Source organism: Monodelphis domestica, chromosome 5 (genome assembly GCF_027887165.1).
Source record: "Monodelphis domestica isolate mMonDom1 chromosome 5, mMonDom1.pri, whole genome shotgun sequence".
Classification (NCBI taxonomy): domain Eukaryota; kingdom Metazoa; phylum Chordata; class Mammalia; order Didelphimorphia; family Didelphidae; genus Monodelphis; species Monodelphis domestica.
In genome coordinates this window covers 276,407,670-276,479,758 of record NC_077231.1, presented here as the reverse complement: position 1 = coordinate 276,479,758, position 72,089 = coordinate 276,407,670, and the positions used below count along the sequence as shown (strand labels likewise).

General features: G+C 37.0%; 1 long non-coding RNA gene across 2 annotated transcripts; it reads right to left on the bottom strand.

Annotated features, from left to right (window-relative positions):
• Positions 1-28,842: 28,842 nt before the first annotated feature.
• LOC103103685 (uncharacterized) lies at positions 28,843-69,255 on the bottom strand. 2 transcript variants are annotated; one of them, XR_473503.3, is made up of 5 exons: positions 68,983-69,255; positions 42,782-42,877; positions 34,112-34,274; positions 32,525-32,684; positions 28,843-29,014 (listed from the first exon to the last, which is right to left on the bottom strand). It is a non-coding gene; the product is annotated as an uncharacterized LOC103103685 (long non-coding RNA). The 2 variants fall into 2 exon arrangements; XR_001625227.2 differs by lacking the exons at positions 32,525-32,684; positions 34,112-34,274 and having other exon boundaries at positions 68,983-69,248.
• Between the last annotated feature and the right edge of the window lie 2,834 nt (positions 69,256-72,089).

Below are 72,089 nucleotides of genomic sequence, written 5' to 3'. Positions count from 1 at the left end.
AGTAGAAAAGATATTCAAACAAGACTCAAGAGAAACATAAAACGGTAAATATAAAAGAGAAATCAAAAGGGACTCAGTAAGGTTAAAGTGTTTATCTTTCTATATCACAAGATGATGCTTGTAACATATGAACTTTATCATTATGAGGACAATTAGAAAGATTCTACATAGAAAGAAAGCAGGGGAGTTTGTTGATTATGTTGGGATGATATAAAAAATATAAGTGAGAAAGTACGGTGCAATGGGAGAAGGAGGAAGGTTAGAGAAAAAAGGGGGAATTATCTCTCATTAAAGCAGAGTGAAAGGAAGAGCTTTTACAATGGATGGGGAGATGATGTGGGGAAGGAAGGGGGTAACACTTGAACCTCACTCAAATCAAAATTGGTTCAAAGAAGAAAACAAACATTTTTTTAATTGGTAGTTGAAATCTGTCAAACAATAGGGGGATAGGAGGGAAAGGAATGAGGGAAGGTGATGGGAAGGTGATAAAAAGAGAGCAGATAAAAGAAGACAGTGCTCAGAAGCAAAACAGACTCTGGGGGGATCTTAGGACAAAAAGAGAGAGAAAGGGATAAACAGAAGGAAATAGGATGGAAGGGTGGCAATAATGATCTCAGACAAAGCAAAAGCAAAAATAGACCTAATTAAAAGGGATAAGCAAGGAAATGACATCTTGCTAAAAGTAACCACAGACAATGAAATAATATCAGTACAAAATATATATGCACCAAATTTTATAGCAACCAAATTCTCAAAGAAAAAATTAAATGACTTACAGGAGGAAACAGATGGTAAAATTGTGTTAATAGGGGACCTCAATTTTCCCCTCTCAGAGATAGATAAATCTAACCATAAAATAAATAACAAAGAAGTAAAGAAGATGAACAAACCTTAGAAAAGTTACATATGATAGACATCTGGAGAAAATTAAATGTGAATGGAAAGGAGTATCCCTTTTTTCAGCTCTATATGGCACCTTCGCAAAAACTGACTACATATTAGGACATATAAAGCTGTTGGGAAAATTAGAAAGCAGTTTGACAGACTCTAGGCATAGATTAACATTTCACATCATATGTCAAGATAAGGCAAAAATGGATAAATGATTTAGATGTAAATGGTGATGTCATAAATAAATTAGAGGAGCATTAAAAAATGTACCTGTCATATCTTTGGGTAAGGGAAGAGGTTAAAACCAAAAGATATGAGAGAGTTACAGGAAATATAAGAGATAATTCTGGTTACATGAAATTAAAAACTTTTATATGAACAAAACCAATACAACCAAAAATTAGAAGGAAAATAGGAAAAAGGGAAAAATTTGCAGCAAGTTTCTCTGATAAGGATCTCATTTCTCAACTATATAGGGAACTTAGCCAATGTATAAAAATAAGAGTTATCCATTTGACAAGTGATCAAATATATGAACAGGTAGTTTTCAGAAAAAAATTTGACATTTTGATATTCAGATTCTCTCCCTCCCCAAGGTGGTAAATAGTTCATTATCATTATGCCAGTGCCTTTGTGCAATACATATTTCTATATTCTATGAGCTGTGACAGAAGATACATATCACACCTACAATAAAAAACTCATGAAGGACATAAAGTGAAAGATGGCATGCTTTGATCTGCTTTCAAATTCCAACAGTTCCTTTTTGGGCTTTTGATATCATTTTAAAATCATGATTCCCTTTGTAATTATTCTATTTATTGTTTTGTTAATTTAGGCAGATTATATTTTTGTAAATGTTCATCTATTTCATGTAGATTATAAGACTTATTGGCACATGGTAGGGCAAAATAACTCACAATGATTGCTTTAATTTCTTTGTTGTTTGTGATTTCACTTTTTTCATTTTTGATGCTGGCAATTTAACCAGAAGTTTGTCTATTTTATTAATTTTTAAAATAAAACCAGCTCCTTGTCTTATTAGTTCAATTGTCTTCTTTTAATATTATTTCTCTCTCCTTTAGTTTATAGGATTTCTAAGTTGGTGTTTAATTGGGGATTTTTAATGTGTTCTTTTTCTACTTTTTAAAGTTGCTTGCTCAATCCATTGAACTACTTTTCCTCTATTTTATTGATGTAAGCATTTAAAGAGAAAAATTTTCCCCAAGTACAACTTTGGCTGCATCCCATAAGTTTTGGTATTTTGTCTCCTCATCATTCTTTAATGAAATTATGAATTGTTTTTATGATTTGTTCTTTGACCTAATCATTATTTAGGATAACACTATTTAGTTTCAAATTAAATTTTAGTCTTTCTATCTGCTACCCTTTGTTGAAAGTAATTTTTATTGCATTGTGGTCTGAAAAGGATGTACTTACTATTTTTGCTTTTCTGCATTTGGTTTTGAGGTTTTCATGCTCTATCATATGGCCAATATTTTGTGAAGGTCCCATGTGATACTCAGGAAAAGGTATATTCTTTCTATCCTCATTCAGTTTTCTCCAGAGGTCTATCATATCTAATTTTTCTAAAGTTCCATTTACCTTGTTAACTTCCTTCTTATTTATTTTTTTATTTGATTTATCTACTTCTGAGAGGGGAAGGTTGAAGTCTCCCACTAGTATACTTTTACCATCTATTTTCTCTTGTAAGTCATGTAACTTCTCTTTTAGGAAATTTGGATGCTAGACTATTTGATGCATATATATTTAGTACTGTTATTGTATCATTGTATTTTGACCTTTTATCAAGTAATTTCCTTCCTTAACTCTTTTGGCTAGATCAGTTTTTACTTTTGATTTGTCTAAGATCAATATTTGTTATTTCTGCCTTTTTTTTTACTTTGGCTGAATCATAATAGATTCTGCTTTAGTCTTTACTTTTACCCTGAGTGTGTCTTCCTGCTTGAAATGTGTTTCCTGTGAACAGCATATTGTGGGATTTTGGTTTCAATCAACTCCATTATATCTTTCTATTTCACATTCACAGTTATGGTTGATAATTGTATGCTCTCTTCATCTTAATTCCACCCCCCCTATTTACCCTTCTCTTCTTTTGGCCTTTCCCTGATCACAAATGTTTCGCTTCTGACCACTGCTTCCCCCCATTTCACCCTCCTTTTTTTGTCCATCGTTTACCCTTCTCTTATTTATCTTTTCCTCCTACTTCTTTAAATGGGAAGATGGGTTTCTATAGCTGGCTGAGGGTAGGCATTATTCCCACTTTGAACTAATTCTGATGAAAGTAGAGTTCAAGTATTGGCCACCACATCCCCTATCTTCTCTTCCATTGTATTGACTGTTAGGCACCTTTTCATGTGAGATAATTTACTCCTTTCTAGCTCTCTTTTTCTCTTCTTCTGTGTTCCTCTTTCCCATCCCTTGATTTTTTTTGGATATTAACCCATTTTCCACTTTGTTCTCTCTCTCTCTCTCTCTCTCTCTCTCTCTCTCTCTCTCTCTCTCTCTCTCTCTCTCTCCCCTTACTGTCCTAATAGCAATAACAATAGTTTTAAAATATCTTAAGTACTTAGGAATCTTGATTACTTAAAGTGCCTTAAGTATCTCAAGTATCATAGGTATCTTAATTATCGCCTTCCAAGGTATGAATTTACTGAATTCAATCTTACTGAAACCCTTAAGTTTTCAGTTTTGTTTACTTTTTTATGTTTCTCCTGAGTCGTGAATTTACTCATTGAATTTTCTTTTTAGCTCTGTTTTTTTTTTGTCAGAAATGCCTGGAAGTCCTCTTTTTTTCCCACTAAAAATCACTTATTTTTCCTGCAAAGATAACATGTAGTTTCACTGGGCATGTGATTCTTGATTTCAGGCCTAGATCCTTTCCTTTTTGGAATATCATATTCCATACCTTCTAGTTCTTTAATGTAGAAACTGCCAGGTCTTGTGTAATCCTGACTGTGGCTCTACAGTATTTGAATTGTTTCTTTCTGGCTGCTTACAGTACTTTTTCCTTGGTCTAGGAGTTTTTGAATTTTGTTACAATAGTCCTTTCTCTTTAATCTATTTTCTAGTTCATTTGTTTTCCCAGACAACACTTAAAAGCAATACTTGGAGGACTGAGGAGCAGGGATGGGGAGAATGAATTCTAGTCATGAGCAGGCCCAGAGATAAATAAAGACTGGAGAAAATAATAAATTAGAGGGAAAGGTTGAAGGTGTGGAGGTTGGAGTAGGTTGATTGAATAGTAGAATCAATCAGCCAGTCAACAAGCATTTATTAAATATCTATCATGTGCCAGGTCCTTTTCTAAGTGGTGGGTATACAAATGAAAGCAAAACAAAAAAGCACCCCCCAATCCATTCTTTGCTCTTAAAAATTTAATAGTCTAATATAAATATGAACAGTTTTTTTTTACCATAGCCCTATAGTAATGTCCTTGCACTTTTCTTCACCATCCTTCTCCTGACTTGGTTCCATATCATAGTGTCTGAAGATTTGGAAGGGACCTTATGGGCCAACTAGTTTAGACTTTATCTGACTGAGCAAACCCTCAGCCACATGGCATTTTCTTTATCAGTACTTAGAAGTGATTTCTCTTGAAAGAATATAAGCTCCCTTTTTTTATTCCTGATATCTAACACAGGACCTGGTACATACTACATGCTAATAAATGCTTGTTGATTGATTGACCATTCATACTTGGTTGTCTTCAGTGAGAGGGTTAAGTTTACTCACTGCCATGACCCTGCCAGTAAGAGCTAATAAACCATTGCAAAATGAAAGCAAGATGGTGTATAGTTAGAAACCAATGAGCAAGTATCTCCCCAGTTTAGGCTGGTTCTCATTATTAGGAAGTTTTCCTTTGTATAGAGCTTGTATCTTTTAAACTCCTACCATTGAACATAGTTCTACTTTCTGGAGCTCAGCTTAATAAATTCCCTTCTGGAGCTGGATATGATGGTCAGGAGCTCTCTTAGAGAGCCATCTTACCCACATGAGGAAAGGGAACGACTATCAGACTTCCCATTGCACAGATCTGCCTTTCCTTTATTTGAGAAAAAAATCAGTATCATCTTAGATTTTAGCTTCCAGGGAAGTAATGAAATATACATTTCACTGGTTTCTAACTATACACCATCTTGCTTTCATTTTGCAATGGTTTCTTAGCTCTTACTGGCAGGGACATGACAGTGAGAAAACTTAACCATTTAGTCTTGAAGAACCCCAAAAGATAGAAATAATAGCTGTTGCACTGCACTTTCCTTCTTCCAACTCATCCAATAGAGAGCCATCATCATAACCCACTGAGCTTTACCCTTTTGTAGAATGTGACTAAGTAGAATCTCTGGGTGTTCTCTTCTTACCTACTAGTTATCATTTCATGTATTCCAACCATAATGCTAAGAATATGGCTTCATACCTTGTTAACCAGGTTATAAGGGCCTCTGTGCATTTTGATCAGGTTTTCAAAGAGCTCTTTAAGAATTTAGCTTCCTCTGTGACCGCAGGACAGAATGTATTTCTTACACCAACCTCTTCCTCTTTTTCTGGCTGTTATTAAGAATTTAGTAAGACCTTGATGACTTTGAAAAATTTCAAACATTGTATTCTGGCAAAGTCATTTTTAATTGGGAGCTCTCTTTTTTCTCAAATGTTTTAATTTATTCAAAAACCAATCAAATCCCAACCAACTGGGGTAGGAGTTTCCATTTTACGTAGACAAAGGTACATAGTTCATATATGTCTCTTCTACATCCCTTTTGCCTCCGCTGTCCCCATCTCCATCTCACCCTACTTCCCCTGGGAATCACAGAGTGAGAAAATATTTACCTTTTCCCAAAATAAGGAAGGGCTGTTTCTCTCCTATGTTTAATTTAAACTTCTGTCCTTTTTTTTCTTTCTGATTTCCATCAGTGACTGAACAGATGTGGAGAGGAAATAAACCAACATAGACCAATATTATGGTTTCTATTTTAGTTCTGGTCATGACTGTAATTGGAAAATTAAAAATTGATAAGCACCAGGGCCCATCAGAGCCAGGATCTCAAACTTGATTCCAAGCACAGTCTTGCCATGAAATTAATTATGCACATTTGTTTGTCTAAAGTACAGCTCCAGCTAAATGTCCTGGCTGGTTCCTGCCTAAGTAGTTCAAAGCATCAAATGGCTGGTGTGATGACATTACCTTTGTAGAAGGTTATTGATGGTGAAAAGATAATTCATGCAGCTAGATTAAAACTAAAGAGCTGGCTGAAAGGTCTAAGTATACATTTACCCACAATTTGACCAATAAATAGGAGCTGTGTCTAAAGCTGAAGTGATGAATAATCCTCGCTGACATTTGTATGGAAGTTTTACATACATAATCTCATCTGTTCCTCTCAGCTCCCCAATGAGGGCAGAGAGACAGTGTGTCTTATTTATTATCCCCATTTCATACTTGAAGAAAAGAAGACAAAAAGGAAAAATAAAACATGCATTTTCCTTTTTGGGGTCCCGGGGGCTTTGCACAGTGCCTCAATGCTTCTTGACTGCCTGACTGATTTCCTAAGCTTTCCATGGGGTACTGTGCTAAGTACATCAGTTACAAGAAATAGGCAAACAGGACAATCTCTGCCCTGAGCAGATAGCTTTCTGTTGGTTGAGGAAGCACATAAAGGGAAACTACAATACCTGGGTATGAAAGCATGGCATAGAGTAGGGATGGGCAAACAGCATCATGGAAGCTTGGTTCTGGCCAAGATGAAGTGAAAGGTCACCTATCAAAGCCCAGCATCCCAGGGACAGAGTCAGAACAAGATAGTTCCAGTGGGAAGGGAGTGAGGGGAATGGCCATGATAAGGCAGCATGGCTTAGAAATGGATGGGAGATGATTAAATGACGTGGCCAAAGTCACACAGCTGACTTTCTCATAGCCTCATAAATAGTGAGTATCAGAAACCAGATTCTAGTTTAATTCTCTTCTAAAGTCAAAGAAGTAACTATCTGACCTTTAGGTCATAGTGATTAATCTTTATTTAAGGCCTTGGGTGTCTTCTCTCAAAGTACCATATTGCCCTGAGTGATTTGTGCTTTCTTTGAACTCCAAAAGATGACTAAATATTTTAACAATATCCTCGATTCTAAAATTCAGAAATGGCTGCTCACATTTATTGGATACTTTAGTCTCGAGACTTATAAGTCTTAGAACCTTGGGATAAGAAAATTAGCCTCTCTGAGTCTCAATTTCTTTATCTGTAAAATAGGGATCTGTAAAAAACTAGCATGACCTACCTTCCAAGATTATCAAGAAAACGTTTTTAAATCTTAAAGAAATATCTTAATTTAATGATCTCATTTAAGCCTCCAAATATTGAAGAGGCCATGGTACTAAAACAACATATCAATCTATTATTAAAACTTCCAAAGGTACATTGAAAAATTAATTGGCAGGAAAACTTCATGAATTTTGACTAATTCAAGGTGGGGAGGCAATCTGAATGAGTGGCATGTTTCAACTCAAGATGATTTTGAAGAAATAGGTCATTTTGTTGTTTTCAGTGCTATGCCTTCCAACAAAAGGTGTTTTCTGGGATGAACCTTAGCTTTTAATGCCTAAAACTCTCATGTAATTAGCAGCACCCATGTGTAGACAAAACAACCTTTTTATAACTATAAAAAGAGTGATCTTGACCCTGAAAATCTTTCTTTTATTCATTCTCAGTAAATGCTTTCTTCATTGATATACAAATATAAACTTTAGGCCCACACAAGTCAAATTATCATCAATATGAATGAAGGGAATGAATGAGGTTTTACTATAAATCTCAAACTTTAACAAAGAAATCAAGACTAATGCTCCTCCATCTTCCATGACTTTTTGATATGTAATGTACTTAGATTCCTAGCCGTAGGAACTGACAGATGAGTTCTTAGAAACTCACTCTTTGGTACTCCTGTCTTGAGATGCAGCTGGGGTCAAGTTGGAGAGTAATGGCGCCTAGAGCAGTAAGACCTAAGCCAGTAGGATGTGGCAGGTGATGTAATGGCAGCGCCATATTGTCTTATCCAACAGATTGGAGGCTCCTTGATGGAAAGGATTGCTGCATTTGTCTCAGTAGCTCCAGAATCTTGCTCACTTGCAGGTGAGTTGATATTCCTGGAAGGAGGTGTATTAGGGAATTTCAGAAAGAAGGCAGATGGACACTGAAGAAAGAAAATGTTAAGCTGAGTCAATGCCTGGATAACATGATAAGACAGAAGGAACAGTCAAAGGCTGTAGGCTACTCATTTTAGCTGGAGGTGGTAGCTAGAGATCCAGAGCTGGAAGGAGAATATAGACAGAATCAGGATACACACAGGATTTAGCATCTAGGCTTCAAAATGGGCATGAAGAAAAAAAAACAGTTATTGAAGTCCACACAGGAAAAACATCATGGCATCTAATAAAGGGGAATAAAGTCATTTAATAGTGAAGACATTTTAAATTTAAGGTCTGTGAATTAAAAAAAAAAGATGATGTTAACTATATCTCCATATAATTGATTTCCCTTGTGAGCCAAGAATAATCTGTTTAATTTTAAAAATGGACTAAATTACAACTCTGAATTTAATAGAATATGAGCTCCATAGGGACACAGGGATTGTTTCTTATCTAAATTTTGTCTTTCCCAGTGCCTAATGCAATGAATGTTCTGTATACAATAATTGTTAAATAAATGTTTGCTAAATGAATTAATTCATTATAAATACAGTCAATTAGGTGTTAGAAAGGACTTAGAGATACCTTGCCTGAAGTTCAGGCTATATATTAAATGAGGAATATAGAAAAATGAGGAAAAAAGTTTGGGGTAATCTATCAGTTCCTGGAAAGTAGGTACATCTTAGATGAGGTAAAGCTACAGGAAAGGACTTCTGGCCTAATAGTGGCCTCCGATCCCCCAAATATTTCCCCATATACTGTAAGAATTTGCTCTCCCTGTCATATTGAATAAAATTTTGCCATTTAGAGATTTATTTGGTGAATACCCTTTCTCTTTTAAAAATGCAAACTCCTTAGCTTCTTCCCCTTTGTCTAAGATCAAGAGTAAAAAATGTTATCTTTTTTGTACCTTGTAAATGGAACCCAATAATCCATTATTGCTTCCCATCACCCTGCATTTGAGCAGTATGTCTCTTGTCTACATTAACATACCTTACTGGAGGGAGAGTAAGATAAGTTGATTAGTTGTTTTGAACTTGGAAGGCATGTTAACCTTGAAGTAATATCATCCATGATACCAAAATTCCCAGGCTAGCCCAGAAAAAGTCTTTTTAACTTTTAAAATGGATTAGAATGTAACTTTCATTCTATCTTTCCCCCCTCCCTCCCATCCTCAGTGTTCCTCCACCTCCTTATCTTTCCCTGAGCTACTTGACTAGGTATTCTAATTGCTCAGGGCTGCTTCCTAAAGTATCCAGAAAATAAGAGGAGGGATGATGCTGGCATCCTTCCCTCATCAGAAAATGATTCTAGCCACTAATTCTAGGAGATTAGAATTTAGATAACTGGCATATAGTTCTGAAGAGATGAAACCCCAAAGCTAGTGGCAAAAATTGAAGTTCCGCAGTTACCACAAGACCAGAATCTCTCAGCAGCCATCATAGAGTGGGTGAGACCATGACTGCTTATAGCCACCACAAGGAAAGATAAAGGTTCCCAACACAGGCACCGCACATACCTAAGCAAAGACTCTTGTGAGCATATACTCCTATAGGCTGGAGAAATTTAGAGGCTCTCTACAAGGAAAAAAGAGAAAACTTTTTTATTATTATTTCACAGGGTTGTTGTGAGGAAAGTGCTGGGAAATCTCAATCCATTATGGATTCTGGAAATCCCAATCGGTACATGGAGCACTTGTGGCATCCCTTCTGACAAGTGGTTCCTCTAGAATGGCTATCTTAGGTTCAAGGTTATTTGTGGGTCTGAATTCACCTAAAATCATAGCTCATGAATCCCTAATGATAGATTTACTTCCCCCCTCTAGTCAACTAGTCTATACAATTAATTTTAAGGAAAGTTATTTAATAAAAGAATCATTGTAAAAAAAGTTACAATAGAACAAGGATTCTTTTTTATTTTTATTTTTAATTATTTTTGAAATTTTTATTTAATTAGTTAATTTAGAGTATTTTTCCATGGTTACAAGAATCATGTTTTTTCCCTCCCTTCCCTCTACCCCCCTCCCATAGCTGATGTGCAATTCCACTGGGTTTTACATGTGTGATTGATCAAGACCTACTTCCATATTATTGATATTTGCACTAGAATGATCATTTAGAGCCTACATCCCCAATCATATCCCCATTATCCCATGTGATCAAACAGTTGTTTTTCTTCTGTGTTTCTACTCCCACAGTGGAACAAGGATTCTTAACCTAGAATCTGGGAATACTTTTTAAAACTCATCTCCTGTGTTAGAACCAATATTATGTATTAGTTCCAAGGAAGAAGAGTGGTTATGACTAGGCATTTGGGATTAAATGACTTGCCCAGGATCATACAACTAGGAAGTATCAGAGTCTAAATTAGAACCCAGGACCTCCTGTTTCCAAGCCTAGCCATGAACCACATACTTAACCCTTGGGAATTCATTTAAAAATATTTTGATGATTGCATTTCAGTATAATTGGTTTTAACTGTAGTCCTATATATTCTATTTTGCTATGATATTAAGAATCATCACTCTGAGGAGTCCATAGGCTTCATCAAACTTCTAAAGGAGTCCCTGACACAAATACTCATGCATTAGCACATTTCCCCATCTTCTCTGCAAATTTAGGGTATATTCTCCCACAAATATGCACAGTATCACCAAGCCAAAGTAGATATGCATAGGAATCACAAATGAAAGATAAATGTGTAGTGTGATGTCATCTCCACTGGGTTTGTATCTCTATTGGGAACTTTTCTTTCTTGGACTCTTCTTGTGGTAACTCATAAGCAAACCAACAGTCTCAGCTGGATACTCTGCCGCTGATCTCATGACAACCTAGACCCCTGAGAGATGATCGTCTTGCTGTAGCTATTATCTTTGCTATCAGATTTTCTTCTTGGGTTTCATTTTTTTCAGGACCATCTACATGCCAGCCACCTCAATTCCAGTTTGCTAGGATTTAATGCCTAGAACCTTTTCCTGAAGAAGGATGATGTATCTTTAATGATGACCAACACTAGAACCACTAACAAAAGCCAGGCAGAGTATTCACCTCCACCCCAGGCTAAGATGAAGTCTTTTCTACCAGTATTCCTGGGCTGAGTTGAAAATCTTCTGTTCTAGAAAGCTGTCTCACAAAGGGTTAGATGTTCCCAAGGGCCTTTCTAGCTTAGCTTGCAGAAGAATTTGAATGAGAAGAAAAGGTAAATGAAGGCAGTAAGGTCATAACTCTGTCTTCTCCATCGAGTCTTTTTTGGTGCTGTCTTTTGGCCAGAAGAAATCTCTCTTGATCTCCTCTGCATATAAAAGCAAAATGTAATATTTGATGAAGCCTGAAGAAGCCATCATAGACAAATAATTGGTTGAATTCTACATATATGGTTTATCATGTATCTTAAGATGTTTGATACCATCTACTCATTATTAGGTCATTCAATGTAGTATCCAATTTGGTCTACACACAGAAAATTCACCAACTGTATATTAAGAAATTAACTTCTTGATCAATGACACATGTAAAACCCAGTGGAATTGCTATGGGAGGGGCTAAGAGAGGGGAAGGAAAGAACATATTTATGTAACCACTGAAAAATATTCTAAATCAATTAATTAAATAAATAAACTTTAAAAAAAGAAATAACCTTTAAGGTTTGAGTGTGTGCTATGTTGTCTTTGAGATGGTAAGATTTCTTTAGAACATATTCCCCCCTTATGTTTCAGCTGCTTTGTTTGGCTTCAGAGGGAAAGAAAGACTCAAAGTGTAATCAAATATATGATATACTTAGGTGTTTTTAAAATGTTTTAAAGTCTAGTGTGTTTGTAGACGAACTTCTTTCCATTTGGCACCAATGACCTCTTGGCTTGGGAAATAGCTTTAGTTAAGGGGCCTTTAGGTACTCTCTAGTTAGAGCTTCTTACCTCAGGATTGAAGGTTAACCAGTGTTAACCTGAAATTTATTGTTATTTTCTTAAAAAAATGAATTTTAATTAAATTGTTTATCTAAATTTTTATTTTTAATTATGCTTATTTATTATTCATTAAATTAAAAATTATTTAATATTTTAATTTTTAAACTTTTGACTAAACATTTTTGAACTTTTAACAAAAACATGTTATTGTATTTCAACAAAAGTGGTTTCCTTTTAATCCTTTCTTTTTATGCATTTAAAAAACATTTCTGAGAAGGGATCCACAAGCTTCAATCACCACATTGCCCAAAGGAGTCCATGATAGAAAAAAATGTTAACTATTCCTGGAGTCTAATCATGCCACTCATGTCACAACCTCCTCTTCCTGTACTGGTTTTGTGCCTGAGTGAGGAACAGGGAATCTGAGCCTCATCAGACCCAAGGCAAATGCTGATGGATTCATAGCTAGCATGTAGTTACATGAACATTTATTGAAATTCTCAGCTCCTACTCATAACACGAGACAACTAGTCAAATGATGCCTTGTCCAAGCAGGGTTGGAGACTTATCTGATTTTGTACTCAGACAAGACATGGAACTATTTCTCCTTCAGAAATGCCCATTTCTAAAATTGTTTTACTTTTCTGTGATCTGTGATCTGTGATCTGTGATCTGTGATCTGTGATCTGTGATCAACCCCTGAGCAAAGAACTAAGGACAATGAGTGGGGATAACTCAAAGACCGATTTAGGGAGAACTTCTCAACAGTATGTTGGTTTTTAGTCATGTCCCACTCTTCATGAGCCCATGGACCAGATCATCCCTGGAGTTTTCTTGGCAGAGACACTAGAGTGGTTTACCATTCTGTTCTCCAGTTAGGGTGACTCCAAAGTGTAATGGGTCAACTGGAAGGTGGTGGTTTTCTACACACTGGAAGTCTCTAAGAGAAAATGGAATGAATGCTTGTGGCGATATAATACCTAGAAGACTCTGGGTCAGGTTTGGTTATACTATATGACTTTTGAGTTCCATTTTGACACTGAAATACTGCAATCTCTTAAGTAATTTTTATTTCCATCCCACAAAAAATCCAAACCTACAACTAACCATAACCATCAAATAACCTAACTTTTTGGAAACATGCCTATCATAATTTTTATAGATGTCTATAGACACCTAAGTGCTCTGATGGACTTGGAGTTAGGAGAACCTGAGTTCAAGTTCAGCCCCAGACACTTTCTAGCTGTGTGACCCAGGACAAGTCACTTAATCCATGTCAGTCTCATTTTTATCAACTGTAAAATAGGGATAATAATAACCTTACGTCACAGGGTTATTGTGAGGAATAAAGGAAGCAATATATGCAAAGTACTTTGCAAACCTTAAAGTACTCTGTTAATAATTAATAATATATTTTAATTAATTAATATAACTATATTAAACTATGTTAAACTATATTAACTATATTAAAACTATAACTATATTAAAACACATTTAATATTAAATTAATATAGTTACTATAATTTTATTAATAATGCTATAATGATATGTTAATAATTAATAACAATTTTATTATTATTGCTATGATTAGACTTTTATATCATACTGTATTTGCTCTGTTGGCATATGCTGGCTGTCTAATCTTCTTACCCAGTTCAGTTTGGGCAGGTAAGTTGGATACAACATTGCCAAATGAATGGATTATAATGTTCGACAGGGGGTCACTCTTTCGATGGAAACTTTTTATAATATAGAGAAGCTGGATACCACAAAGGAAGTGTAATCCTCTGCTCCAGGAAGCTTCAGGCTGAATCATCTCTTCTGTGGCTCAGTTAGCAGTTACTCTGGGCTGTGAAACGTTGGACTTTGGGTTGTTTTTTAGTGGTGTTCCAAGGATGTGTTCACTGTTCTACCTTTTGCCTAGAAAGCCAAGTGTGTGGAACCCAAGGCATCAGAAGATGCTGTGGGTTTGACAGTTTAACATTTATGACTTCTCTTGCATTTATCACCATTGGGTGGATGAATGGGTAGTCAGCTAGGTTAGGAGTCTTGTAAAGAAATTCAGAATTGGAGTGAATGAATGTAAAAACATTCCTTCTTGGGGTCACTTGGTATAGCTCTCAAGAACCAAGGATCACCCCCATACCACAGTAAGATATCAAGGAGAACATTTTGTGGAAGGCATTACACACAGCTATTTAATAAATTCCTGTGGGATTAAATTATTTCAAATAATAGTAAAAAAAGTATTTCTTAATCACTTCTTATATTCTAAGTATTGTGGTAAGCACTATAGTTAAAAGGAGACAGTCAAGACAACCTCTGCCTTCAAAGAGGTTATAAAAGATTATAAAAAGAGAAGGCATTGTGAAAATTACAAAAATTAGAAGACAATAAATACATACAGGAGGGATTCATTGCAGGGCAGATGGCAAGGCGATTTGGTCCGGTCCTTCCAATGACAGTCCTATGAATGATAGGCAGATGTTATCATCAAAGTGGTAACCAGTTTTTCAACAATATTTCCCATGTTCCCAACACTATTTTTATAACCTGCGAATGTGCCCATATGAAAGTGCTTTGCATAAAGCTGTTTGCACAAAAGATTAAGGGTTTGATTAGCATTGAAAGAAATGATTCTGGCTTCCTTCTGGACTTTTTTTTTTATTGAGTTGATGAGAAGCATTTAGGAATCTCCCTGTGAAAAAGGTAAGGGGATGCTACAGGATGTGCTACATGACCTTGGTCTGCCTTCCCACTGTAGGCAAACACCTGGAGGGAGTAGCCTGGAAACCTAAGAGTGCACAAATGTCTCAGAATAAGGATTCAGGCATCTAATTTAAGAGTTATAGCCTTAGATATTTGGAACTTGGAAGAAGAGTTTCTTTGAGGTTGGGCAACAACATTGTCCTTCAAGGATCCTTTTAGGGGTTCAGCAAACCCAACCTAGGAGAATCAACCCAAACACATGCCAGGATGCTTATTTTTTCTCTGCCCTTGAAATCTCTGTAGATCCTGTTCCTACCATGACAAGAAACCCAAAGGTGCCTTCTGACAAAAGGATCTCCTTCACTGGTCACTTCTATTGCCACTAAATGAAAGATAAAAAGGGAATTTCCTCTGTAGACAATAATCTTGCCCCCAGTCATTCAAATCACCCATATCTTTTGCTTTTCTTTGATTCCACAGTGTTTGATATAGCAAATGTTTAATAATTGCTTATTTACCTACATAGTGGGGTAGTCTTTCAGCAGGCAAGACAAACTCTTCTCCAATCTTGAGTAATAATAATAATAATAGAAGGTTTGCAAAGGGCTTTATAAATAGCATCTCATTTTATTCTCTCAACTACTTCAGGAATTAGGTACTATTATTATCCCCATTTACAGATCAGGAAACTGAGGAAGACAGCAGTTAAGTGACTTATCTAGGGTCATACAGCTAGTAAAATATTATATAATTCATAAGAGTAAGTTTTTGAATGGATGAATGGATAGGACCTTGATTACCATTAATTATCAGATAATCAACAGCCACATTAGTTGCTGTTGGCTTTTTTTTGGGTTGTTGCCAATTCTGTTGAATCATATTGATTTTTGAATCTGTTAAAGTCCCCATTTTAAAAAAGAGGCCCTGGTATTTAGCCATGTTTTTCTCATCTTGTACTTGTGAAACTGACTTTTTGAATTCAAGTGTAGGGCTTATGTTTATTTCCAATTAAAAATTTTCTTTTTAGATAAGGATTAATATCCTAGCCTATCAAGATCTTTTTGGATCCAACATGAAAGTACCCTTTCTTGACTTTGGGCCATCTGTAAATATGATAAGCATGTCATTTATGTATTCACCTTGGTCACTGGGAAGAATGTTAAATAGTAGAAGGTCTTGTACAAATCCCTGGGACACTCTCTTGAGAAGACCTTTCAAGTTTTCATTAAACCATCATTCCATTCTGACTCTTCTAACCATTCTGAATTCAGTGAATTATACTATTTTTGAGTCCCCAGTTAATTCTCCATTTTATCTGAAAGAATAGTAGTAGAGGATTTGATATATATTATTGACATCTAGGTTAATTCTATCAATTTTATTGGTATTGCTTTATGGCATAGGTGTCAAACTCCCTGCCCACAGCTCCTCAGATCAGATTAAAATATAATTGAGAAATATTTAACAAAATAAGTAAATATACATTACAGATAGATAATGTAAATTTGTAGGTTTCTAAGGCAATATATGGTTGGCTGGGAGATATTTCTATTTGTGTTTGATACCATTGTTGTATTGGAATACCACTCACTGACTCTGAAGAACTGAAGATAAGCATTAGAAAGAGGACAATGGCAAGGTGAATGAGCAGGAGTGGGACACAACACAGAACTAAAGAGTAACTTGGGTCTGCTATGCACCAGGAACTTTGCTAGGCACTGGAGATGTAAAAACGAACAACAAAAAACAAAACAAAACAACCCTTCCCTCTGGGAGCTTACATTCTCCCTGACCATATGGGCCACTTGTCCTTTTTTTTAACGATGATCTATCAAGGATCATTGATAGTGGTTCAGCAATCCCAAATTGCTATATTTTTAGATCCAGGTCCATGACTTCTTGGCTATTCTACAAACAAATCACTCCATCTCTCAGCTCCAGGCATTGTCTGGCTGTCCTTTATGTCTGGAATGCTCTTTTTCCCAACTCTGACTACTGACCCCCCCGGACCCCAAAACCCCCTCCCATCACTACCTTTAAATCCCAGCTAAAGTCCTACCTTCCCTAACTCCCCTCTTAATTCCAGTGCCTTCTCTTTCTTAATTATTTCCCATTTATCCTATATTTTGCTTTCTTTGTATATATTTGTTTGCATATTGTCTTCCCCATTAAATTGTAAGCTCCTTGAGGACAGGAGTTTTGACTTCTTTTGTATCTCTAGCATTTAGTACAGTTCCTGGCACATAGGAGGTTCCGTAATACATATTATTGATTGACTAGAGTATCCTAAGATTGAGTTCATCAGGGCCTGGTGACCCCAGACAATCTTTTAAGTCTCTAATATCCTTTTATTGTTTTGTATTTTCCATTCCTTGACAGAGAACAAAAGGCAAAAGCTGAGTATTTTTTCCTTCTTTCCATAGTTTCTCATCATTGTTCCCCTGTCCTGATCAACAGTTACCTCCTCTTTTTCATTTCTCTTTTACCTAATACAGATTGTCCCAAAAGCCTTAGTGAATTTTAAAGCTATAAGAGCAATGTCTAGCTTTAAAAAAGAAAAAAGAAAACCTTTTTGTTGTCTTTAGTATTTGTCTCCAACCTCAGTTTTGTTTGAGGCTTATTACTTTTGACTTTATTCTTTCAGGGTCCTACTTTTGAGCTAGTTTCCCATTTCTGGTTCTTGATATTCTATAGACACCTTTTAAAAATCCAAGTTTGTTTATGAATTTTATATGCATATATGTATACATGTGTACTTTTTTAGATTACAGAAGCATAGATTCAGAACTAGAAGAGGCCTGAGAAGCTATTAAGTCCAGCTCCATCATTTCACCCAAACAAACTGGCCAAGGTGAAATGACTTCTCCAGTATTGTAAAGGTTGAAAATATTCAAGGCAGGATTTGAATTTGTGTCTTTCTGACTCCAGTCCCAGCACACTGACACTGAAGCATCTAGCTGTCCCCAAATAGGTTTCCATATTCCTTCCTTATTTATGTTCATGTCAGAATTTTATTCTCAAGGATTTTCTAGCCTTCCTGCACTGATCTCTTCTGTACAATTTTTGTCCATGTCATCATAACTTTTCCTTTATTTGAACCCTCTAAAATCCATTTCCCTTAATCATAACTTTTACTTTCTCTGAAACCTCTGAAATCCATTTGCCCCAAATGAGCACCTATTAGATGTCCATCCTTAGCTTCTCAAATTTAAGATGGAGTGGCTTCTTCCCCTCAAAGAGTTTCATCAGTTCTACTTCAACAATCATCTCCTTCTTATTGGTCAGTATCAGACTCAGGAGAGCAGTTCCTCTCTTGCCTTCCTCCATCTTTTGGCTCCATAATTTATGTGTCTTCCTTCAATGCTCAAATGAGGTGGCAGGTCCATGAAGACTTCCTTGAATTCATGCCTGACCCAGATGTTAACGAATTTGCCTTTCTATAATTCACTTACATAATTACTTGTGAGGATGTTATATCTTCCTGTTCCCACCCCCTCACTCACACTTGGGTTTATTTCTGCAGTGAATAGGACAGATTCAGGTAGATTGAATAAGACCTTTAATTCATTTTTGTTGAATTGTCACTGAACCAACCCAGAAATTCTCCTGTTACTCCAGCTTTCCCTCATATGCAGGCAACAACAGTCTGACACACGGTACATTGTCCCTGACGTAGTGATGCCATTTTGGTACTCTTTGAGTGTGAAGGATAACCAGCCAATCAACCAATCATATAGGGAAGGAAACAGGATTGATGTCATCTCAGAGTAGACCTTTGTTCAGAGTAACATATATTTCTGGCTTCTCATCTTGGTTCCTTACTTCTACTCACAAGACAGTTGATCTTTCTGCCTGGTCTTGCAATAGAGCACTGGATCTGGAGTCAAGAAGTCCTGAGTATAATCTGGCCTCAGATACTTATTAGGTGAATATCTCTGGGCAAATCTGCCTCAGTTTTTCTCAACTGTAAAATGAGAATGATAATAGCAATTACCTCACCAGGTTATTTGTAAAGACCAAATGAGACAATATTTGTAAAACATGTAGCACAGTACCTAGCACAGAAAAGGTGCTTCATAAATGTTTATTTCCTTACTTCTCTGACTTTTAGTCCTAAAAGAAAGCAATGGGTGTTTTTTTTTTCCTTCTGCTAGTAAACACAACCATCAGACTGAAATTTAAATGTTTTTCCCTAGAGTTCCCCAAAGACCTGAGCCAGTTGCTTTATCCCCCCTGGATTCCATATACAAGTACCACCTTCTGCCCTCCTCTAAGCCCCAAAGATTGAATTTCTCCTTTCTTTCTTTCCCTAGCTTTCTGCTATAACCCTTGGTTCAACTTTCCATCCCAGAGCCATAGGGATCCCAAGTTGTCTCTGACACCATGGTTCTATCTCTTCTTGGTTCATTCTGGCTCATCCCAATTATTTTTGGGGGGTAGGGGCTGGTATTGCACCTGCAGTTTTACTGATAGCTATTGTTGTTCAGTCATTTCAGTCGTGTACAATTCTTCCTGACCCTCTTTGGGGCTTTCTTGGCATTTCCTTCTCCAGCTCTTTTGTCGGATGAGGAAACTGAAGCATTGGCTATTGTTGTTCAGTCAGTCATGTACAATTCTTCTTGACCCTCCTTGGGGTTTTCTTGACAAAGACAAGAGTAGTTGGCCATTTCCTTCTCCAGCCCTTTTGTCAGATAAGGAAACTGAAGCAAACAGGGTGAAGTGACTTGCCCAGATTCACATAGCTAATAAGTATCCGAGTCTGAATTTGAACTCAGGTCTTCCTGAATTCAGACTCTGCACTCTACACTTATGTCGCCTTGCTGCTCCAAGAGGAAACTCCAATTGGTAAAAGAAACTCCACCTGAGCAAAAAAAAGTCAGTCCTTACTCTGCAACTTAAAGTTTTAGAGCTACTTGAGTCATAAGTGATTTACCTAAATGACCCAGCCATTATGTATCAGACACTGGACTTTTTCCCAACCTTTGTCTCACTCTATACAACCTTTAAAGCTTCCACAGAGTTCTTCCTGCCTCTGGAGGGGATTCTCTACCTCATTATATTAGCATGTATAAAATCCCCATTTGCATTGTTGGCAGATAAGAAGGCTCTTGTCTATATCACTTAATTATGACATAATATTATTATGATACTTGTCACTGGGAAGAGCGTTTATTCATCATGCTCAACCTGGGTCCAGTCCTGCATCCCATCAGCCTTGGGTGTGGGCTTTTTGAAGAACTGGCCCCATTTTAGGCCAATCCTTGCCTGGAAGGCTCCAGGGAATTTGGACTCTTTCCATATCTGACAAAGAATTTGCATCCAAGTTTAGGAGGGACGCAAGGGAGGTAGGGACTGGGGAGGGGGTGGAGGAAAGAGCGAGTGTCTTTGTGAGAAGACTCAAAACTTTGTATTAATTAACCTCCAACTTCCAATCCTGGACTCATATCATAACAAACTGTCCTGTTGCCCTTCCAGAGGACAGTACTCTGATAATAAATAATGGATAGTTTTTATGTTTGTATAATTTAGGACTAAGTTGATATATTATTTTTTTGCTGTCCCTGGGTTTTAATGAATAGTTAACATACTAATTATTGAATTTCCATATTCACGAAGATCCCTGTTACCCATGTAGATAGCTGGCAAGTTCAATTTTAATGAAGCTCAGTTTTCCATAAATAAAGAAATCTGGCAATTATAACTCTATTTGCTAAAATTTCAAAGCAGGCAGATTTCCCTTGGGAAGGTCATTTATTTATTCATTGTAATTTGGTGTTCAAAATACTGTTGTTTATTGGGCCTTCCTCATTATTCTTGTAGTTTATGGAAATCACTTAGCTCCAAATGCAGCTCTTCTTTTTGATTTAATGAAAAAAAATCTTTGCCCTTTAAAGTAATCTGGCTCCTAAAAACTCTTCCCCACAGTGTTGTGTTTGACAAGTGTACTTTCACTAGCTAATATATTAGACAAATCTGAAACATTTCTTTAATGAGTCATAGTTGAGGAGTACCCACTGAATAGGAATCTGCTGGAGAGAAATCTAGAGGTAGATGTGCCTTTCCTCCATGCTTTCCCTTGGAAGATGACCCCTTATCCCTGGTACTCTCTCTCTCCCTCACTCTTATTGAACCTGACCTGCACCTTCATTGCTTTCCTCCAACCTTTCCCAAAGCCATCAACCTCTTCCAATCTGTACTATTTCTCTAGTTAGTAGTCTAGACTCTGTGGTCATCCATTTCAATGATACTCACATGAGCTTTCCCAAAACTCCTTTGACATTCTGCTCTTTCTGACTCAACAATTCCCAATCCGGAGTCACTTCCACCATCTGCTTTTTTCCTCTACTCCTATGACTATTGAATGCTGCTGCAGTTGCACTAATTTGGTCCAGAAGAACTTCCGGCTCTCTTTATGTGCCTTTATTTTGCATATACTTAAATGGGTACACTCTCTCCACTTGCTCCCCACCCCATGACAGATAAGCTCTTTGAAGGCAGGAACTATTCCATTTATGGTTTTGCTAGGAAGTGGCTGAGACAAGTAGGTGGTACTGTGGCTAATAAGGTGGATTTGGAGTCTGGAGTTCCTTAGTTCATATCCTGTTATAGACTCTTACTGAGCCTAGGAAAGCATTTAACCTCTATGGGTCTCAGTTTCTTCATATGTAAAATGAAGGAATTGGACTTAATGGCACCTAAGGATGCTTTCATCTTGAATTCTATTATGCTATGATGTATGGTACTTGGCATATAGAAGGCTTAATAAATGCTTGTTGATCAACTGATTGAAGCTATCAGATTGTAGTGGGGTCTTCAATTTGTCAATCCCTTTATTCTTCCCTTGTTGATACCCCAAAGTAGTTATTCCAAACCTTTCCCTCCATCTTCTGAATCACATCCCCTTCTGTTTCAGCAAATATCTTCAACTCTTCCTTAGTCAAGGCTATTCCTAAGAAGTGAAATCCCCCAACTTATGTACCTTCCAGTTTCAAGGACTCCTTTCTAAGATTTTAATCCCTCCCTTGCTCTCTGCATTGTGTTTCTTCACATTAACTGGTGAACATGACTATATGTTGCTTCTTTTATTGGTCCCTCTTCCTGGCCTTTCTCTTCTTATGAATATATGCAAGTCTTTCCTGTCCTAAAATAAACCTCACTTTGACCTCATAATGAGCCAAGCTACCATCATCTCTCTGTCTGTCTGTATGACTTTCTCTACATCTCTGTCTTTCTATTTCTCTGTTTGTCTCTGCATCTCTCTCTCTCTCTCCCTCTCTCTCTCTCTCTCTCTCTCTCTCTCTCTCTCTCTCTCTCTCTCTCTCTCTCTCTGTCTGCCTCTAAAGTCTCTAACTTTCCTTCTTTGTGTCTATATGTCTCTCTTTTTGCTGCCAAACTTCTAAAAATATAGTATATCTACATTTATTGCCTCATCATTTACACCCTCCTACAAGCTGGTTTCAACTTCTATAATTTGAGTAAAATTGCTGTCTGGAAAGTTTCTAATGACCTCCCATTTGCCAGATCCAATAGCCTCAATTTTTAATCTCTCTAAAGCATTTGACACTGTGGACCACTGCCTTTTCAAATCTCCCCTTTCTTGGCTTCCATGACAATGAAGGGGGAAATGGATACAATTCCTACTTCTAACATAAGTTTCTGTCCTTTACAATTCCTTCTGGGAACTGTGTGAGTATATAGTCTGAGATGCTTTGTTCTGAACAGGGTAATCTCCTAGGTACCAAGTCTATTCATTAGAACTTTATGAGGCATCAACAATTGACAGGTCCCACAGCCTGTGCACGGTAAATACAAGGCATTTGGAGGAGGGAGAAAGCACTAAGAATTGAGGATGGGTAGGAGGGTAATTAGAACGGGATTTCAGTAGGAGGTAGCTCTTGTAGGAAGCATTCTAAGATGTAAGGGTGAGAAAGGAGAGCTTTTCAGGCATGGAGGACAATTGTGTTCAATGACACAGAAATGGAAGATGGAACATGGAGTATGGGGAACAATTTAACTGGAACATTTGGGCATTTGGACGGGTAAAGTGTGAAACAAGGCTAAAAGCTAAGTTGAAACAAGATGGCAGGAAGCTCCAAATACCTGGCTGAGGATTCTGAACTCTACTAGAGAAAACAGAAACAATGAAGATGCCAAAGCAAGGGAGTTAAGTGGTCAAACAGTCCCTTGAGAAAATTATTTGAGATCATGGAGAGCCTTGAATGTTTGAGTAAGGATGACATGTGGCAGTGTTTTGGAATTACAACATTTTTTCAGAGCTGCTTTTTAAAAATTCCAAATAAGTGTCAATCTTTGAAGACCTTAAAGTTCAGGCCATACAACTAGGAGAATTATCCTTTGTTCCAGTGAGTGACTTTCAGTTTGTCCTGAGGTTGCCTAGAAATGACTTTAGGTTGAAACAACAACAGAGAGTATCCTCATTTTCAACTTTGTTGGATTTCAGTGTTACACAATCATTTGGAAGAAGCTTCATGCATTGTGGAATTAAATTTGCAAATGACATGGGAAGAAGTTGGCTTTTCATGTTACTTCCACAACTTCAGCTGAATTTTGGAAAGCCTCTAAATTGAATTTAACTTTTGAACAGAGTTTAGTTTGTTTGACAAACTTAAATACATCATACGTCAAGGTTTAAGTCATTCCTTAAACTCACATGCTATTCACTCATCCAAGGGTTTGGATCATCACTATCTTAGTTTTGTACATATATTCTCTATTTTGAAAGGCCAAAGAATCCAAGCGCAAGAAGTTATTTTGCCAGTTTAATCAACATAATCCTTTTGTTTGAATTCACTGAAAGTCTGTAAACTCTCTTACATATGACAAAGACTCTCATTAAATGACAGAAGTGGGAAAAATCCTGCTGAAGTCCTCAAATCATAGAACCTAGAGTTCCTGATTGACCTAAGAGGTCATCCCATTCAACTCTCTGCTCCTACCCAATATACTTTTTAAAAAATTCCTTATCATTGTTCTCAGCATTGATTCTAAGACAGAAGAGTAGCAAGGGCTAGGCAATTGGGCTTAAGTGGTTTGCCCAGGGGTACACAGCTTGGAAATGTCTGACCAAATTTGAACCTTGGTCCTACCAACTCCAGGCATGGCACTTTCTTCATTGTTCTACCTAGTGGCCCACAATATACAAATCTTGCTCACAGCATCCTTGACAAATAGTCAACAGTCTCCACTTGTATAGCTCCAGTAAAAGAAAACTTATTACTTTCCATAACAACCTACTACAGTTCTAGATTCAGTGAATCAACAAAGATTTATGAAGCATTTTCTATGCCCCAGGTGCTGTGCTAAGCATTAGGAGGCTACAAATAAAGACAAAAACATTGTTCTTGACTGCAAGAACCTTACATTCAAATGGAGGAGACAGTGTGCAGATTGTTTTGTCTATTTGAGATATATACAGAGGGGGAGCAGCTAGGTGGCTTGGTGAATAGGTCTAGATATGGGAGGTCCTAGGTTCAAATCTGACATCAGATACTCCTTAGTTGTGTGACCCTGAGCAAGGCACTTAACCCCATTGCATGCCTTGGAACAAATAATATTGATTCTAAAAAGGAAGATAAGGGATTTTTTAAAGATAGATAAAGAGTAGATCAGAACCAGTTCCAAAGAAGGATTGGGAAAGGTCTCCCGCAGAAGGTAGAATTTGAGCTGAGTCTTGAAGGAAAGCAGAGGAAATAAATGATGGAGATGAGAGGTCATCATTCAGGGCATGGGGAAAGTCAGTGCAAAACCAATGATTGGGATGGTGGAGAGGGCACTGTTGCTTGGAGAGGCGTAGAGTTGGTAAAGGATAAAAAAGTTATTAAGGAGATGAGTTAAATCACCACCATCTATATGACTTTTCTGTTCACATTTGCAGCACTTAGCACACTGCTTTTCACAGAGTAAGCTAAGCACTTAATAATAATATTATATATATATAATAAAATAAAGTTTCATTCATTCATTCAAACAGAGGTAATCTGGAGCCACTACAACTTAAGGGTGGTGATGGAGAAAAGGAAAATGGGTGGTAGAGGTGGTGATGTGGTCTTTTCAGACAGTTCTGATGGCTATCTAGTATATTCCTTTTATTGCACTGACGTCTGGATCTTTGCCACTTTTAGTCACTGTACCTAGTTTTTCCTTCCACAGCCAAGAGAAGCAAATATTGACCCTCTTTCATGTGGCATCTAGGTGGTACGATGGATAGAAGGGTGAACCTGATTCAGGAAGACATGAGTTCAAATATTGCCTCTGATGCTAACTAGCTGTGTGACTCCAGGCAAGTCACTTAACCTCTGCCTGCCTTACTTTCCTCGTTTGTAAAATAGGGATGATAATAGCACCCACCTCCTTGAGTTTTTGTGAGGACAAAATGAGATAATATTTATAAAATGCCTTGAAAGTCTAAAAGGGTTATATTTTCTGATTATTATTTAGGTAGCCTTCAAATACACCAATTCTTGTCTCCAAAGTCTTCTCTTCTCTAGCTCAGTCCCCTGTATTTCCTTCAGATGTTATGCCTGTGGCAACCAAACAAGTGTACCTCTAATGTCTCTCCCAACATTAGGATTCTATGATGTAATAGCGTTTCTCACCCGCTGATTGTTGATGACTGACTTGGGAGATTAAAAGTGAGAGGTTTTGCTCTGGGGCCAAGCTTCAGTTAGCCTCCATTGAAACTCCTCTTGCAGAAGCTTCATGGAAGATCTCACCTTGACCTCCCAGATAGGAGGGCAATTACACTGGGGACAGCCAAAAGCCAGTGATTACTTACCTGGCCATCATCTCATAACACCATGGCCAGTGATTCCCAAGAAAGATACTGTTTTGGCTCCTAATGAGTTCTGGTGTGATGTTCCAAAGGGCATTTGTATTGCTCATTATACTGTATATTATAATAGGTCACTGATTGAAAAAAACCCCAACAAACTCTAAAGGGCTCTTGCCTGTGAGTTTCCATGTGGTTAACTACAACAACAACTGCATAAGTCAATAATGAGTGGGTAATATGATGCTATTAGAATGGGGGGTGTCAGGTACACAAAATTCTTTATCTCCCCCTTTCCCATCCCATGGAAGAGAGTATTTGATTGAAAGTTTGGAAACTTTTCCAATAATTTTTTAGAAAGTAAAGTTGAACTGGACTGGACTTTTTGGAAATGGAATCTCATGAGCAACAGTTCCCCCCTTTGTCTCAAAGTCCCTAGGATGTCCTGTTAATAAAATAAAAATCTCCCCGATGCTGGCTTATTTTCTCCAATTCTATCTCTACCTTTGAATCATTGTATTACCTTTGATCAGTGACATTAAGCAGCATGGTCCTCTGATGGGGATTGGAATGAGGGAAGGGTGTTCTAGACGGGCAAAAGAGCAGCTATCACTTTGGATGAGAGAGAAAGAGAAAGAAGGAATGTAGAAGAGAAGGCAGTTGGAATCCCTGGGTTAAAAGGGACCAGGATTCAACCATTAGAATGGATGGGTTGGCAGAAAACAAGAAGAGTGAAGAGAGAAGAGAAAGAAGACAAATTGAAGAATGAAGCAAGGTTGAATTGTAGTGGTTCCTGGTGGATGCATCTCAATATGATAATGTTTAGAGTTGCTTTGCCTGAAATGAAGGTAAGAGAAACAGAAATCATACTACAGTCTTTAAGCACTAAGTCAGTAGACATGACTAGGAAACTGTTAGATATGGTAGCACTATAATGGGGAAGGGCTATAGGCAGAAAGATACAGTAAATTGAATTATCATTAGTTTAGGTATGAGGAAAGTGGAGTGCAGTAAAACACGAGTTAAGAAATATGTCTCAATCAGAGATTAAAAACAAACTTGAAAGATGTTTAGAATCCATATTTCTGCCAAAACAAAGTATTCCTGGGGAATTTCACCTCCACATCTATATGATTTCTCCCCTCCCTTTCCATTCTACATTTGGGCAAATAAAGTAATACAAGCCAGGAGTGATATAGGCACCCAATCAGCTTTAGACACCCAGAGAATTTCTGGTACAGCTTTTTAGTGTCATTATTTCAATGAAGTATGTCCAGGCAACTAATTGATACCCTCCAACTTTCTGGCTCACAGGACACAAACTTCTGTGATTTATATTTTCTTAAAAAAGGTTTTGTTCAACTCTGAGGTATCACCTCACACCTAGCAGATTGGCTAACATGATAGCAAAGGAAAGTAATGAATGTTGGAGGGGATGTGGCAAAGCTGGGACATTAATTCATTGCTGGTGGAGTTGTGAACTGATCCAACCATTCTGGAGGGCAATTTGGAACTATGCCCAAAGGGCGATAAAGGAAAGTCTGCCCTTTGATCCAGCCATAGCACTGCTGGGTTTGTACCCCAAAGAGATAATGGGGAAAAAGACATGTACAAGAATATTCATAGTTGCGCTCTTTGTGGTGGCCAAAAATTGGAAAATGAGGGGATGCCCATCAATTGGGGAATGGCTGAACAAATTGTGGTATATGTTGGTGATGGAATACAATTGTGCTAAAAGGAATAATAAAGTAGAGGAATTCCATGGAGACTGGAACAACCTCTAGGAAGTGATGCAGAGTGAGAGGAGCAGAACCAGGAAATCATTATACACAGAGACTGATACACTGTGGTACAATCGAATGTAATGGACTTCTCCATTAGTGGCAATGTAATGTCCCTAAACAATTTGCAGGGATCTAGGAGAAAAACACTATTCATATGCAGAGGACAAACTGTGGGAGTAGAAACACCGAGGAAAAGCAACTGACTGACTACAGAAGTTGAGGGGACATGACAGAGGAGAGACTCTAAATGAACACTCTAATGCAAATACTAACAACATGACAATGGGTTTGAATCAAAAACACATGTGATACCCAGTGGAATAACGTGTCGGCTATGGGGTTTGATGGGGGGAGGAAAAGAAAATGATCTTTGTCTTTAATGAATAATGCTTGGATATGATCAAATAAAATATTATTTAAAAAAAAAAGGTTTTGTTAGTTGTTAATGGTAATATGGCTTGGGTCCAGTTGTTGAACTAGATAAATAAGACAAACATGCAAAACTGGATACCTTTTTTTGAACCAAGATCTCTTTCTCTAGGAGTTTTCCAGCTCTGTCCATAGGCCCCATTGAGTATAGAGCTGCACAGGACCATATAATCTAGGTCCCTGCCTCTGTTCAGGCTTCTGTTTATACAAGCTCAGATAGATAGGAGCTTATGAGTTCCTTATGATTTTCTCAAGATTCAAAGACCTATGAATTCTTTCTGGAAAAATTTAATCTCTACATGAAGAATTTTTTTTCTTGCCTCTCACATGCTTCCCTCAAATTGTCTCCTCTTCTAGCTTCTCTATCCCTACCCCAGCTGCCTTCCTTACCTTACCCCTTGTAGCACTCCTTTAGTTGTTGTCTTCCGTCACTAGAGCGTAAGCTCCTTGAGGATAGGAATCTTCTTGTTTTCTTAGTGCTTAGTTTAGTACCTGACACATATTAAGGGCTTAATAAGTGTTCATTCTATCTATTTATCTACCTACTATCTATTTTTTGATCTATCATCTATCTCTTTACAATCTTTCATGTATCATTATCTCTCAATAATTCATCTATCTCTTTCTCTCTCTATGTATCTATATATCTATGTATGTATCTATGTATCTATCCATTTTTCCATCTGTCTATTCATCCATTCATCCATCCATTCATCTACCCATCTATCTATCTATCTATCCATCTATCTATCTATCTATCTATCTATCTATCTATCTATCTATCTATCTATCTGTCTGTCTGTCTGTCTATCAATCTAATCTATCTCTCTACCTTTCTCTCTCTTTCTCTGTCTCTGTCTATCTGTCTATCTATCTATCTATCTGTCTATCTGTCTATCAATCTAATCTCTCTACCTTTCTCTCTGTTTCTCTGTCTCTGTCTATCTATCTATCTATCTGTCTATCTATCTATCTATCTATCTATCTATCTATCAATCATATATAATGTGACAAGTCATTCTATTTTTTCTGACTTTGCCTTCTCTAGAGAGATGAAACAGCTGGAAGACCTTAAAGCAACCCATAATAGTGGAGCCCTTTTATCAACATAGTTTTGAGAGACAGGATGAACATCTGGACCATAAGCTAATAATCATGTTGTACAAGGCTCTTATTGTCTCTTTCAAGGATGATGAAAAGGTCTCTTTAAACTTGTGTGCTTGTGCCTTGGTGGAAGTTGCTGGTGGAAAACTGACATACTCTCTCTTCCAATGCTGTTTGCAGAGCCTTGCATGAAGAATCACTGGCTGAGAGGGAAGAGAACAAAATAGGACTTGGTTTAATGGATTACCATGTCTGTGGCCCTAAGATTACCTTGCATTCTCATTGAAAGAGACAAAGGTTCCCAGCTTAGTTGGAATTACAAGGACATCATTTGTCCTATGGTATGGGACAATTCAATCAAGCCACATGTCAACTGTTTTATATCATAATTGAAGGTACTTAACAGTAGTGCTGAAAGAGATTGAGTTTAGAGTCACATAACATGGGCTCAAATTCCGGATTTGTCATTTTCTGCTATTTTCCAGGAGTCTAGGTGTCTATTGTCTATTGTCTAGGGTGATTTTAAATGGAATTTCTCTTTCTAGTTCTTGCTGCTGAGATGTGTTGGAAATATATAAAAATGCTGATGACTTATGTGGGTTTATTTTGTATCCTGCAACTTTGTTAAAGATGTCAATTATTTTGACTAGCTTTTTAGTTGATTCTCTAGGATTCTTTAAGTAGACCATTATATCATCTGCAAAGAGTGATTGCTTGATATCCTCATTGCCAATTTTAATACCATCAATTTCTTTTCCTTCTCTAATTGCTACTGCTAGTGTTTCTAGTACAATGTTAAATAATAGAGGTGATAATGGGCATCCTTGTTTCACTCCTGATCTTATTGGGAAGGCTTCTAGTATATCCCCATTGCAGATGATGTTTGCTGATATAGATATAGATATAGATATAGGTATAGATATAGATATAGATATAGATATAGATATAGATATATACTGTTTGTTATTTTTAGGAAAGACCCTTCTATTCCTATGCTTTCTAGTGTTTTCAATAGGAATGAGCATTGTATTTTGTCAAAGGCTTTTTCTGCATCTATTGAAATAATGATGCAATTTTTGTCAGTTTGCTTGTTAATATGGACAATTATGTGGATAGTTTTCCCAATATTGAACCATCCTTGCATTCCTGGTATAAATCCTACCTGGTAATAATGAATAGTCCTTGTGATCACTTGCTGGAGTCTTTTTGCTAGTATTCTATTTAAGATTTTTGCATCTATGTTCATTAGGAAGATTGGTCTGTAGTTTTCTTTCTCTGTTTGTGACCTCCCTGTCTTTGGAATCAGTACCATATTAATGTTGTAAAAGGAATTTGGTAGAACTCCTCCTTTGTTTATTCTGTCAAATAGTTTGTATAATATTGGGATTAGTTGTTCTTTGAATGTTTGATAGAATTCATTTGTGAATCCATCTCGTCCTGGGGATTTTTTCTTAGGGAGTTCTTTGATCGCTTGTTCAATTTCTTTTTCTGATATGGGGTTGTTTAGATATTCTATTTCTTCCTCTGTTAATCTGGGCAATTTATATTTTTGTAAATAGTCATCCATATCACCTATATTGTAATATTTATTGCATAATAATTGGGCATAATAGTTTTAAATGATTGCCTTAATTTCCTCTTCATTAGAGGTAAGGTCTCCCTTTTTCACCTTGGATACTGTCAACTTGGTTTTCCTCTTTCCTTTTTTAAATTAGATTGACCAGTACTTTGTATATTTTATTTGTTTTCTCAAAGTACCAGCTTTTCATCTTATTTATTAAATCAATAGTTCTTTGGCTTTCAATTTTATTAATTTCTCTTTTGATTTTTAAAATCTCTAATTTAGTTTTCATCTGAGGATTTTTAATTTGTTCACTTTCTAGTTTTTTAATTTGCATGCCCAATTCATTGACCTCTGCCCTCCCTAATTTGTTAATATAGGAATTCAAGGATATAAATATCCCCCTGAGTACTGCTTTGGCTGCTTCCCATAGATTTTGAAAGGATGTCTCATCATTCTCATTTTCTTCAGTGAAATTATTAATTGTTTCTATGATTGGTTCTTTAACTGATTTTGGAGAATTATATTGTTTAATTTCCATTTAACTTTTGATTTTCCTCTCCATGTAACTTTACTAATTATTATTTTCATTGCATTGTGATCTGATAAGGTTGCATTTATTATTTCTGCTCTTTTGCACTAGTTTGCAATATTTTTGTGCCCCAGTACATGGTCAATCTTTGTGAATATATCCTGTGCTGCTGAAAAGAAGGTGTATTCCTTTTTGTCCCTATTTATTTTTCTATACATATCTACTAACTCTAATTTTTCTAAGATTTAATTCACTTCTCTTACCTCTTTCTTATTTATTTTTTGGTTTGATTTATCTAGTTCTGATAGAGGAAGTTTCAGGTATCCCACTAGTACAGTTTTTCTATCTATTGCATCCTTGCTCCACTAGTTTATCCTTTAGAAATTTGGATGCTATGCCATTTGGTGCATACATGTTGAGTGCTGATATTTCCTCATTGTCTATACGCCTTTTATCAGGATGTAATTACCTTCCCTATCTCTTTTGACTACATTTATTCTTACTTTGGCTTTGTCCAATATCATGATTGAGATGCCTGCCTTCTTTTTCTCAGTTGATGCCCAATAGTTTTGGCTCCATTCTCTTACTTTTACTCTATGTGTGTCTACCTTCCTCATGTGTGTTTCTTGTAGACAGCATATGTTAGGGTTTTGGTTTCTAATACACTCTGCTATTCACTTGCGTTTTATGGGTGAGTTCATTTAATTCATATTCAGAGTTATGTTTACCAGCTGTGTATTTCCCAGCATTTTGATTTCCACTCCTATTCCTGCCCTTTCTTCTTTCATTATTTCCTTCTATATTGCTGTTTTGTTTTTAATTAGTCCCCCTAATTTCCACCTTTATTTTATTTCCCTCTCTACCCCCCCTCTCATTCCCTTCTTATTTCAGAGATCCATTTCTAACTGAGTTCAACACTACTGGGCTAGATCAATCAATAGATATTTATTAAGCATTTACAACTATGTTGGATTTCATTTTTGTTTATCTTGTTAAATGTTTCCCAATTTGATTTTAGTCTAACTTGGCCCCCTTCAAAAGAGTGGCTTAGCAGCCAAATGACTGAGAGTTTGACACATCTGTTCTGGCCTCTCAGGATTCTTTTGGATTCTGATTATTTAATCCACCGTATTAGTTTCCCCTCCCAGCTTCTTCTTGTCTGCAAATTTATGAACATACAATCTTTATCTTTATCCAAGCCATGAATCAAAATATTTAACAGTACAAAATCAAGCATGGATCCTGAGGATGCTCCACTGGCAACCATCTGCCATTTTGAACCATTAATAAATATTCTTTGAATGAAATCTATTCCAAATTCATATGATTGTATTATTACCTAACATATCTCTCTCCATGTTCTCCACTAACATGGTGTTAAGTACTGGAATTATTTTCACAAAATGAAATTCAATAGGGATAAATGTTCATTCAGTCTTGCATCGAGTATAAACAATCCACTTTACAAGTTTAAGATGGGAGGGAAAAAGATAAAGAATTTTCAGTGGACTTCAATCTCAATACCAGTCATTAATAGGATATACCAGCCAAAAAAGTCAAGGTGATCTTGAGCCACATTATAAAGGGAAAAACTTCTAAGAATAGAGAGGTGATTATTACCCTGTGCCATATCCACACTTCATCTGAAGTTCTATGCTCTGCTCTGACTACAACAGTTTAAGGAAGACATTAATAATCTGGTGAAGAGGGTATCCAGGATGCTGAAGGTCTGTAGGTCCATACCATCACTATGAGAAGCAGTTGGAAGAATGGGAATACCCTACAAAAAGGGAAGACTTGATTTATATACATGATAACTTTTTCAACTATCTGAAGGGCTGTCATGTGGAGAAGGGACTAGACATTTTGTTTGGAGCAGAGGACAGAATCAAGTCTAACTAAGTAGCATCTTAAGGTACTGAATGCATAGATAATTATGATAGTTGAGGTACTAGTAGTGGCTTTTGACAGGTCATGGAGAATGGAATGGGTCTAGTGGAAAAAATGATGATTCATAGATACATAACTGTTTTCAAATATTGGAAATGCTTTCAAGTGGGAGTTGCAAGGGACTAGTTTTACTTATTTTCTCCATAGGGAAGAAGCAAGAATCTTGAATGGAAATTATAAAGAGAAAGATCAAGGAAAAACTTTCCTTGAAATTAGAGGTACATGAAATTGGAATAGGCTACCTAGAGAGGTGACAAGTGTCTCTTCCTTAGAGATCTTTAAGAGAAGGCCAGATGACCACTTGTGCATATATTAGAGAGGGGATTTCTTTTGTGAATGATTTGCACGAAATGGTCACTGAAATCCCTTCCATCTCTCAAATACTATGATTCAATGATACCAAGTGACTTAATCTTTCTGGGCCTTAATTTCTTTACCTATGAAATAAGAGTATTGGATTGGATGGAATCTACAGTCCCTTCTGGTTCAAGCTGGGGCTCTTAAATTTTTTTGGGTCACGAATCCCTTTGTCAGTCTGGTAAATGCTATGGACTCCTCAAAATATTTTAATGCATAAAAAAGCTACACAAGATTGCCAAGGAAAATAGTTATATTGAAAAAGTTATCAAAATATTATAAAACCAAATTTATGGACTCCAAATTAAGTGAGATTCTATTATCTTTTGTGTTATCTTTTTCTTTTTTTCCTAGCAGAAATTTCTGTCTTTTTGGACTTGGTTTAGTTTTCATTTTTTTTACTGTTATTCCTTTCTTTTACATCACTGTCACTTCCCAACATCTCCCTAATACAACCATCCCTTGTAACAAAGAAGTGCAATGGAGCTTAACAAATCAACATATTCAGCTGTCCTTTTAGACTAAAGAACACAATTCCTTCAGCCTTTTTAAAAGGTCCTCTCATTTTACCCTTTTATCCCTGGTGAATCTACTCTGGACCCTTTCCAGGTTCTCCACCTACCTCTTAAAACATGGAGGCCAAATCTGGATCTAAGACTAATGAGAAGCTGAGTCACATTGAATCCAGCTTAGGGATGAATCCCCAGATGTTAGAGGCTACATGTTGTGTTCCTGATGGTGCATCCTTTGCTAGTATTTCATAAAACAAACACAAGAGCGTTAAGTATTTCGCTGACTCACATTAATGAGCTCCAACATGTGGTTCTTTTCAGTGAAACATTTGCCTCATCCATCACTCTTTATCTTACAGTTTAGTTTGGGTCTTAAATGTGTACTCACTTGCACTTGACATGTGATTGGAACTTGAAAGAAGATAACTTAGTCCCATTAGCCTATTCTGTTTTTTTCTTCAAATTCTGAGCAGTGGTATGATTCTACATTCAACTTATAGGTGGATTTAATAGTGTTAAATTCCTGTTTTGAGTTACCTTCGCTGATTGAACTGTTGTCAAAAGAAAGAAAGAAAGAAAGAAAGTCATGGATTAAAAGGAAAGTCGGGGAAAGGTTCATTCAGAAGAGTCTCCTCAGTAAGTTATATGATCCCAGAATTGGAGTCAGAGACCCTCGATGGTCCTAGTTTCCAATAATAGACCTATGTCTTCATTTCATGGAGGAGAAGATTGAGACCTTGAAAGATGAAATACTCAAGGACTAAGTAGCAGCACTGGGATTCAAATCCAGGGCATAGGATCATAGGAAAATAGATTTAGAACTAGAAGGGACTTTAGAGAATAGTTCATTCCCCTCAATCCACACTCTGCCCTATCCTTCAAGGATATCCTTCAGGGCTCAGATATCACATCCAAAAAGTCTTCCATAATCACTCCATTTGAAATGATCTCTCTCTTTCCCAATTTTGAAGGTATTGGCCTGTTCTCCACTACACTGTCATTGTGTTACATTTATTTCTGTAGAATGTAGCATCCTTATAGACTGAATTTCTGGAAGAAGGTCTGGGTAGTAGGTCTTTAATAAATGTTTGAGTTTAAAAAATTCTTTCTTTGTACATTGAATATCACCCCCCAAACACCATTTTGACTTTAGATGTGTATGTGAGTACACACACATATGTGTATGTGTTTATATATATACATATCATATATATGTATATGTGTGTATATGTACATACACACACACACACACACACACACACACACACACATATATATATAGACATTTAATATGGCACCCAAACTCTATTTTGATTTTCCCACTAGCCAGTTTGGTGAACAACTAGGTCCTGGTTAGTATGAATAGCAAAGCCTCTGAAGTACTTTTAATATTCAGATTCAGGCTACATATTTTTATTGAGCTAGAACCAAGGACTATATTTCATACAATTATAGCTTCAAATAATATGAACTTGAATAATATGAATGCCACCACCTCAGGGGCTTTGTTATTTATATTAATTGGGACCTGTGGAAAAAAACAAAAAACAAGTCAGGAGTCTAAAGGAGAGTTCTAGTCTTGGTGCTATTATACTTATTACATCTGTGACCTTGGTGGGAGGAAATTATTTTACTTCTCTGGACCTCAGTTTTCTCATCTATAAAATGAAGGTATTGGTGTAGATGTTTATTAAAGTTCTTTCTCGCTCGAAATCCTGGGTTTGGGAATCTAAAGCCCTGGATCTGAGATGTAGATAGAAGACTATTTATTATTACTTTATTCCAAAACTCTTTCTTCATGTTTTGTTTCTTTAGGTTTCAGTATATAGCCATTTTTTTAAAAAATCCCTTAAATTTGGAGTCTAGAAAGAAGAAAAGTAGAGCTGATGAATTTCATCAGCAGAATTTCTCAGAAACTTTTCTTCCTTTCCTTCCCACTGTGAACATGGTCAAGTTAACCAAGAAAATGTAGTGAGTCAGTGAGGGAGGCCCTTGGGCATGCTGTTCTGTGGTATGTATGGGAAGTGCTGGGGAATTTAGCCTCTGACACAGTATTTTTGGCCAGACTTTGAACTTGGTGCCCATGGACTATGCCTGTCAATTGATTCCTGTTCTTCTTGAAACATTAACATCTTAGTCCCCTGGGGCTGGCCGGTGTAAAATGCTAAGCATGCACATTTAATATTAGAGTTTTATATTTATATAACCCTCTACTAAAATCATGGCATCTTTGGCTCCTAGGACCCCAGATTTAACATTAGAAGGGCTCCTAGAGGTTACCCTCTATTCTGAAGCTTCTTAGTGTCATAGAGGCAGTTCCAGAGACTCAAAGTAATGTCAATGGAGGAGTAGCAAGCTTTGTGGGAGAGATGAACCTATCATCCTGAAGAAACTTGAAGTATGGTTCCATTGCTAGACACTGTATGTATGGACTGTTTATATTCAGATATGGTCCTCTTTAGAGATCTGACCACCAAGGAATGAGCTGCTTTGACCACAGAAGGAATGAGAGAATATTTATTATGAATTATGTGCCACAAATAGTATTATGCTCTAGAGAAGCAAATGCTACAGCAAGATAATTCCTAAACTCAAGGAGCATTCATTTTCATTCACACACACTGCATATATCCATTATATATCCATATAAATACATATGCATGCATGGGGTGAGTTGGGGAGGGGCATCCATAGAAAGGAATTTTCTTTTCGCATTTTCTTGGAAGAGATGACATGTCAACAATGTGGTAAATACAAATGTCTACAGGTAATCTGAGAGGGGAAACACTACTAGCTGGGAGGCCCAGGAAAGGATTTCTACAGAAGGGTATTTCATTTGAGTAGTCTGGAAGGAAGATGGAGAAACTAAGAAGTAAGAATAAGAAGGGAAGGTATTCTAAGTATAGGAGACAATATGCACAAAGGCAAAGAAATAGGAAATGACCATCATGTGTCAGGGGACAATAAGTAGGCCAATGTTTCTGGATTATAGAATATGTGGATGACACTAAAGTTTAATGTGGGAAAAGATTGAGTTATAAAGTAACTTTAAAATACTCATCAGAGAACTTTATATTTGATCCTACTGATAATAGGGTATTACCAGAATTTACTGAGTAAAAAGGTGACACGTTCAAACTAATCCTTTAGAAAAATCACATTTGCCAGGTGGTTTAAGGATAGATTGAAGTGGAGAGATATTGGAGACAGGAAGACAAATTAGAAGACTCAGTGGCTATGTGAGTGAAGTAATGAGTGCTCGTATGAGACATATTGTGAAAACAGAAATGAAAAGTTTTGGCAACTTATTGTATATGTATAATGATTGAGAATGAGGAGGCAAAGCTGTCAACCTGGGTAAATGGGATAATAGTGGTGCCTTCAATAATAATTGGGGAGTTCAAATAAAGAGAAGATTTTTTGGGAAAGTTAGAGGGTTTTTTTTTTTTTGGATATGTTGTGAAATTGAGTTTGAGGTGTACCAAAGTCAATTTTCCAGCATAAATTTTGCAAGACTGTAATCCAGGAGAGATACAAGGTCAGGTTATCATCTGGGAGTAATCTGCATAGAGATGATAATTGAATCCATGGGAGGTTGATGAGATCACTAAGTGAGGTGGTATAGAGTGAAAAGAGAAAGGAGCCTTGAGAGACACTCACAGTAAATGGGAATGACATGGATGAAGAACAAGAAAAGTAGACTGACAAGGAGTGGCTAGAGACATAGGAGGAGAACCAAGATGGTGCCATGAAAACCCAGATAGGAAAGAGTGTCTCAGAGGAGGTATTTCATAATGTCAGATGCTAAATTCATGTAAAGAAAGATGAATTTTAAGAAAAGATCATTAGATTTGGCAATTAAAAGATCATTGGTAACCATGGAAAAGGCAGATGTAGATAAATGAGGTCAAAAGCCATATTTTAAAGGATTTAAAAGCTACTGAGAAGGAAATGTAAGCATTGAATGTAGATGTCTTTCTTAAAAAGTTTAAGTGCAAAGAAGAAAGCTATAGGGAACTACTAATGAGAATGGTAAGGTCAAGTGAGGGATATTTAATGAGGGGAAATTAGGGCATTTTTGTAGGTGGAAGGGAAAAAGTCAGTTATAATCAGGGAGAAAATGCTTGAATCATGTGAAATGAGGATGGAAGATAGATGCTAGGAATTGAGTAGTCTAGCAGTAACTCAGTGGCAGTGGTTAGAGAGAGGTCTGTTGAGGGAAGCATATAGTTAGACTCTTCAAGATCCTCTCTTGAGATCCAAGAACTTGTCAGGTGATAATTTTGCACTCTGTGAGGTCCTTGGAGGCTCACTACACATCATGTAGAATGGGATTCCTATCAAAGCATAGGGGTACTTACTTACATGGGAAAAGGCACTTGTATATGGGAAGTAGAGGTAAGTCCTATTCTAGGTGTAACTGGTACTGGTGAAAGTGTAGGAGGCCATAGAAATCAGAAAGCAAGTATTGGGCTTTTGCCCTGAGTGGCTTGGTCAAAGCTAGTCCAGGCCAGGACCATCGGTATTGAGTGATTTAGAGTTCTGCAGCTGATGGAGATGCAGGCAAGGGGTATAAGTGTTGGCATAGTACATATAAAGAAGATTGTTTTGGTAGAATTTGAGGAAGGCTTGGGATCAGCAGGACATTATAGGTTTCAGGGTGGGACATGCACAGAATATGGAAATCATTTTGGGTGATGGAGGATGAATATGAAAGTGGATAATCATCCTCTAGGAACTGAGCCATGAAGACTAATAGTCAGAATAGTATGAGAATGGCAAGGGAAGCTAATGGTGACAGAAAAGTTTCTTTTTTAAGCTATGTGGGGAAATGGAAGCTCAAAGAATGATCACCATTGAACAAAGTGGATTGGATGACAAATATGGACCTTAGGGAGAAGACAAAACTCTACTTTTCTCTTGTTCCTACTGTCTCTGCAAAGGAGAATGAACTTTGTATTAAAAACATCCTGGAATAGGGCTAATGGAGAGTTGATACTTGTAGAAGAAGAGGGATAATGAGAGAACATCACTTGATGAGTTCAAGTCACCAGGCTCAGTTAATTACTGAAAAAAGGTGCAATTGTGATTGCTGAGACACTTTTAGAAGTCTTTAATAGACCACCAAGACTAAGGAGACATAAGGGGACATGATAGCTATTTTCAAGTATTTCATACTGCTTTCAAGTGAAGGGACTAGTCTGCTTGTACTCTAGAAGGAAGAAGTAGATAATGGATGGAAGTGTCAGAAAAAAAAAAGCTTTCTGATGATAGGACCTTTTTATAAGTAGAATGGGATATTATGGGACAAGAACTTTCCCCTTCTCTGAGGTCTTAAAGCAAAGACTAGATAACCATTATTGGGTATATTCTAGAGGTGCATTTATTCAATATGGCTTGGACAAAACAGCCTCTAAGGTTCCTTCCAATTCAGAGTTTTTGTAATACTGTGATGTTAAGCCAGAGGAATATAATTGAAGGGGCACCTAGGTGGCACATTGGATAGAATGCTGGGCCTGAAGTCAGAAAGACTCATCTTTCTGATTTCAAATCTGGTCTCAGACATTCGCTTCACAACCCTGTTGTCTCAGATTCCTAATAATAGGGAATCCAAAATGGAGTGCTTTGGGAGCAAGTGGATTTCTCTTCCCTGGAGGCCTTCCATCCAAGATTGGATAACGATTTTTGGGTATGTTTATTCAGTTATGGCTTGGACAAGGCAACCACAAAGGTACTTTGAGCTCTGAGATTCTTTAATACTGTAATGATAAGACAGAGGAAGTTAAACAATGGGCTAAAAATCACAAAGAACATCACTAGTTATGACATGTAAATCCCCCAGGTTGCATCAACCAATTTCAGAGTTTTACAGGTTGGTCATTTAAGTCGCCATGTGATCTCAATTCTAAAGAAACATTCCTTGAGCCACTTTTATAGATCTGCATCTCAAAAGAAGATTATAAATGGTCTGAATTGCTTGGGGCTGAGGCTTTAGAGAATTTCATTTTACTGGACAAAGGAAAAATAAACAAGAATGTATACAGCATCTACAGAATTTACTGGGCACTTGAGGGATGTATATAAAGAGTAGAATTAATATTCACTTTGAAGGAACCTCTGGACTAAAAAAAAGGGATTCAGAAAGCAGAGATATGAAAAATCTTAATTCATAAGGATGTCTACTTCTTGTTCATTTCAGGATGCTTCATAGAAGTTTCAACTTGGAAAGCATGAGAACCTAGGTGGTAGAGTGGAATGGGAACTGGCTTTTTAATCAGAGGTCCTGGGAATGAGTCTTGTCTCTGCTAATGACTCCCTGTATGATTTTGGGAAAGCCATTAACTTCTTCGTCTCCTCCTCTGTAAAATGAGGGGTTTGGTCTGGATGACCTCTAAGGTCCCTTCCAACTGTAACTCCTATGCCTCTGAGTGTTTCTTATAATGATGGCTCATCAAAAGATCTCTGGAGTAAAGGGCAAGAGAACTTAATTTAATCCTGGATCTGTCCCCAGTTGGCTGTGTGACTTTGGACAAATCTTAAATTCCTTGGGCTTTAGTTTCCTCATCTATAAAACTGTGGGATTTGACTGGATGGTTTCATAAGACCCTTCCAGATCTGACTTCCTGACTCTTTTAGTTCTAAATAAAACAGAATTCTATCTGGCTCATCTGTTATGTCCAATTTAGAAGTAACACTCAACTGCTTTTCATTTCTAAATAGTGCATTATTTACAATTTCTGTTTACTCTAGTCAGTCAATCAACTAGCATTGATAAAGTGCCTACTTTGGGCTAGTCACTATTTTAGGGCACAAGAGATACAAAAAAAGGGAAAAAATTAAAATAAATATTATTAATGATTAATAAATAAATAATACTTAAATATATAAATTAAAAGTTAAAAAACAAGCCTAAAGGGTCTTGTAACTAAATAGGGGAATATAACCTGTACACACATATTTAAGTAAGATACAAAGTTTAACACCAGCATCTGGAAGGCAGGAACTATTTTATTTACATCCTTGTATTTCCAAAGACTAGTGTAGTTTCTGGAACATAGTAGGTCTAAAACAAATGCTTATTGGTTAGTTGACTAATAGAACATGAAAAGGGGAAAGAAGATAAAATACAATATGAAATTGGAGAGAAAGAAGCTTTTAAAATGGAAGTTATAATGACTTTAGAGAGGAAAGGGGCACCTGAACTGTGTCATGAAAGACCCAGAGAAAGAAGAGGGCATATTAGACATAAGAAATGGCCTTCATGAACATATAGAGACAGGAGGAATTTGAACACTAGAAGAATGGCTAACCAGTTTATAAAATGGCCAAAAACCTAGAGTACATATAGAGCATGATTTATTAAATTATCAACTAAGGATTAAAAAGTAGATTATAGCCAGATTGTGACAGGTCTTAGATGCCAGGCATGAATGTTTTTGTTGTGTCCCATAGGAAATGGGTAGAACCTCAAGGTGTTTGAGCATAGTCCAACCTGTACAGAGAAGGCAGAGCTAGGACATGGGCACATGGTTTTAGAGATTTTTCTTGTCTATTGTTTTCATCTTATCATCTCGGTGGAAGTTGAAGAAAGACAAAACTAAACCAATAGTAGAATAAATAGGAAGAGGAAACAGATGCAAGACATTTTTGAGACAACTGACTGGCACTTAATTGGTCCTTAAATCTCCACTAATGATGAATTAATATTACTCCCTCTCAGTGCCTTATTTTATCTCAGGTCATTATAAATTGTTAACTATTAAGGTACTTTTGGACTGGACTTATGATTTCATTGATATAGGGAACCCCCAATGTGGAAATATATTGGAACTCCCAGTATAGGAATTGGCTCTACCAATATGAATGGGCAGCTGCTTAGTCTTAGAGAACTGCCTAAGATGCTGCAATGCTAAGTGGTTTTCCCTCAGTTTCCCAGTGACTGTTGGATTCGAACTTAGATCTTTCCAATTCTGTTTCCAATTCTCTATCCCCATCACCATGCTCTCTCTGTCAAGATATAATTAACAAAAAATATTTTCAATTATAAACAACATTATATAAAACATGTATATGTATTGATAAAGTTCTACTCTAGGAACTCTACCCCAATGGAATCACAGGTTGGATCAAAGGGAAAAAATACATATTTTTGTACAATGTGTGGGGTAATAAGACTACACAGGCTTAAAACATAGGTCCTGATCTCCAAGAACTTTCAATAAAATGGGATATACATTTTTTAAAAAAAATAGCAAGATGTACAGCAATACAATGTATTCTATGTTAAGTTCTTGAGTACCACAGTGATTCCTAAATTAGTTTTCCCAACTCTTTCAACTAGCTTGAAACCAAAAGCTCTCTCTACATTTTCTTCATGCACACTGTAAAAGGCATTTGAAACTTAACTTGCTGCTTTCTTTCTCTTGAGCATCTCCTTCCCTAGAAGGCAGTAGTGAGAAGCATCACTTGTTAACACACACAGATGACTCCAGAAATTTGTGTTCTTCAAAGTGAATCTTTTATTCACCTGAGTGTTTAACTATGTCAATGTGCACTCATTATCAGATTTAATTGAATTATTCAACAAGGTAATGTTGCCTGGTGCCCACATTATACAGATGAATTCGTGGATGTGCCCAATGGCCTGCGGTAGTTATGGCAACCCTGGGATGCAATGAGTTATTTAGAGAGATCACTTATGTCATTGTCATAAGGGAAAGAAAGATACCTGCAGCAATCCAAAACTATAAGAAATCCACATTTTTTTTTTTACTTTCATTGTGTGAGTGGGAAGAAGCTTTGACTGTGATTTTGTAGAAGGGAACATTTGGCAAGATGACATAGTGGTAGATTAAGTGTGTGTGTGTGTGTGTGTGTGTGTTGTGCGTGTGCGCATGCATGAATGAGTGTGTATATTTGAAGATATAACAAAAGCCAGTATACAAATAGTACAACTCCCAAAGCAAAGGAAGAAATTCTGGTTGAAAGTCTAGGTTTGGGAGTGTAAGTTTGAGACCCAGAATCAAAGCAACTAGGACTCCTAGTTGGGTGGACTTACTTGTGATTAGCAGAACAATCAGCTCATCTCTTCAGTTATCCAGATGAGACGATGAATTTTCTACTCAGTATTTGGATTGGTGAGTTTTTCCTTGCACTGCCAGAATAAGAGAAATTATATTATATATAATATAATTATATATGCTTGTAGTTCCATACTCAGAGACTCAAATGGACCTGTGATCTCATCAACACTATATTCTCTTGAACAATGTAGATCACTGCTTATCCATATCTTCTCAGTCATTGGAACTCATCTGTGTCATATCCAGCATGGTAGGCGTCTCTATACTTTCTACATGATATCATAAGGGTGTGAAGAGTAGAACACTGATATTGGCCACATGGTCACACACATCATAAATTTAGTTGAAGGAAAACATAGAAGTCAATAGACCCAGTTCCTTCATTTTATCAATGACAAAGTGAGTATTAAAGAAATTAAGGAATTTATCAATGATCACAAAGCTAATAAGTGGTCAAGGCAGGATTTGAACTCGGGTCTTCCAGATTCCAATTCTAGCACTCTTTCTACTCTATCATATTGCCTCTTCGATGATTATGTGTGTGTGTTTGTATTCACACACTAATTGATATGTCCCTTCAAGCTGTCCATCTAACAGCATGGCATAATATAAATAATAGGCATTCTTTTTTTAAACTCTTACCTTCTGTCTTAGATACATATATCCATTTCAAGGCAGAAGAATGGTAAGGGCTAGACAATTGGGATTAAGTGATTTTCCCCGGTCACCCAGCTAGGAAGTGTCTGAGGACAAATTTGAACTCAGGACCTCCCATCCCCAGGTTTGGTGCTCTATCCACTAAGTCACCTAGCTGCCACGAATAATATGTATTCTTTATTCACTTATTTTTTACTGTGTGCCTGGCAGGTCCAAACTCTTTTGGTGGTTACAGGTCTCTTCCAGGAGGTTCTGCAGTGGAGCTGGGCTTGATGCACCTAGCAAAATTTCATTAGCAAACAGAAGCATTTGAAGGACCTCATCATCCATATAGGATACCTCTTCCTAGAGGAGATATATTTCATGCTAAAGATAAACACTTTTGTAGAGCATATATCTTGCTTTATGCCTAACCTGATATTAATGATCAGATGGTCAATAAATAGATTGTCTCTGTTGGTATATCTTTCAAAGAAGCCTAAATAATTTTAATGACTGGACGAGAGACACTTGGTTAGAATATAGACATTAGTATGGTATTTTACTTGACTGAAAAAGTCTTTGCAATCGCATCTAAGTAGCATGGTGGAGTAAAGTATTTTCTACCTCTTTCAGTCAATTATATAATGATAAAGATGTACTTTGAGAAATATAACTAAAAAAATTTCCCTGTATCCTACTAAAGACCTCATTGCAGGCTTATATGTTCTTGAGGCATGAGTTGTGATTATGATAATTTTTCCATAGATGAGAAAGTGAGCATAAAGGTTAGTAGTTGTTGAGATTATCTTGATTGCTTTTCTTTTTTGGTATTGAAAACTGAATAATTGGACTTTCCTCTTATACCCTTGGTATAACATATTATATATATATATATATATTATATGTATATGTATATATACACATATATATACTTCTCTTTCATATGCCTTCTGAATCTATCCCTTGATCTTCTTTTTTTTCTTTGCCTACTCTTTTATTTATTTTTTCCAATTTTTATTTAATTAATTTAGAATATTTTTTCATGGTTACATGATTTATGTTCTTTCCCTCCCCTCCTTCCTCCCCCTTCCCATAGCCAATCCGCAATTTAACTGGGTTTTACAAGTATCATTGATCAAGACCTATTTCCATATTATTAATATTTGCAATAGAGTTATCATTTAGAAACTACATCCCCAATCATATCCCCATTGACCCACGTGATCAAGGAAATGTCTTTCTTCTGTGTTTCTATTCCCACAGTTCTTTCTCATTTCTCAGAATTGTCCTATATTATTGCATTGCTGCTAGTAGAGAAGTCCATTACATTCGACTGTGCCCCAGTGTATTAGTCTCTCTGTACAATGTTCTCCTGGTTCTGTTCCTTTTACTCAGCATCAGTTCCTGGAGGTCGTTCCAGTTCACATGGAATTCCTCCAGTTCAATATTCCTTTTAGCACAATAGTATTCCATCACCATCAGATACCACAATTTGTTCAGCCATTCCCCAATGGAAGGACACCCCCTCGTTTTCCAATTTTTGTCTACACAAAGAATGGGGCTATATATTGTCTAGAATGATTTTAAACAGCATTTCTCATTCTAATTCTTGCTGCTAGGTTGTGTTGTAAATATATAGAAATGCTGATGACTTATGTGGGTTTATTTTGCACCCTACAACTTTACTAAAGTTGTTGATTATTTCTACTAACTTTTTAGTTAATTCTCTAGGATTCTTTAAGTAGACCATCATCTCATCTGCAAAGAGTGATAGTTTGGTCTCCTCATTGCCTAACTTAATCAAAATATTCAACCATTTCACCTAGATTGCTGTATTTATTGCCATATAATTGGGCAAAATAGTTCTTAATAATTACCTTAATTTCCTCTTCATTAGAGGTGAGGTCATCCTTTTCATATTTCCTACTGTTAATTTGATTTTCTTATTTCCTTTTTTATTAGGTTAACCAGTACTTTGTCTATTTTATTTGTTTTTTCAAAGTACCAGTTCTCAGGCTTATTTATTCATTCATTAGTTCTTTTACTTTCAATTTTATTAATTTCTCCTTTGATTTTTAGGATTTTCAATTTAGTTTTTATCTGGGGATTTTTAATTTGTTCTCTTTCTAGTTTTTTAATTTATATGCCCAATTCATTGACCTCTTCCCTATCTGATTTATTGATATATGCACTCAGGGATATAAATTTTCCCCTGACTACTGCTTTGACTTTATACCTTATGTTTTGATATGATGTCTCTATTGTCATTCTCTTCAATGAAATTATTAATTGTTTTTGTGATTAATTCTTTAACTAACCAATTTTGGAAAATCATATGATTTAATTTCCAATTAATTTTTATTTGCCTCTGCATGTACCCTTACTAATTATAATTTTTCTTGCATTATGATCTGAAAAAGTTGCATTTATTATTTCTGCTTTGTATTTGTTTTCAATGTTTTTATGCCCTAGTACATGGTCAATTCATTTATTTTTCTCCATATGTCTATGAACTCTAATTTTTCTAGGATTTCATTCACATCTCTTACCTCTTTCTTATTATTTTTTGGTTGGACTTATCTAGATCTGAGAGAGGAAGGTTCAGGTTTTCCACTAGTATAGTTTTACTATCTATTTCATCCTTGAGCTCTACTAGTTTATCCTTTAGAAATTTTTGGTGCATACATGTTGAGTACTGATATTTCCTCATTGTCTATACTGCCTTTTATCAGGATGCAATTACCTTCTTTATCTCATTTAACTAGATATATTTTTTACTTTGGCTTCGTCAGAAATCATGATTGTGAATCCTGACTTCTTTTTCTCAGTTGATGCCCAATAGATTTTGCTCTAATCACTTGCCTTTACCCTGTGTGTGTCTACCTACCTCATGTGTGTTTCTTGTAGACAACATATAATAGGATTTTGGTTTCTAATCTACTCTGCTATCTGCTTCCATTTTTTTGGGTGAGTTCATCCCATTCACATTCAGAGATTTGATTATAACCTGTGTATTCCCTATCATTTTGATTTCCTCCCCTAGTCTTAACCTTTTCTCGTTTACTATTTCCTTGTATATCAGTGTTATGCTTTTAATCAGTTTCCCTATTCCCCACCTTTATTTGACTTTCCTTCCCAGCTCCTCTCTTATTATTCCCCTCTTATTTTTCTTTGAGGTCTATTAAATTCCCTCCCCACTCCCTTTACCTCTGTTTTTATGCTCCCCACCCCTCTTTCCACTTTGGTTTTCCCCTCTCAACTTCCCTGTAGGGTAAATTAGAATTCTATACCCCACTGGATCTACTTTCCCAGTCTTTATTTTCCATTGTGCCAGTGTTAACTCTAAGTAATCCAAGATGGTAGTCTTAGATTAAGTATGATCATTCTATTGTTCTTGGTAGTGAAAAAAAATTTAATTACCGATCTTTTCCAATTTTTCTCCATTTAGTACTTCTGTTTTTACCCTCATATGCCATTCTCATGATTTTATATGGTTCTTTTACCCTTCACTGCTTCTCTGATTTATGAAGCAACAAGTCTCATAATCCTTCATTATTCTTCTTTGTGAAAATCTCCAAACAAGTTTATATTATAAGTTTATGTTATACATAACTGTATCTCTGCCCTTTGTAAATGAATCAAGTGTTTGCAGAATAAAGCATATTTTAGGCTTTTTCCTGGTCTCTATTATTGGCAACTGTAAATTAAAAAATCAATTAAATTTTCATGTGAAATGATTGTTTTCTATCTCTATATCCTTTCTTCTATCCAAATCACAAATTTTATAATTTAATAACTTTTTGAATAAAAATGGGACTTACACATTTATTACTAATTTTTGTTATTAATTCTAGCTTTCAGGTTTTAGCTTCATTTCAATAAATTGTCAGTCTGATTGTATATAGATTTAGTAATGATTCTTATATCAGAAATGAGTCATTTACTGCTTGTTAAAATAAAATTAGTTTCTTTTGGTGATGCTATTCAGTTCTTCCCATATTCAGTGCTTTCTTTTTGTTTTCTTTTGTTTTGTTTTTGTTTATATTGGGGTATGAGGCTTTTTTTGCCATCCTAATTTATTCTTACATTTGCACTAACATACAAATGGATATATTTTACATAAACAATAGCAGTACAATTATTTAATTTTAGAGATAAAGAACCTGAAACTCAGAGAGTTTAAATAAGTTGTCCAGGCTCATACCATTAGTAAATGTCAGAGGTAAAATTAGGTGTTGCTACCCAATAGTTTAGCCACTACATGGTTGAATTTGGTTTCAAAAACAAATTGAGTCTGACTTGAAGGAAAAAACTTAAGACCTTTCTCCTCTAGTCCCTCCTAAGCCTCAGGTTATATACAGAAAATAAGTCAGTCCAGTGGCAAAGTCACACTGTCTTGTCTTGCATTCCAACCCCCCAAAAGCTGCATCTAATAAACTGCTCAGGACTTATAATTAAAAATTGACTAATAGCACAATACAAACATAGTTGCTCAGTAAGTACTTTTTAACTATAGAATTTAATATTCTTATAAATGCAGCATGGATGGTACTTAATGCTTCTGGGAATGAGGATTGAGGACAAACATTTCATACCTTTATTCCACCCACACTTGCTCACACCCAAGGAGCATGGAATTGGAAATCCTAATGGAGGGATGAAAGGAACATATTGAATTACCCACTCCCTCACTAAGTATTTAGTCTTTTCTTCTTATACCCCAACCTTTAACACAATGTCATATTTTTCCCTATTCATTCATTTCATCTTTTATAAAACCCAATCCCAATGAGGCACCAAAAGTCTAATGGGCTAAGTCCCATGAACACCATGAAACAGTTGGGGCCTTCCAAACAGAAGACTTCATGTTTTTTCTGCTAGTCTTGCTTCAGATATGACCCAAATATTGATAAGGGGTTTCACCTTCAGTTTCAAGCTCCATCTTGTGCCTTACTCCTACCTGACTGAGACTTCCAAAAGTTTAGTCACTACCTGGTTGGATTTGGTTTCAAAAACAAATTGAGTCTGAGTTGAAAGAAAGAACTTAAGACCTTTCTCCTCTAGTCTCTCCTAAGCCTCATATTGTATACAGAAAATAAGTGAGTCCAGTGGAAAAACCACACTGTCTTGTCTTGCATTCCAACCCCCCAAAACCTGCATATCAAAATATCAAAATATGACCTTCATTGAAACTTTGGAAAAAATAAGAGATTGCTATAGGAATGGGCCACAAAGAGCTTCCCAGCAGGCATCACCTTTAAATGCCATTGTTAATACCTTGTAACCAGATCTACCACAAAGCTACAACCTCTCTGTATCATTATTGGATGGGCAGTCCATTAATAATCTTCTTCCCTTGCTGCCTGTCGCATCATGTCCTAGTGTATTAACCTTGTGCTTTTATAGAACCAGTGAATGATGTCAAGCAGAGTACGCTTGTATGGCATAAAGAAACTATGGTTAAAGGGTAGCTGGGTGGCTCAGTGGATTGAAAGCCAGGTCTAGAGACAGGAACTTCTGGGTTCAAATCTGTCTTCAGACATTTCCTAGTTGTGTGACCCTGAGCAAGTCACTTAACCATCATGGCCTAATCTTTACCATTTTTCTGCCTTGGAACCAAGACACAGCATTGATTCTAAGATAGAAAGTAAGGATTTAAAAAAAAAAGAAACTATGACTATCTCTACTACATCACAACTTTTCCCATTGCAACTTCAATATATTGTGTGTCAACATAAGAAACTAAATGAGAATTTTGGAAGAGTTTGGTGGAAGTCACAGATGACACATGAAAGTCAGCAGTAGACACAGAAAAAATTTAGAAACTATATAGTCTATGACCAAATACTTAACCCTGATTTTATAATAAGGTAGTGTAAATTTTCCATAAAAGAAAAGGAAAAAGGTCAGACTTCTTTGGTCTAAGAAGGGTCAAAATATTTTACATGGGTTTTCCAGATTGGTGCTGTGCCCCTTACCTCCATGATGAGTTAGGAATACCTGTGTGTTTGTGTGTGTGTGTGTGTGTGTGTGTGTGTGTGTGTGTGAAATGACTAGAATCCAGTTTTCTTTATTTAGCTCAAGAAAAAAGTTTTATATAAAGATTTCCCTTTCTCTAGATTCTTTTAGTTCCATTGGTTTTTCCCAGCTAAGATCTTTCCAATTCAGGACTTACTCTATCTGGCTTCTCCCAAAATCTGCTTCCTCTTTGGTATCCACTGGTTAAGGCTGAAACTCCTCTTTGAATTGACCATTTTCTCAATGTACCTAAATGAAACCCAGAAGCCTTTCTCCCTTAACTATTTAATCCCTGCTCTTGTATTTTCATGCTCTTCAAAGCCACTGTGTTTTGTGTCCATAAGTGTCTTTCCCACCAGCTTATCTGACTACCTAAAAGCCTTTAGAAGGAACTTCATTAACATTTAATATACTGAAATCAGTCTTTCTCAGATAAATGGAGTGTACAGTTCACATATATGTAACAAATGGGTTTTCTTTACAGATTCTAAATTGAAGAACAGTAAGAGAGGCAACACATAATAATAAAGTATGCAAAGAGAAGCATATATCCAGAAATGAAAGGAACCTCAAAGGCCATCTAATCTTTCCAACATACCCCTCTGGTTTTACAGATGAAGAAACAGAGGCCCCAGGAGATTAAGTGACTTGCCAAATATCACATAGGAACTAAGGATCAGAGATGAGACTCCTAGCCAGGTTCTCTAGCTGGTGATTTTTCATTATTCCATAAAGCTGTGAATAATAGGAATACTGGGCTAGAAAAGTGCCTGGGGTACTACTAATGTTATTATTATTATAGTCAATCAATATTATAGTTTATACTATGTCATATATTATCTAGTTATAAAATCATATAAAATCATATTATATAGTGTACTATATTATTGACTAATCAATAAGTCATTATTATTATAGTCAATAATTTTATATTGCTTAAATCTTAACTCAAGGTAGGCAACAAAGATCAACTTTCAGCCGGGTACAGGAATAATGTAATTATGTTGGTGTTTTTCAGTTGTTATTCAATGATGTCCAACTACTCATGACCCCACTTGGGGTTTTCTTGGCAAAGACACTGGAGTGTTTTGTCATTTCCTTGTTCTTTCCTCATTTTACAGATGAGGAAACTGAGGCAAAGTTAACTTTAACCAGGATCACACAGACAGGAAGTGTCTGAGGATAGATTTAATCCCAGGGAGAGATGAGTCTCTTTGATTCCAAGCCATCCAGTTGCCCCTGGAAAAGGGGCATATTGGTCTTTTTTAATATGGAGAGTTTAAGTTTTTAAAGTATCTATTAGCAAATCTTTTTATATCTTATCAAATGAATTCATTGATTAATCCAGCAACCACTTAGTAAACATTTAATTTTGATGGATCTTAGGAAGAAGATGCAAAGAGACTTAAGGCTCAGTCTTTGTCCTGATGAACCTTATGGCGAAATTGGCTGGTAATGGACAACAGTCATTGGTTGTATTCCATTTCATTGTAATGAGATACCTTTCTCCAGTGACATTCAATTCAAAAGGTATAGATTCTTGGGTGTTCACCAGGAACCCAGGAATAAGATGGAAGTTTCTATTTAGGATTACAAAACTCTAGAACTTAAGGGGAATTTCAGTGGCTAAGCAACCTATCCTCTGATTCTATTAATGAGCAAACTAAGGCTTAGGGTTGTTAAGTGACTTCTCTAAGGTCTTAAGGTGAATAAGGACCAGAGATGGGATTTGAACCCAGGTCCTCTAACTCCAGAGCCTAGAGAGGCCATCTTCCTTGCTTGTCTTTCTGTCATGGCACCATACCTTGCCTGAATAAAGCTGGATTATACCATAAGACTAAATGAACAGATTTACACTCAGTGGTTTGATGAGGGGGAGTAAATGAGTCAGGCAAATCTTTCTTTCTCATGGATATTTTTCACTGATGCTCTTTACCTATAATGTATTTGCATTACTTCACCCCCTCATTATTGTGAGGGTGTGTATCACTCATTCATGGCTTCTTCCATATAAAGCTGGCACCATTGCTTTTCCTACTTCTGAAATAAGATATTTTGTAGAGGTATACAAGTTCCTCTTAGGTATTAATGGCGCCTTATTTTTTAATGGCGCCATAATTACTGATGACTTTGAGTTAGTTGATTCTGTTGTAAATAAAGCCCCACCTACTACAGCTAAACAGAAACCCAAGCACCACTCCTCCCTTCACCTTTTTATCCTCATTGCTAATTCTAAGGCAACTGGATTCCCCCAAAACTAGAAATGCAAATCAATTACCACTGACAAGGCAATGTGGACTGTTCTTGAGTTCTTTGAATGTAATAAAATAAATAGCCTCCTTTTCTCCCTGAGGATCCATCTTCCTGAAAAGCTGAACCTAAATACAGTTAGTAATGCAGCAATCACTCACCCCAAACAGGGTCTTTTAATGGTAGGGTATGTTTACTTTCTAAACTAGGACGTAACTTGCCCTACCATAAATCAATGACATCAAAGTTGCCGCTTGTGTTTCTGATTTCAAAAGTTCTCTGAAAGCCTTCATCATGAAATAGTTGTACTACGGGATGTTAAAATGGCATGGATTGTTTATCTGACTTTAAATAACCTCTATTTCCTTTTTCCTCATTTCTTCTTATCGAGATTTTGGGGCCAAAAAATTATTAGTGGAAAGTAATCTATGCACATTCTTTCCTTATTTACACAATGCCTTGTATATAGGAAGTTCTTAATAATTACTTTTTCATTGTCTTTTCACTGATAGTGCACTTCCATGTTAGAAGTATTTAAAGAAATAGGGTAAAAGTTTAGAATCACTCTAATCTTATAGTATCTAACTGCAGGAAACATGGAAAGGAAAGTCCCAAAGCATTTTGTTTTTAACTAGAGCATCAGGAAACTCATTTCATTGCTGTTAGGATTGTATAATAAGTATTTTGTTTGGTAAAATAAAAACATATTGCCTCAATTTGAAATTTGAGTGGAGATTAATCAGTAGAGAGTAAATAGAATGGTGGAAAGACCATAGGATCCATTTAGAGCTAGAAGACAACTTCAGGGTCATGCAGTCCAACCTTCTCATTTTAAAATTGCGGAAATTGAGGCACAGAGAGAGGTAAGATAATTTGCCCAAAGTCACACCAATAATAAAAAATAAGTCAGGATTTGAACCCAGGCATCTTTCCCTTGTACTGGATAGGGTCTTATGCTGACTGGTTGAAGGAACTGAGGATGCTTAGCTAAGAGAAAAACTGAGAAGTGGTAGTAGAAGGCATAATATCAATCTCCAAACATTTGAAAGATTTATGCAGAGGAGAGATTAAATATGTTGTTTGTTCCCAGTGAACGTAACTGAACATAATGAATGGAAGCTGAAGAGAGGCCAATTTAGGTTCAATGCATGGAAGAATTTTGAGAAACATTCAGCTTCCTTTTGGTGTGTTCTTCCCTCATTTGAAAGCTCTTTGAGGGTAGAAACCATCTTTGTTTTTATTTGTATTTGTATCCCCAGGACTTACTGCAGTGCCCAGCACATAGTAGGTACTTAATAAATGCTTATTTTTAAAAGGGAGAAAAAGAAAGAGATAAGATCTCCTTCCAAGGCGCATGGTCAGAGTTCCTGATTTCAGTCAATCACATGGAAGTTTTAGGGGGTAGATGGTAAGGGGCTGATTCAAGCTGTATATGTGACCCCTTGCTGAGGGTTTTCCATTTTGAGGTGACGAAGAGAACTCTTATTGGTTGCAGAGTTAAAAGTGCTGGTGTAGCCCCTCACTCACTCTTCCTTCCTGGCTATAAATAGTACAGGCTTATTAGGACCTTTCTAAGGTGGAAAGGAGTGGCTTGGTCTTCTACATCCCACCAATTACCCTTTCCTCCCAATAACCAAAAACAAATAGCAGCCAAGACCCATATTTGAGCCAGGCAGACCTGAACCTGGATTTGGTTGCATCTTTGGGGGTCTTTCTTTACTCAGATGAACTAAAACACATCCTAAGTTGATTGTGCTTCAACTTGGAGATTCCATATAGCTGGAGTCAAATGGCAGCAGGGGAGGAGGTTCAAGTTATTACTCCAGCACTCTTGCAGAGTATGGCCACTGCCAAGGAGAGGATGAGCCATAAGCTGTGAACAAACCTGGATGCCTTAACAGGATGGTACCACATTTCCATAATCTAGCATCCTGTTTTTGTCAGATAGATTGTTTACCAACACAAATAAAACAACATTTAATCCAAGCCACGTTTTGGGTTTTTTTTAGTGGTGGGGTGGGGGAAGTGGTTGGGAGTGGGAACAAATAGGCTGGAAGTTATCTAAGTCATAGGGGAAATGGAATTTTGCAAGAGGGTAATGAAATTTAGAAGGTGTTACAATTTAACGTGCATTCTTTCCATCATGATAGTTACTGAATTCCCCTTGCCAATCAGTTCCCCCTCTTTTGTCTTAGATTCTAGTTCTATTATTTTTACATTAAATGTTACAAAGCTAATTTGGAGGTCTATTTCATGCTGTTTGCTTCAGGCACCAAAATTGCTATTTATAGCTTTGGATGGTTGAGAGGGATCCCAGCTCATTAATTGAATTGATTTTCTCACTTTTCACCTGACACTTTTGGCTTCAGCCTATGTCTAAAGTCTGAGTGTGGAACATTTTTTAGGCTATTTAAGCCCGAACTTTGGATTGAAAATGAACAACCCATTGTAAGCATTTTCTGGTTAGGAGAGACATTTCAGTCTTGTTTTTTCATGAAGTCTTCCTCAATTGGACCAACCCTAAGAGCACTCATCAAACCATCATTAGGCAAAGGTGATATTTTCTTCTTTGTTATTTCTTGAATTTTTGCAGGGCTGGATGGGAAAGTGCCAACATTTTGTAGAAGTTCACATGGAATTCCAGCTCAACTGGCCATAGCACATGCCAGAATTTCCATTAGACAGGATAATTTTTGCTGATCCAAAGGAAATGTGAAATTTGGCCTTGCAGATTGGTATCAAAATGTACAGAAATGTTGAAATGGAACCTCTAAACTTTGGGTGGTTCATTCATCATCAGATGGACTCAAGATTTACTGAATGGACTTCCCAGAAGGGACTTGAAGGAGCTGTTGGTGTTCAAATCACCATTTTTAGAGTAGACTAAATATCAAGTAAAAAAAAAACCCAACTATGTTATATCACACTTTCACTCCATAAATATGACCCAGTGTGATTTTTGTATGATAGCCATATTTTAGAACATTGAAGAAATACAATCTTTTATCTGTAACTAGGTTCTGGAATTAATTTGCTTTTTTAAAGAACTAACATCAATACATTTTTCCTTTAGTATCCTACCGAAGGAAATATAAGCTCCATGAAGTCCGTCACTATTCATTTTTATCTTTGTATCTCCCACTGCCTAGCATGGTTCCTCGTACATTTAAGCAAGTCATTTCTTAGATGTGCCCAACTCTTTATGACATCGTTTGGAATTTCTTGTTAAAGATACTAGAGTGGTTTGCCATTTTCTTCTCCAGATCATTTTAGAGAAGAGGAAACTGAGGCAACTGGGGTAAAATGACATCCATGGTCCCAGAGCCAATAAGTGTCTGAGGCTGGATTTGAACTCTGAAAGAGGAATCTTTCTGACCCTGAGTCCAACATTCTATCCATTGTGCCACCTAGCTGCCTGCCTAGTACATAGTTGGCCTTAATAATAAATATTTGTTAAATTGAATTGAAGTGAATTACTTTCAAAACCCTTCACTGAGGTAAGGAATGTTCAAAGCAGGTGTGTGAATAACGAACACCAATCCAACTCCAACATCCGATAAAGTTTTGTCTATATTAATCAAACGAGCATTTATCAGGTTTCTTCTGTGATCCAAGAATTGGTCTAGTCAACCGGGATTCAGAACCATGAATACAAGCAGCCCTTGCCTTCTCTGAGGAAACAATAACTACCATTTAAAAAAATACGTTTACAGTTTACAAAGTACTTTACCTTCTCTGTCTCAGTTAATCCTTATGCTGACCCTGTGAGGAAGCTACAAAAAATGTAAACTCCATTTTATAAATAAAGGTAATGGAGCAGAGATCTGCCTTGATCTGAATATGGATAACTCCAATTTCATTTGGACCAAACACTGGTTTGAAATCAGAAGACTTTTGTTTGAATCATGGCTTTGCCTCCTCAACTGCTATGGGAACCTTTGGATCATTGACATGCAACCACTCTGTGACTCAGTTTCTCATCTGTGAAATGAAGACATTGGATCAGACAAATTCAAAAGTCCCTTTTGAGTGAAGTTGTTTAGCCTTGGGAAGAGAGGACTTAGGGGAGACAGCTATCATGTATCTGAAAGTCTGGAACATGGAAGGATTAAATGTTAGCTGGTCATGTTAGGAACAATGGATGGAAGTCAATGGAAAGTTAGGCTTCACATATTATTAGACTTCTTTATAATCATTTGAGCCCTCCAAAAGGAGAAATGACTGGATTCCACAAAAGTGTTCCCTTTCTTGAAGGTCTTCAAGCAATAAATATGTTGGAGAGAATATTCTTGTTCATGGATTGGTCCTTTCTTTCTTGAGGTCTTTTCTGGTTCTATTTCTCTGTCATCCGGCAACTCAAGAGGTTAGTATTGAGGAAAAGTAGTATGTTTTGGAGCTGTTGGGTCAAAAACAGAATTCACAGTGCTGCATATTCAGATTAAAATTTAACTGGGAAATATTTAACAAAAATTAAAAATATAACAAAACACAGATAACATTGCAATTTAAATCTGAGACAATATATAGCCTAAAGGGATTCTTTTTAATGGATTAGTGGCCCCATTTCTCTTTGAGTTTGATACCTTTGTGATAGAGAAATGTACAAGAAATGAGCAAGTCTGCATTCTAAACCACTTTGCCACTAACTTTTGGCAAGGCTTTGGGTTATAATTTTAATAAATAAAATGAGGATGATAATGCCTGCCCTATCTATTTCATAGGGTTGCTATAAGAATCCAGTAAGTCAAGGGCTAGAACAGGGTTTCTTTTGAAAACCCTATAAGATATAATAGTAGTGAGTTGTCACAAAGCAACAGATCTGGAGTCGGGAAGACTTGGGTTCAAATGTCTCAGACCCTGGGCAAGTTGCTTAGCCCTGTTTGTCTTAGTTTCCTCAGTTATAAAATCAGCCAGAAACGGAAATGACAAACCACTCCATTGTCTTTGCCAAGAAAACACCAGCTGGAGTCGCAAAGAGTTGGAAACAACTGAAAAAGGACTGAACAAGAAGTGAACATCTCTCAAGTGTATTGTGAAAATCAAATGAGATCTTATTTATAAAGCACTTTACAGACCTTAATCTATATAAATGCTCACTGTTAATATTTGGACAGAGGAAAAAAGTGCTGTCTGGTTAGTTTAGTAGTTATTTAGTCCTGTAGGTAGAGCATGAAAGTCCATCAGCAATTAGGAAGATTCCTGATTGGCTCAGAGGGAGCTTGAACTAGAGCCAGATTAAAGCAAATACCAAATTCTGGAATAAGAATTGACTTCATTTGGGATGCCATAGAGAAACCAGACCCCATGGTTTTCCACCTCCCAAATCTTCTCTAAGATACCTATCCTGAGTCCCTTACAGAATCACAGGGATTAATTCAATCACATTTAAGTCTTTGAGCTACATTTATCTTTATTTCCTTGTGCTGTCTCCATAGAAACTGAAAATTCCACAGTTATCTCCATTTCCAGGCTGAAATGGCTTTATAGTGTTGCTCTAAGATATTCAATGAATCTCAGCTCCCAAGCACCTCTTGCCTGGACTACTGCAAAAGCCTCCTAATTTGGTCTTCCTGACTCAAGATTCTTCTCTTACCAATTCATTCTCCACAGAGTTGATGAAGTAATATCCCTAAAGCACACGTTGCCGTGTCATTTACCTGTTCAATAAACTTCAGTGTCTCTCTGGGATCATAGATCTAGAGCAAGAAGGGACCCGAGAGACCATTGAGTCTAATTTCATTTTTAAAGATGGGGAAACTGAGCCTTGGAGTAAGCTAAGTAATTTGCCCAAGGTTACATGGGTAATAAATTTCAGATGTAAGATTTGAACCTGTCTCCTGACTTCAGAACCAGGGTTTCTTCCATTTTACCAGACTGTCTTTCCAAAAAAAAAAAAGAGCAGCTTGACTAGACTCTAGAATATGTAGAGGAGAGTAATATATAGTAAAGCTAGAAAGATATATTGAAGTTAGATGGCAAAAATCTTTAAATGCCAAACAAAAGAGTGTGCTTGTGAGCCCTGATCAAACAATTAACCTCTCTATTACTGAGTGATAAGATAGAGGAAAAGCCTGGAAATGGCCATGAGGAACAAGGAGTAATTATTCCAAGGGTACCACCATGACCAGTGAGTTGGGAGATATGAGTGACTGTGCAAACTGTGTTGGAAAGTGCATCTAGGGAAGTTGGTAGGACTTTGCTCTTTTGTTTGGCATTGAAAGTTTTTTGCTACCTGATTCTAATTTACCTTTCTAACCTTATTATATATTATTTCCCTCTACACACTCCATAGTCTAGTCGAGTTTCTCTTTGTAATTATGTTAACTAAATATCATGGATGTGGTTAAAAATCTCCCATTCAGTAAAATCTTGTTTACACTATTATTTTGCCTGGCAAATATCATAGTAGTGTACAGATAAGTTTCAACCTGGTTCTAGTTGAATGCATTATAGGTTCTAACTTGGTGGAAGTCAAATTAATTTGTATTTTTATCTCCTTTATACAATTGGGTGACTAAGCACCAATAAGCCCCATCTTAACCTCTCCTTAATAGCCTAATGGACCTCAGGATATTTTTGGACATTGAAGCCATTTTATAATTTCCATGTTTCTCCATTGTGTATGAATCTGGATTTTCTCATCTCCTTTCAATTTGGAAAGAAAACGAAGAAAAAGACTGTTTTGACAACATTCCAATCCAACAGGAAGTGCTGAAAATCTAAAATAAAAAAAAAACCCAACCCCCAAACCTCATTCCTTAAAGACTGCCAAGTCTTTTTGCAGATCCAAGAGATTTAGATAATCATAATCAGTCCCATTTCCCTATTCTCTGAATGGGGGTGGAGAGGGAACAAAGATCAATCGGGGCTGGAAAAGTTTAGTGGTTTATCCTTCTATAAAGTTTGACTCTGTTGATGTGCTTCTAACAATTCTAACAATTCTAACAAGACAACTGAATGAAGGTCAAAGGGAACCACCATTCCAGTTCTTCTGCTTAGCTGTATGTCAATATCTTCTTTGCTAAATAAATACTAAGATTTAAGGTGTATTGTTGGTCTAATGTTTAGATAGGCATGGGTTTCTTGGATTAAAGGTGCTATAAAGGAAAATGATGTTATTGTTATTACTCATAAGAAATAGTTTTAGTGCTGATTTTGGCAGGGCTTATCATCCTTCCCGTTGGCTAGTCAAGAAAAGTCAACATAAATTTATCATGCATATTTTCACTGGTGAAAAGTATTAATGGCTCTTAGATCTATCTGAATGGGAATCAAGAGGACTTCCTTTGGAAGTTGATAATTGAGTGTTAATAGCCTTTGTCCCATAAATATAATAGGTACTGACTTGCTCTTTATGAAATCTATGGCACAATGCTAGGCACTCTGTAAATATAAAATCTTGACAGGTGCAAATCGAATCTAAAGAAGACACTTGTTCTTTCCTTCCACCCTTCTAAAAAATAATACTACCATATAGCTGAAAGTAGGTTAGACCTGGTGAGTTTGAAAACCAGCCCCTGACAATTACTAACCTTGTAGGCACAGGCCAGTCAATTAACCTCTTTCTTATTGAGTGATGAGATAGGAACAAAGAGTATTTATTCCAACTCTACCACCATGGATCAGTGAGTTGGGAGATATGAGTGAATGTGCAAACTGTGTTGGAAAGTGTGTCTAGGGAAGTTGGTTTATCAGGAGGCAGCCAGGTAGGTGTGTGCTGGGGCCAAATTGAACCAATTTGAGTGAGCTAATTGTTAAAATTTTAGTGTGAGCATTTGCACACTAAAAACCAGGAGAAAACTACAAAACTGGCTTGATTTAATTTTTTGTTGATGTCCAGGCTCGAGACAATAATGGAACATATTAATGATGCAGAATAAACTTAAAACTGTTGTGGGTACCTTTTTATTTTTGAGGGTTGTTTGTTAAACATTTGTTAAACCTGGAGTCAGGTCTCAGTTTTTTCATTCCTTTTCCATCATTCCACAATCATCATTGTAAAAAACAATGAAGAGCCATGCGAGATTAAGGCTACCTTTATATTTTGGTCTATTTCTTGGATTACAGTGACCAAAATATTTTGTCATCTACTGGATAGCCTTCTGGTCTTTCTGCTCAGCTAAGCTGGTTCTTTCCCAGTAGGTACTCTTTTGAAAAGCTCTTATTCAGAGCTTTTCAAGCTTGATACTCCCTGCCTCCGGGCAGCTAGGTAATGCAAAGGATCAAATGTCAGGACTGGACAGAGTCAGAAAAATTCATCTTCCTGAATTCAAATCTGGACTCAGACACTTATGAAATATATGATCCTGAGCAAGTCACTTAAGCCTGTTTGTCTCAGTTCCCTTATCTGTAAAATGAACTAGAGAAGGAAATGGCAAACTACTCCAGTGTTTTTTTTCCCAAGAAAACCCTAAAATGGGGCTACAAAGAGCCAGAAACAATTGAACAACAATAACAAAGGACCTGCCTATGAGGCATAACTTTTCACTTGGCTTAACATTCAAAAGTCCAAGATCACCTGCCTGCCAACAGAATATCAGGATATGGCTTTCTGGAAAGCTTCAGGGGATTGTTTATTTTATTTTATTCATACTTTTAAAAAGAGATTGCATTTTACCAATGACATATAATGACAATTTTCTACATAAAGTTTTCTGAAGTTCTATGATCCAAGTTGTCCCATTCTCTCTTTTCCCTCTCCCCTTTCTAGAGATGGTAAGCAATTTGATGATTTTTTGTAAATATAGAAATTCAAGAATACAAGGTGATTAATCTGACAGTGCAAGAAGTACACTGGTCTTTATACATCCAGTGGAAGACCAATAGCATCTCCAGGAAGGATGTATATAAGAGTTACATAAAATAGTAAGGTGTGGAATGATTTGTTTTGTTTTGTTTTGTTTCTTTAAGTCCATAGTGGCTTGGTCAGGAAAAGAACCATGTTATAGTCCCTTCATTCTTGAATTCTAAGTTTTATGATCTCTTCCTTCATACTGGCTTTGTTGAGGTCTCTTAAAAGTGCCACCTGGATTGTTGGAATCACCTTATGTCCTCATCTAAATGTTTGTTCTTGATATAGAGACAAATAAATAGTTGGCCCTTTCAGTCTCATTCGATTCTCTGTCTTCTCCCTCCAATGTGTAAAGTTAGACTGTAAGAAGAAAGCACTTCCTGAGATGCCCAAGATCTCATGCCACATCTTGATGCCTTTCTGGGAGCGTAGCTGTTTCAACCATCTGCAAGTTCAGGTGTGCAGCCAAAGGTGGCAGCCTTATTAATGGCAGCACCAAAGTCAGCCAAGTTTGTTCAGCCTCCACTTCACGCCAGCATATTCGGTGGCAGGTAAAAGATGAGATGACCGAGGAATGCAGGCCAGTTGTCTAAAAAATCAGAATCAAGCCCTTCCTCAGTTTAGGGCTGGATGCTGAATGTAGAGGGAGAAAGATTGATACTATAAAAACAATTAGGAGCAGCTAAATAACTCAGTAGATTGAGTCAGAAGGACATAGGTTCAAATCTGGTCTCAGATTTCCTAACTCTGAAACCCTGACAAGTCACTTAACATGGGTTGCCTATTAAAAAAACACAATTAATTAAATCAAGCCAATTAACTAAAAGGGAGTAATACAACACTAGATAATCAGATTTCTAATTGGAGGAAAGATTAGGGTCTTTCCAAGTTGGGAGAGGGAGAGAGAATAGGTGCAATTCCCTGAATTAAAAAAAGTGTCCCACTCCTTCCAAGAGTCTGTAAACAATCTGTGGAAACAATAACTGATTGATCAGTATGGGAATAGTTTTCAGGTAAGACATAGGAGTTGCTTGAGATGTACAATTAGGAGAAAACTCTTTGCATCGATTTAAGGATTTGACTGGATTTCTGGTCTGTATAACCTTCGTCCTTAGTTAAGAGTCTAAGCAATAGGTAGAGTTGTCCAGCTTCTCAACCCCACAGAGCTAGGTTCAAACAATATAATAAGGTTTTATTCCACTTTCCACAATTTAATAAGGTTTTCCCACAAGATAAAAGCTGGACTAGATCCATAATTGAATAGAAAAGAACTGAACTAGCTCCAGAATTGAGTCACAAGATAAAGTCAGTGTGGTTCATTCATTCAGTTCCCACAATTAACCACTTGCTGTTCTAATCCCCTCAATTCCCTCAATTTCCCCAGTTGTAGATACAATTTTGCCATTGCTGGAAAAGGCCTAGGGCAGAATGACATCTTTTCAGTGAACTTAAAAACCATGATTCCAAAGGCATCCATTGATCCCAGTCAGTTTCCTTGAGCAGAGTCACTTGTGTCAATAAATCAATGGACCTACCCAGACAGTGAGACATCTTAGATGCTTTCAGATGGATGGGTTTAACTCTTCCTGGTCCCCAGGAAAAGATCCTGGGGGTGGCTAGAAGCAAGTCTTGGCAAGGAACTGTCAAATCCCTTTATCCCCCCTAGACCATGTCATGTGTAATTACTGTCACTTAAATCAATATGATGAAAGGGTCATGGTTCCTTTCCAGATGCCCACTGTAAACTTCCTCCCAGTTAAGTTAGAACCACCATCAAGGCTAGGAAATGCCTACCATTTGGACCACAACTGCAAAAAAAGTCACTCAACTGTGAATTCATTGTATCGTTACTATGTGTTCCCAATGTGTGGCTCTCCTTTAACCCTACTTCCATTGCCCAGAGGGGTTAAGTAGAAAAAAGAATGTCTGGAAGTGAATTTTCGTGCTTGATTCTCATCCCAGAAAAAGAGGAACCAGCAAAAACAAAAGTCCCAAAATAAACTTCTTTGGCAAATGGGAATTTGGGGGAAATAGAATTTAGAACCCTTTTTTAGCTTTGGTCTGTCAGCAGATTACTGGATTAATCTGAATCAACTCTCCATTGTCTGGGGTAGTGGCGGGGTCAAGAGGACATGGACTAAATGGATTTTTAGATTATCTTCTCATCACAATGTGGGCAATTGCCTGGTCTGTGATGTGTAATGGATGGACAGTTAATAGAAAAGTACAGGTATCCCTTCCACATCGCGGCAGCTAGGGGCGCGACGCCCTGGTGATCTGGAAAATCTGTGTTAAATGTTTTGGTTCTTCCTTTGTGCCAGAGAAGAAGTCTGAATTTTTTCTTTTTTCTTTTTTGGGATGTTTACAGTACCTTATATGCATTATGAGTTACTAAACTTTTTAAGCTCTCTCTATGGTTTAGCCTTTGTGTGTCAGCTGCTGGCTTTTGCATTCCTTTGTTTTTACTAAAAAGAAATAGTGTACATTTATGGAATTAAAGGAAAAAACATATTGGCATTGTACTCTCTTTCTATATATAATATATACATATATATATAATATATATATATAGTTTATGCATTTTGGAGTCCCTAAATTTTTTCTGTGTTATCCTTTGTGTATCATCTGTAGCTTTCACAAAAGTCTTGAAAATTTCCAATCTAATTTTGTCTGCCAACCTGTGATTTATTGCAAACATGGTAGAGAAAATCATGATGTGGGAGGGATACATGTACTGTTATCATCCCCATTTTAAGTAGGAAGGCCACTTGCCTCAGGGGTCATAGATGGTAAGTGCCTGAAGAAGGATCTGAACTCAAATCATCCTTACACCAAGTCCAGGGCTCTATCCACATTGCAGTTCATCCTGCCCTCTGGAAGTACAATAAACAAACCTCCCTCGATCAGTTTGATGCCCATTCTCATATTTTCAGGTAGTTTTCCATTGGGAACTCAGTTCATCTGCTCTGTTCTTGCTAAGTTGATGTTATAGAATAGACTCAGAGAGACGTCAGGTGTTATAACCAAAATTCTTGAAAACCTGGAGCCAAAATATGTTCCTTCAAAAAGTGTCTGGGACCTGTGAGGCAAGTCTCTTCACAAAGGATGAGGGCTCCAGGCAAATCAAGAGGGAGAAAATGTCTCAGGAGTCAGAGAACTTCCTTAGCCTTTCATCTCCTCAATAGTCATATCTTTGAGAGTAGCCCAATGGTCCAGGAGCAGAGTTAAGTGCATTCTCTGTTATGGTCTTAAGAGATATGAGGGACCTACTCTACTGAATTTCTATAATTCTTTTGAGGGTACCAGCCCTCCAAGCTTGCAACCTTTGACTCTCTATCTATCTGTGTACCTTTCTCTTACTTTTCCTTTCTCCCACTCATCTCTGTCTCTTGTCTTTCTCCTCCTCCTTTCCCTTTCTCAGTGTTTTTCTGTTTCTCTCTGACTTTGTCTCTTTCTCTGTATCTCTGTCTGTCTCTCTCCTCTCTCTCTGACTCTGTCCCTCCCTCTCCATCTCTGTATCTTTCTGTGTCTTTCTTCCACTCTTTCTTTTTCTCTGTCTTCATTTCTGCTTGTCTTCTCTCTCTCTCTCTCTCTCTCTCTCTCTCTCTCTCTCTCTCACTCTCTCTCTCTCTTTCTCTCTCTCTCTCTCTCTCTCTCTCTCTCTCTCTCTCTCTCTCTCTCTCTCTCCCTCTTTCCTTCTCTCCCTCTGTCTCTGTTCCCCTTTGAAAATTCTTCACAACATGACCTAACCTAAGTTCTCAGTATAATCCTATATCTTTTCCCTTCTCATACTTTATGGTCCAGCTAAACTGGCCTTCTCCCTCTGCTCCTCACACATAGCATCCCCATCTCTATACATTACACTGGCATCCCCAATTCCTGGAAAGCCCTCCTTCCTGCCTTCTGCCTCAGGCAAAGAATACATCACTTTCTTCAAGACTCAACTCAGGCACCATCTTTTATGAAGCTTCTCCTCATCTTCCCATGCATATATACCAACACTAGTAATTATAATATATGAGCAAATATACTAGTATTAATTCTGCAGGTACTTAGCCAAGTATGTGTCTCTCCCATCAGATAGAATGTAAGCCCTTTGGAGGTAGAAACTGCTCTGTTTTTGTCTTTGTATCCCAGCCTGGAACAGAGTCAGTGATTTAATAAATGCTGGTTGATTGACCCAATTCACCAGGACACTTCAGCAGAGATGTACTAGCAATTCTGGTGTTCAGGGCAAGCACCACAAATCAGTCTTCAAATCAAAAATTTTTGGGGTGGAGCAAGGATCTCAAGGAGATTAGAAAATCTTAGAGCAGTGAGGTGGCACAGTTGATAGAGCTCTTTTCTTGGAGTTAGAAGGTCCTGACTTCAAATCCAGCATCAGACACTTACTAGCTATATGACCCTGAGCAAGTTACTTAACCTCTATTTGCCTCAATTTCTCCAGTTGTAAAATTGGGCTAATAATAGCCCCTACCTTTCAGGGTTGTCATGAGTATTCAATGAGATCATAATTGTAAAAAGTGCTTAGCACAATGACTGGCACAAAATAAGTGCTATATAAATGTCTGATATGATTAGTAGCAGTGGTAACCATGAAGGGTCCTTTGGCAGTTCATGGGGCTCTAGCACAAACTAATTTCTGAGGTGTAAATGTTCAATGAAAATATAACAACTGGCTCCCCATGCCTGGAAAGCACTCCTCCCACCTAACTACATACTTCTTAGAATTTCTAGCTTTCTCCAAAGCTCAGTTCTAGAGTGTCCTTTAATGGAAAGGAGGTTTTTACTCTTCTCTCTAGCTGTTAATGATCCCTCCTTCCTCAAATGATCAGAGATATGCTTATCTATTTCGAGGTTTTAATGCCTTAATAGAAAGTATCTTGAGGGTAGGAACCAGTTTTCCTTTCTTTTTGGCATTGCCAGCACCATCCACAAAGCCTTGCACATTGAAGTTACTGAATTAGTTCATAATACCTAACTGGCCTCCAGTCTTTGTGCCCTTCTTCAAACTGTCCTAGAGTTTTTTTTTTTTCCTAGAGAAAAGCTCGTATGTGAGAGCTCTGCTCTAAGATAACCTTCATTAACAATCGCAGAGTTCTATTTATCTGCATATTTCATTTAATGCTATATGATGATGGATTGGATAGTCATTTGTGTGACTTCCCTGTTCCCCTGTGAAATATTTCCTCCTGGGTAGAGAGTTGATCCCTAACATCTTAGGTTCTTTGTCTTACTATTTAGAGCAGTAATTTTAGCTTGAAAGGAAAGGTTAATAACAATCTGATAGAATGATACTAATAGCTAACAGCTACATAGTGATTTCAGTTGTACAAAAGGTTTTACATCTATTATTTCACTTGATCTTTACACCAGCCTTGCAGAGAAGGTGCTATCACCAGCTTCCTTTTAAATACAAGGAAACTGAGCCTGAAAGGGTTTAAGTGACTTGTCCAAGGTCACACATCTAGTTAGCAGCTAGGGCAGGATCTGAACTTGTTATCTTGACTCCAAGTTCAGCTCTCTATTCATTGTACTACCTGGCTTCCACATCTTCTCATAGAGTATTCTAACAGTTTATTTCATAGACAGACAAAGCCCAATATTTTTTACTTCCAAAGTCCTCTTGCTGAGTCAAGAGCTCTCTTTTCCTGCCTTTCCTATCCCATGTATGTTTGGTAGAATGGATTTTCTGTCACTGAGAACCATGAGCCATTTTCCCTGGCAAAGTTCCCCTACAGAGACTGGAATACTAATCAGGAAAACTGTCCAAGGGGCAAGATCAAGGAGAAGGAGGAAATCTATGTGAAAATGGAAAGAAGAGATCATGGAAAGAATTGGGGAGTACAAGAGGGAGTTTATTTTGTTGTTTTTGTCATTTAGTTGTTTCAGTCATGTCAGACTCTTGGTGACTCCATTTGGCATTTTCTTGGCAGAGATACTGGAGTGGATTGTTTTTTCTTTCTCTAATTCATTTTTACAGATGAGGAAACTGAGGCAAACAGTGACTTACCTAGGGTCACACAGCTAGTAAGTATTTGAGAATAGATTTGAATTCAGGAAGAGGAATCTTCTGACTCCAAGCCTTGCACTCCAACTACTGTGCCATGTAGCTGCCCTAAAAATTATTTAGGAGATGGGCAAAAAAGAGGTCTGGTAGAAAGATGGGTAATGATGGGTACAGCTAGACAAAGCTGGGATTGTAGGACCTCTATTTTAAGACAGATGCCCTTGTTTAATGATATCAGCTTGACAGAGGCAAAGCAATGATATAAAAGAACCTGTTAACTTTTTTTAAAGACAATTTTAGCTATAAAAGCCTTAAAAAGATAAACATAGCATAATAAAAAAGCAGAAAACATAGAATGAACTGCCTCAAAGCAAGGTTTAGGTAAAAAAATGAAAATTTTGATGTTTTATCACCCCATTTAAAGTGAACATTATATTTATGGCTTCCCCCCTGCGTATGCATTATGGGGATATTGAACTTTCCATAAAAAACTATGCCATTTGCTTGTGCCGACAGCTTGTTTCCTGCACTCAAATCTGTATCTCTACTTACTGCTTCCAGTGTTTCTTTTTAAAAAGCCAAGTTGGGGCATCAAAAAGTCCTAATTTAATGTTTGGGAATGAAAGCTAAAAGGTTCGTGATCAGGCTCTGAGGTTGGCCATAGCCACATAGACTCCACAAAAAGGAATCGAGGGAGCCTTGAGAAAAATGGAGTTGGGTACAGGGCTTTGACCCAAACCAGAAGGCAATGAACTCTGAGATATCTCTCTGACTGGCCATTATTGTTATTTCCTAGGAGCTCTATTGCCTAAAATTTAGCAAGAGATTAGCCATTTCTCCTTGATGGACAGCTCTGGAACATAGAATAATGAGAGCGTCTTCCAGGCATTGGAATTCCCACTTGGGCAGTTGGGTCACTTTCAGCTGGTTGAGCCTTGGAAAATGAGAAGACAACCACAACCCAAGTATGGAGAGGAAGAAGATCTAACAAAGGAGGGATCATGTCATTTCTGTCGCCATAGTAAACGATTAGGCTGAAATGAACAAAAGCATCAAGAGAAATGACCGCATTTTTTTTTCAGCTCAATAATCAAGGATCATGCATTAAGTATGCCAAATACTACACTAGTAGGCATTAACCCCACAAATGCAAACATGGAACAGTTCTGGTTCTCAAGAAACACAAATTCTAATAGGAGAATGAAACACCAAATAGGGCCATCAGTGGCCAGGGAAGAGAATCTTGGACTAGTCTGTGGGGGTTTTAGCTCTAATTCATTAAAAAATCTAGATGATGATTACTGTTTTAAGGCAAGGCAACTACCATTAATTAAACATCTATTTTGTGCTCAGAACCATGCTAAGCTCAGAGATAAAAAAGCAAATATAGTCCCTGTTCTCAAGGAGCTTACAGGCTAATGACTATGCATAGAAACAAAATATATTGGGAACAAACTAGAGATAAATTCAGAGAGGAAATGCTAGTATTAAGGGGGATTGAGAAGGTCTTCTTGCAGAAGGTGAGATTTTAGTTAAGGTCTAAAGAAAGCCAGGAAAGACAGGAGATAGCAATATGATAGACTTTTTTTTTTACATTTAATATATATTTTAGTTTATGGTTTTTTTTTTTAATATTCTGAGTAGCCCATAGTCTTTGCCAGACTGCCAAAAAGGTACATGACACAAAGAAGGTTAAGAACTGGGCACTCACGATATTGGTGAGTATTCCCTTAAGGCAGTACATTATCATTCCCCTTTCAATAGTATTCATTGGACTCTTTTTACAGGTATAGCTCATGTAACAAAATTCTTGAGAGTATTATTGTATAGAATGTGGCACAGAAGGAAGACAATTGCAATTGTGTTTTTCATTTATAAAGATTTTTATAATGTATGTAAAATATTCACTCAGAAGTTAATAGATTTACTATGTAACATACAAATTTAAATAGTTTCAAAATCTAGTCTATATAAAGGGATTTGGAATCGGGAGAAACTTGGGTTCAAATTCTATGTCTGGTGCTTAACAAAGCATGTGAATGTGACCAAATCATTGAACTTCAATGAGTTTCAATTTCCTATAAAATGGGAACAATAATAGTTATAGTGCTTAGCTGATGGGGTTCTGAGAATGTAAGTGTTTTGCAAACACTAAAAAGAGATCTATATTATTTTTCTTTCAAAAAGTTGTGAAAATGGATTTTTTATGTTACAAATTGCATTTTCTTATTGAAATATCTTCATTTCTGATCAACCTTGTTAAAAAGTATATAATTTTGAAAGGGGGAAGGAAAGTAATACAGTGGGGAAACAGTACATATACAATTATTGAATTTAACAGAGAAGGGAAGGAGAGTGGGAGAGGGTGAAATCTAAATGTTTTACCTACTAAATCAACACAATCTAACTCACACTAAACTAAAACCTAAGTTTCTAAGGGCAAGTCCAACAGGGAATCAAAATCTCACAAATAGAGAGTCCTTGGTAAGTCAGATATTGGAGTCCCAGGTGTGATGTCCACAGATGGTCTCATCAAAGTAGGAAGTTCAGCTCTCCAGGCACTGTCCAGCAGAAGATGGAAGATAACTTCTCACCACAGCCAGAAGATATTCAAAAGTCCAGTAGCTTGATGTATGGGTTTCAAGATGTCTCAGGCACACACCTTTTCTTCTTTACCTCCCAGGTTCAGAGTGACAGTTGGGGAACTGTTCCTAGGAGTTCTGACTCAACCAGGCTCAGGAAGATTCTTGTCTCAAGCCCCTGTCAATCATCCCTTCTAACCTTTACTTCCCATTGCTATAATCTTTAACTAGCAATGGCTTTTCTATTGCACCCCCATCCCACGCCATGTAGTTAGTGATCTGTCACTAATGTTTAAGACCAGAGAAATATACCTAGTTAAATGGATTCCATAAAACCTTTTGTAAAGAGGGAAAACTATTAGGAACAAGAATAATCATGCCATTCTTTGATTCATTTATGTTTTCATTTTTCTTATATTGAGTTCCTTAAGGCAAGTGTTGAGATTGAGCAGCTTGACAAAGAACTAAAGTAAGAGATCCTGTCATTTGATGTGTTTAAGGGGAAGTCATGGGTTTTAACCAGAGACACCCAGGGGAGCTAGAGAAAGGAAGTGGGGGCAACAAGGCAGAATAATAGGGCAATGTTCATCTGCAGTGCTCCCCACTTCTTCTATCCACATACTGGGGCAGCAGTTGACTCCTCCAAAGTTGGACAGGAAGGGCAAGGAAATGATACCACCTGGTAAAACTCCTGCAAGCCTCAGGCATGTTAGTTGGCAAGCTTTGGCAGGAAGAAACTCATCCATGATGGACTTGCTCTAATCCTGTGAGAAGCTATTCCCAAGACTTCTTACATTTTCAAGGACTCATTGAGATTTCTGTGTCTGTCTTCACTCTGTGCATAATGGTATAACCATTAGGAAAGTTCACAAGCCAGGAGAGCTTGGCTGTTTTATAAGGAGGGTACACCCCACTCAGATTTTATTGGTTACTCACTTATAGGCTAATAGATTTAAAGCTGGATCTGATCCAACTCCATCATCTTACAAATGAAGAAACTGAGGTGGAAGGGGACAGTGGAGGGGCGGGGTATTAAATGACTTAATCTCAGACATCCAGCTAAGGTGAAATTTGGCCCCAGGTTTTCCCGATTCCAAGTCCAGTCCATACCATCTTCAGTCTCAAAGGTCAGAGGTAAAGAAATACCAGAAAACTAGGAAAAAGTAAGTTTCTAACTTGGAAGTGTGTGAATTTAACATAAATCTGTACCACTTTTTCATTTTTAAAAGAAAAGTTTTGAAAATCCATTTTGGTCTTACCCTTCTCTTTGATTAGTTTAAAAACAAGGCTTGAAGATTTTCTGTATAAGGAGGATACCTGATGACTCCCTGGCATCCTGGAAGACCCTTACCTCCTGTTCTCCATGATTTCTGGTGTCCAGAAGATTGGTCTCTGACCCAAATTGAGGTCAAGTCTGTCCAACCAGGGAGACCGAGAAAAAGTAACATCACTGGGGTTATGTTAGGGATCTAAGAAGCAGTGTGGTCTCTTTTCTTTCCTGGCAAGACAGTATTCTGTCTTTTTTTCTAGCAAATGGAGATGAAATAAGTGGCAAGTTCAAGTTAGCTAGGTGACCAGTCATGTGATTATGTGCCTTTTCTCTCTCTAACCCATGATCTCTATTTAATAAATTATTATAAATTAATATACTATCTTCAGAGAATTTTAATCTTAACAGTTCTGGTGACTGCTGAAGTTGAAAAAATGACTCAGGATACAGCTCAAGTCATCTCCTGAACTTCTAAAGGTATCTCCTTTCTTCAGGAAGAGATTGATTTCTTGGCAAAGACAAACATAAAATCAATGCTTAGGGTGGCTTCTGGGGATGCCTATGCTCTTATTAATCAATCTTGTTGTTTTTACATAAATAAGTCAGGTGAATTGTTACAAATATCCATGAGCTTCAAAGAATTTTGAACGACACTCAACAAAGTGCACTAGAGACCCGTGTGACATTTGATGGTGAATGGTGGAATCTCTCATGGCTATAAGGCATGGGTTTGTTAGCAACTATGGCCAAATGGGTCTTTTTAAAATTTAATTTTATTGATTAATTAAGAGAATTTTTCCATGATTACATGATTCCTGTTCTTTCCCTCCCATCCTCCCACCCTGCTTCCATAAGCCAATACGCCATTCCACCAGGTTTTACATGTGTCATTGATCAAGACTTATTTCCATATTATTGATATTTGCACTAGGGTGATTGTTTAGCATCTACATCCCTAATCATATCCCCATCAACCAAAATGGGCCTTTTTAATTCTAGGAATTTTTGTCCTTTTCAGTTGTAGCCTTGATTATTGTTTTATAGTCTATGGCAAGCTTTTACCAGGGAAAATATATATATATATATACATATATATATATATATATATTTACATATATATACACACACACACACACACACTAAAAAATCCATTTTGGTCTCACCCTCACTCTTTGGCTTATCTATAAAGAGGATGTGTCGTGGCTCCCTGGTGTTTCATAAGAGCTCTTGTCCTACATGACGTTTAGAGTCCAGAAGACTGATCTCTGACCCAGACTGAGGTCAAGTCTGTCCAACCAGGGAGATCCAGAAAAAGTGATGCCACCAGGCTTATATGTTAGGGATTAAGGAAGCAGCGTGGTCTCTTTTCTTTCCTGATAGGGCAATATCCAGTCTTTTTCCTAGTGAATGGAGAAAGGTTGTGAGCAGGGAGTTCTAGTTAGCTAGGCAAATAATAGCCATAACACTGGCTATGTGATTATGTGCATTTTCTCTCTTCAACCAGCTTTCATTATTTAATAAATAACTATAAATAATATTTAGGCTCCAGAGAATTTTCATTTAAACACTTCTTTCTTTTTTAAAAGACTCTAGATGTAGAAAATTCCAGAAAATGCCAGGAAGGACTCCATTTAGAGTTTTTTAAGCAAAGATACTGGAGCACCATTTCCTTCTTCAGCTCATTTTACAGAAGAGGAAATTGAAGCAAACAGGATTAAGTGCT